This window comes from Vicia villosa, unplaced genomic scaffold (genome assembly GCF_029867415.1).
Source record: "Vicia villosa cultivar HV-30 ecotype Madison, WI unplaced genomic scaffold, Vvil1.0 ctg.000428F_1_1, whole genome shotgun sequence".
NCBI classification, from domain to species: Eukaryota; Viridiplantae; Streptophyta; class Magnoliopsida; order Fabales; family Fabaceae; genus Vicia; species Vicia villosa.
The window spans coordinates 167,903-239,991 of NW_026705204.1; the positions used below are offsets into that span (position 1 = coordinate 167,903).

Consider the following 72,089-nt stretch of genomic DNA (forward strand, 5'->3'; position numbering starts at 1 on the left):
TCTCTAAAGTGCTCAAGATAGTAACCAATAGTCCAAGAGAGCTTTAAGTCTTTTATGGTTCAAGTTGATTATTAGTGTTTTGAGAACAAAATAAAAGTTCAAATAGACAAAGAAAAAGTGCATAAGCATAAACATAGGTCCAAATGGACAAAGGAAAAATGTACATAAACATAAATATGATAATGAATGAGAAATAGTAGAATAAAGCATAAAATAAAGGCAATATAATAAAGAACATAAAGTAAAGTTAGTTGTTACTTGTCAATTATTAGTAATTAGTGATCAATGGTGAGTGATTAATAAACTTGGGTTCAAATTCAATGAAAACTCATCAGAAGATTGATAGAATCAAAACTTATACATGATAAGCTTTCAAAATTCTTGAACCAATTGCCATACAGTCTCTGCCATTTGATATGTTTCCGATTCGAGACAAATTTAAAGTTATTTTAAGCAATCGCCAAGTAACTTATATAGAAGTCACCCTACAACGAGAGCGGTCAATAACAATTTATGTTTTTAAGAACAAGTTAGAGAGATGACATAAAAGATCATCCTCCTAAAACTTGCAACACATGTAAAATAACAAACAAAAACAAGAATGAGATTTAGATGAAGAAGGAGGGGGAAGAAAACTCAAACTATCATTAATATCATTCATCTAATATTATGGATTTGGTTCTTTCAAACCTATCAACATCCTAGATCCAATGATATTAATGAAGTCAAGATGAAAAGATCAAAGAATTTTTCACCAAAAATGGATCACCAAAACTCAACACAAATAAACAAGTCAAACCATATTCTTGAGATTTTTATAAATGAAAATAAAGATAGAAATAACAAAAATAAATCAAAACTTAAAACAAAAATAAACAGAGATCACCATAGGTCATAAACAGGTTTTCAAGTGGTAACCGAGTACGCATATACCAGTAACCGATTACCACTGAACCAGAGTCAAAGAATCACATTTTTATGCTACGAAACTCAATCCAATCCACCTAAAAACACCATTTTTTAGAGCAAAACAATTTCTTTTTGTTCTACCACTTATACATTAACATCATCCATCAATCTAACTCAATTCACATCATCAATTTCACCAATTTACACACAAAATGCATCAAAAACTTATCAATAGATAAAACCCCATAAAAGCAAAATAGTGATAACTCAAGATCACACAATCATGGAACTTAATCACTATCATTCCTCATCATTATGCAACCCGTTATAGAGTTAGAACCCCACCCTTACCTTGGTATTCCTAGCAAAGCTTCTTCACCTCTAACAATGGAGCTCTACCTTCTTCTTCCTTAATCCCTAACTCTCTTCCTCTTCTCTTTTTAAGTACTGTTGGTTCTACCTCCAATTCCCTAACTTTTCTTATTATATATTATTATTATTATTCCCAACTAACTAGAAAATTTAAAAACCAAAACTAAATAATTATTTAATTTTATGATTACTAACATTATTTAATCTATTTAATTTAAATAATACCAATAACAACGTTCTCCCACCACCCCTATGTTTCTACACATTTTCTCACACACCTCCTACACTTCTATTTCTACTCTTACGGCCACTACCCCACACAAAGGTAGCTCAACACAACAAAGCACCAATAATACCATCAAATAAATCATAACCCAAAGATTAAAATAATAAATAAAATATTCGGGGTGTTACAACTCTCCACGACTTAGAATATTTTCGTCCTCGAAAATTGCCTTGATACTAACAACTCCGAACACTTCGATTACCACTCGTCCAGACATAATGATAACACAACACGATTCAACCAGATACACATGCTAATCACCCAACATCTTCGCAACATAACAGTTAACAAACATAGAAATCACTCAACAACATTTCAACGTAACAACATTCCAAAGTAGTAACAACAACACACACACAGATTCGCTCTTGGCTAGTCAGGTGTGTTCTCCACCATATAATAATCATTAACATATCCCGTTTATACTTGGATATGCAACATTATTGATAAGTCATCACATTATCATCATAACAACATCATCAATAACAAAAATACATATACAATGACACTCCCATATCCATGTATGTCAATCATCAACAAAATATCAACAATGTCATTCATATCTTCATATCATCTTCACAGTGACATCAACATAATTAAACTTCTTCATAATATATAATATTACTCATTATTCCTAATAATCGTCAACCAACCAACAACCGCAACAACCAAACTATTAAAACAGCACGTAACATCAATCCAATATCAACATTTATCTTACGATCACAAATACTTCACAATGAACACACTCAAAGTTAGAGATCACAACACACGATCTTACAATTTTATAACACCATGATATCAATAATCCACCAATTCAACATGTAAACAAATACATATATTGTCATAGAAGCAACACGAATAATATATAAACCTTTCACCTATCACTTCCATTATAAAATATCCAATGGTCTGCATCAGTCCTGCAGGCTTCTGCCGTTAACCCTTGACTCCTAACAAGTCACACCACATAACAACTATGTCACATCACGCTTCAGCTGCGCCACTCTAATCGCCTATCTCAAATCAATCTCCTCATTTGATTTCCGTCAACTACCAAAACTACAAGTTTCACATCTAGCTTCTGGCTCTCTTTACTATTCGCCAAAAAATCATTGCTCACCATTGATATCCTTAATCTTCCACTATACGACGTTAGCTCGCATACAACTCAAGTCTTCAAACTATTGAATAAGTCTCAATTCTCTCATATCCATTTTCTTGTATGTTCACACGAAATAGTGAACGACCATCATCACGATAAAACATCAATCACCTTTCAACCTATCAAGCTGGCAAGATAGAATATCTTATCCAACATGATTCTGTCTACTACCAACTAGAGATTGAGGGTGATCAAATCCTCAATTTGTCAATAGATAGTCGGCAACCATAATGAGGTATAAACCATTGTTACCAAACTATAATAGTGTTCCTTTAGAACTTGTGTTCAAGTCACCTAAAGCACCATAATCCAATAATCTCCAATGAGGTTTACAATTCTTTCACATATTCCTTCTTAGTCGATCATGTCGAAGAGACACCATCGCTCAAACCAATAACATAGTCTATTTCACACTCACTTAGCATCATGTGAAGGATAGAAAAACACTTAGAAAGGGGGGTTTGAATAAGTGTAGCTTTAAAACTTGTAAGATAAAAACAATTTGCACAATGATTTTTATCCTGGTTCGTTGTTAACTAAACTACTCCAGTCCACCCCCTTGGAGTGATTTACCTCACTTGAGGATTTAATCCACTAATCACACAAGATTACAATGGTTTTCCACTTAGACAACTTCTAAGTCTTCTAGAGTATACTGATCACAACCTGATCACTCTAGGAACAATCTGCTTAGATACTCTCTAAGACTTTCTAGAGTATACTGATCAACAACCTGATCACTCTAGTTCTTACAACTTAATGTAAACGAATTCTAAGAGTTACAATGCTTCTAATAAAGCTATTATCACAACTGTGATTTTCTCTTAAGTTTAAGCTTAAATCTCACTAAGATATTACAACAGCAATGTAGTGAGTTTGATGAAGTTTGAGAGCTTTTGATTTTGACAGCGTTTCTATATATTTGCGCAAGTGTTGTATTCAGTATTCATAACCTTGCTTCTCATCAGAACTTCAATATATAGGCATTTGAGAAGATGACCGTTAGGAGCATTTAATGCTTTGCGTGATCCGTACAGCATTGCATTTAATGTTTCACTCTTTTGTCAACTACCTTGAGCCTTGCTTTCGCTGTGTCTACTGACGTTGCCTTTAATAGCTTTCAACGTTCCTTTTGTCAGTCAGCGTAGCCTGCCAGCTAGTACTTGCTTCTGATCTGATGTTTGTGTAAACAACGTTTGAATATCATCAGAGTCAAACAGCTTGGTGCAGAGCATCTTCTTGTCTTCTGACCTTGAAGTGCTTCTAAGCGTGATACCATGAGAACTTCAGTGCTTCTGCTTCTGATCTCAAGTCCTTCTGATGCTTCCATAGACCATGTTCTGATTCTGCTTGACCATCTTCTGATGTCTTGCCAGACCATGTTCTGATGTTGCATGCTGAACCTTCTGAGTTAGTGCTTCTTGCGCTGATTTTGTGCATACTCTTTATATAATTCCTGAAATGGAAATTGCATAGTATTAGAGTACCATATTATCTCATACAAAATTCATATACATTGTTATCATCAAAACTAAGGATATTGATCAGAACAAATCTTGTTCTAACAATCTCCCCCTTTTTGATGATGACAAAAACATATATAAATGATATGAATTTGCAATCAGAATTTCAGACGGCTAAAGACAATTACACAGCTATTTCATAAGCATATAAACATAGTGTGTGAATATGTCTCCCCCCTGAGATTAACAATCTCCCCCTGAGATAAATAATCTCCCCTTGAAATAAATACTGGAAGAAATTTATAAATAAAGGACTTCCCTGAGTATTTTCCATTTCAGTTGAGACGATCACATATGCTTAGATCTTCAGAACATTCATAGCTTCTGATTATTGCTTCCATAGGACAGCTTCAGAGCTTGAATTTCTTCTTGAATCATTGCATGCTAGATTGTATCAAAACATTGTTTAATGTACCAAAGCATCATCAGAGCATCTCTACATCCTGAAATGTTACAGAACAAACTAAACGACAAAAGTTAGAGCATGAATGAATCAGAACATAAAATATGTATCAGAACATATAATATGTATCAGAGCAAAAACAATAATGTTTCAGAGCATATTTAGAACAAAACATGCATCAGAACATATAAGGAAAAAGAATGAGTTAGAGCATATTCTATCATCAGAATATCATAACATTCTTCCTTCTTGCTTCTGATCTTGAAGCTTTACAGCACTCAGCTTGCTTCGAATTTCCATGAGCTTGATTCCATACAGAATTGCTTTTCCTCATGTCTTTGCTTCTCATGTTGAGCTTTTAAGAGTATCTTCACTTCCTGCAAAACACTCAAAGACATAGAACTTGCACATTTATCACTCAATTGCTTTTCCTCATCTCTTCACTTCCCAGCAATTGATAATATAAATTAGATCATTTATCACATTTTCTCCCCCTTTTTGTCATAACATCAAGAAAAACATAAAAGATTCAGATGAAAAACAAACAATATGAGAGAAGGAAGGATAATTTTCATTGATTAGCAAAGGAGAATCATCAGAAAATACACAAGAGGATGCATAGAAGACAGATGCAAGAAACAAAGAAAAACAACTAAGACACAAAGACTAAGATGACCCTAGCTTAGACATAATCTTGGCCAGCATGTCATGAATCCCAGCATTGCTCTCAGTTTGTCTCTCCATGAAAGAGCGGAACTCAGCATTGGTAGTATCTTGCGCGTCCATACGAGAAGCTAGGTCAGCTTGGTTCTTCTGAATAACCTCTAGAGTCTTCACTAGAAGAGAGGGTTCACCAGAAGAAGCTTCACAACTTCTGTCCAGAGGGACAGCATTCTGAACTACAGCTTCCATTGTTAGATCATCACCTTGATTTTCCTCAACAGGAATAGTCCCAGCAGGATGATCTTCAGCATCAGCTTCTTCCATAGAAGCATCTCCTTCATATTCTACAGCAGGAAGATCAGAATCTCCATTCTCAAGAGCTTGAAGAATGGCAGCAAGATTCCTTGGTGCAGAAGGACCTTCAACTTCTGGTGGGTCAACAACTTCTGGAATGACCAAATTGGGGTCTTCCTCAGAAGGGTTTTCCCTTAGAAAGTCAAACAAGGACTTGAAGTCTCCAGTCAGAACTGGATACTTAGGTCTCCAGACCACAATCTCCCTGCAAGGATTATCCAGCAGCTCATCAGAAACTTGTGCTTCTGCAAGTTCATCAATGAATTCCTTCTCTTCAAAAATATATCTCTCTCCAAGACGACTGAACCAAAAGTCTTCATAGGGCCTCAGAATTCCACAAGGTCGTGGAGCAAGTTCTACACAAATTTCCTGAAGTTCTTCAAAATAAGCATCTGTTTTTCTTCGGAAGATTCTCCAGAATTTTCGCATAGCAACATCATTTAATCCAGCATGTTCAACTATTCTGAGAGTATCAAAGACTCTTCTGATATTCCTCTTTACCATTTCATAGATTACACCAATAGGGTATGCTCGGCGGGATTTTATTTTGGTTCTGGGGGAATCTGGGTTTGGGACAGAATAGGGTTGAGGCTCTCTATCCAAATGGAAGGATGATTCTGCTTCATTCTCAGACTCTAACACTACCAGTTCAGCTTCAGGACGAGGCTTGGGTGTGTAATTGCAGTCACGGAGCAATTGCTCATGTGATGCAGAATCTGGAATATCTGATACAGAAGGATTATTTTGAGAGGTGGAAGGAATGGGTTCATAGTTTGCATGAGGTGGGGGTTGAGAAGTGGATATATTTGTATGAGGTGGAAAGAGAGTTTGAAGGGGTTGGATGTCAAGAACAGGGGTTTCAATGGCCTGGTCAGAAGCAAGGTTGGTTGTGATGGGTGGAGATGAAGGAGTGGGAACATTTGTGATGGGTGAGTGAGGAGGAGTAAGAATTTTGGTTACAGGAGAAGAAGGAGGTGTGAGAACATGGATATTTATGGGTGATTCTGATGGGGCTTTTTTTTGGTTGATTTACTGGTTCAGGGGTTTGAGCAACAGCTATTGGTGCAACTTCTGAATGTAAAGCAGGAACAAAATCAGGTTCAGAGAGATGTATACCTTTGGACACCTTCTGAACTGCTTCAAACACAGCCTCCAGCTTCCTCTGCTTCTTACTCTTCTGCTCTTCCACAATCTTTGCCTTCCCAAGAGAGATTTCTCTTCTTCTGGTAGATTCCAGTTTCTCCTTCTCATTATCAACAGCCTTCTGATCTTCAACTACTTGAGTTGTTGGTCCTTGAATAATTCCTTCTGGCTGATTCACAACTTCTTGAGCTTCTTCTTCTTCATCCGAATCATCAATGATTAATTTTCTTTTCTTATCTCCTTCTTTTCAACAGCCTTTTCACTTTCCACATTCTTATTTTTCATTTTTCTCTTCTTCTTCTTCTTCTTCTCAGCAGTCTCTTTTTCTCTATCTTTATTTTCAACTACAACTTCCTGAACTCCTTCAACAACAACTTCTTGAGCAGCTTTCTCAACAGCATCAGTAGCAGCAGCTACACTATGGACTACCTTTTCCTGGTTATCAGAAGGATGATCAAATTTTCTCTTTGTCCTTCTTTCCTTCTTGACAATAGCTTCAGGTGCAGCTTCTGAAACATCTTCGGAAGCAGCAGGCTTGGAAGTGGAAACTTTCTTGCGACCACCTTTAGCAGGAGCAACTTTGCCTTTTTCTTCCTTGAGTGAGTTCAGATATTTAGTTTTGACTCCTGGCAGCTCACTTCTGAAGAAGGACTCAAAGTCAGCAAGAACAGGATCTCTTCTGCTTCTTGCTCCAGGAAGAGGTTGAGGGGTTTGTACAACAACATCAATAACACTCATCTTTCTCAAGGTGAGAGCATTCAAGCAACTTCCAGTATCAACAACAAGATCTTTGATGATCCCTTGAGCTTCCAGGTCCTCAACAATCTTGGAATGAACCAAAAGATTTGTAATAATTCTTCCAAAAGGAATAATAGTACACTTCTTTTTTCTGTAAGCATTTCTGGAATCCCTCACAGCATTCCACATGTGGTTGAAGATTATGAAGATAACATCAACCTTCTTCTGAGTGGCAATGCAATACAGAATGTATTTCTGCTCATTATTGACAAAATCTGCAGAATGGGTTGCTTTCCTGTGATAGAAACACCCCAGAAGGATCTTGGTCCAGATTTTGTAGAGATCCTTCATGCCCTTGACACGATCGATTTTCTTCATGTCTTTATAGAGAGTAGCCAATAACTCATCCCACTCAGCCTTTTGATCAATTTCATAAGCACCCTCAGGGTTTCTTAGATCAAACATCATTCTCAGGATGTTTTCAGTAACAACCACAAACTTCCCATGGATAAAGGACAGAATAGATTTAGGAGCAACAACAGCATGCACCCAAAATTCCTTTACAAGATCTGGGTAAACCGGTCCACAGAACTCAGCAAATAAAGAGGTCCATCCTTGAAAGATGATATCTTCTTTAAGGTGATACTCATGTTCTTCAAGACTGTCAAAGTCTACCATAAGTTCACAGATAACTTCCAACTCCTTTTTGGGAATAGAGCAGGAGATAATCGGAACAATTTGCTGATCTTCTTCTTGAAGATGGAGAGGAACAGATGAACCAGCGTTGAGAGATGATGAAGCAGCCATTGAAACAGTACTGAGATTGCAAGAAATACTTCTGGGTTTGCGCTTAGGGTTAGAGAAAAGGGCAAAGAGGTTACAAAAATGCATGCACAAGGAGAGAGAGAATGGGAGCGAAAAAGATAAATGTTATGATTTGAAATATATTTATAGAGGCGGATTTGAAAAAGAATGCAATAAAATTATGAGAATGAACAGTTACAGAATCAAATGAAATCAACTGCATTAATTGATGAGTGACGTTAGGTGAGAGAACGTGGTAATTGATATGATTTAACACAGTTACCTAGGGTGGCGTCCTATCAAATTCACTCACGCTTTTACCATCCGTGCAAACACGTGTTCACCATCAGAAACACTTGATGACAGCTGTGTTGCATTGCATTTGCTTCTGATGATGAATAGAGCTTTTCATCTTCTGATTCTGGTCACTGATTCTGACTATCATTCTTTAGAAATGATCTAGTTCTGATAGGATCATCTTTCTTTCCAAGAATCACATCTTCTGAGTGAGCTGAGGTGAGTCTAGAAGATCTTCTAACTGTTGGCTCTTCAGAAATTCTGAGATTCTCTAAAGATGCAGCAATTTGATCTTCTGATTCTTTGCTTCTGAGATTTTCAGCTTCTGAAACTTTGCTTCTTGGTTCTACAGCTTCAGATATCTCAATATCTATATCTGCAAAATTCTCAAACTACTTTGGCTTTTCAAGACCAAGCTTATCATCAAATCTGATATTGATTGATTCTTCTACAACCAATGTTTCAGTATTGTATACTCTGTAGCCTTTAGAGCGTTCAGAATATCCAAGAAGGAAACATTTTTGTGCCTTAGAATCAAACTTACCAAGATGATCTTTAGTATTCAGAATGAAACAGACACATCCAAAAGGATGAAAATATGAAATGTTGGGTTTTCTGTTCTTCCACAGTTCATAAGGAGTCTTATTTAGAATAGGTCTTATAGAGATTCTATTCTGAATATAACTTGCAGTGTTTATTGCTTCTGCCCAGAAGTGCTTAGCCATATTGGTTTCATTGATCATGGTTCTGGCCATTTCTTGTAGAGTCTTATTCTTTCGCTCTATAACTCCATTTTGCTGTGGAGTTCTAGGGCAAGAGAGATCATGGGCAATATCATTTTCTTTGAAGAACTCCTCAAAGAATCTTTTCTCAAATTCACCACCATGATCACTTCTGACCTTTATGATTTTGCACTCCTTCTCAGATTGAATCTGAGTGCAGAATTCAAAGAACGCTGGATGAGACTCATCCTTGTGTTTTAAGAACTTTACCCATGTCCAACGGCTATAATCATCTACGATGACTAATCCATATTTCTTCCCTCTGACAGATGTTGTTTTGACTGGTCCAAACAGATCAATGTGCAGAAGTTCTAACGGCCTTGAGGAAGAGACAACATTCTTAGATTTGAATGCAGGTTTGGAGAACTTGCCCTTCTGACATGCTTCACAAAGAGCATTTGATTTGTATTTCAGATTTGGGAGTCCTCTGACCAGATTTAGTTTGTTAATCTGAGAAATCTTTCTCAAACTAGCATGTCCTAATCTTCTGTGTCAAACCCATTGCTCTTCAGAAACAGACATAAGGCAAGTCACCTTCTGCTTCTCAAGATCTAAAAGATCAATCTTATAAATGTTGTTCTTTCTCTTGCCAGTAAATAGGATAGAGCCATCCTTCTGACTTACAGCCTTGCAAGACATTTGATTGAATATTATGTCATAACCATTGTCACTTAATTGACTTATGGACAATAAGTTATGCGTTAATCCTTCTACAAGAAGTACATTAGTTATGGAAGGAGAGTTACCAATACTTATGGTTCCAGAGCCAATAATCTTGCCCTTCTGATCTCCTCCGAACTTGACTTCTCCACCAGATTTAAGCACCAGGTCTTTGAACATAGACCTTCTTCCCGTCATGTGTCGCGAGCACCCAGAGTCCAGGTACCATGACATTTTGTGCTTTGTCTTCTTTGCTGCTAAGGATATCTGCAACAGAAACTATCTTCTCCTTAGGTACCCACAGTTTCTTGGGTCCTTTCTTGTTAGTTTTCCTCAAGTTCTGATTGAACTTGGGTTTAGCATGATAAGTAACAGGAGGAACAACATGATATTCTTTAGGTTTGGCAGCCTGATATTTTTTAGATTGTGTCACATGCTTCTTGGTGTGTGAAGTGTTAAAACTTTTGGCATGTGAAGTGAGCCTAATATCATGTGAGTGGCCATATTTGATTTGGTCATACAATGGCTTGTATGTGATTTTCAAATCGTCAACAGATTCAAATTTTTGTGAGGTATCACCCTCATAGCCAACGCCAATCCTTTTGTTTCCAGAATCACCATATTTCATAGAAGCAAGATGACTTCTGCCAATACTTCTAGATAGGAATTTTCTGAAGCTCGAGTCATATTCTTTCAGAATATGATTGAGACTAGGAATGGATTTTTCTGATTCAGAAGGAGATCCAATATCTTTGGATAATTTTAAAACTTTTTCCTTCAGTTCAGAGTTTTCCACTTCCAACTTCTTTGTTTCAAATTCAAATAGCTTTTTCAGCTTTTTGTATTTGATACTAAGATGAGCCTTGAGTTCCAGAAGTTCAGTTAAACTGGAAACTAACTCTTCTCTAGATAGTTCAGAAAATACCTCTTCAGAATCTGATTATGATGTAGATTCTGATCCGTCATCCACTGTGGCCATCAGTGCAAGGTTTGCCTGCTCGCCTTCAGAGTCTGATTTTGATTCTGATTCTGAATCATCCCATGTTGCCATAAGACCTTTCTTCTTATGAAACTTTTTCTTGGGATTCTCCTTCTGAAGTTTTGGACATTCATTCTTGAAGTGTCCAGGCTCATTGCACTCATAACAGATGACCTTCTTCTTGTCAGATCTTCTGCCTCCAGAAGATTCTCCTCTTTCAGGCTTCTTTGAACTTCTGAAGCTCTTGAACTTCCTTTGCTTGCTCTTCCAGAGATGGTTTACCCTTCTGGAGATCATGGACAGTTCATCTTCTTCTTCTGATTCTGATTCTTCAGAATCTACTTCTTCAGCCTGAAAAGCGTTAGTGCATTTTTTATAATTGGATTTTAATGCAATAGACTTACCTTTCTTCTGAGGCATATTTGCATCCAGCTTTATCTCATGGCTTCTCAAGGCACTGATTAGCTCTTCCAAAGAGACTTCATTCAGATTCTTTGCTATCTTGAATGCAGTCACCATTGGACCCCATCTGAGGATTTAATCCACTAATCACACAAGATTACAATGGTTTTCCACTTAGACAACTTCTAAGTCTTCTAGAGTATACTGATCATAACCTGATCACTCTAGGAACAATCTGCTTAGATACCCTCTAAGACTTTCTAGAGTATACTGATCAACAACCTGATCACTCTAGTTCTTACAACTTAATGTAAACGAATTCTAAGAGTTACAATGCTTCTAATAAAGCTATTATCACAACTGTGATTTTCTCTTAAGTTTGAGCTTAATCTCACTAATATATTACAACAGCAATGTAGTGAGTTTGATGAAGTTTGAGAGCTTTTGATTTTGACAGCATTTCTGTATATTTGCGCAAGTGTTGTATTCAGAATTCGTAACCTTGCTTCTCATCAGAACTTCAATATATAGGCATTTGAGAAGATAACCGTTAGGAGCATTTAATGCTTTGCGTGATCCGTATAGCATTGCATTTAATGTTTCACTCTTTTGTCAACTACCTCGAGCCTTGCTTTCGCTGTGTCTACTGACGTTGCCTTTAATAGCTTTCAACGTTCCTTTTGTCAGTCAGCGTAGCCTGCCAGCTAGTACTTGCTTCTGATCTGATGTTTGTGTAAACAACGTTTGAATATCATCAGAGTCAAACAGCTTGGTGCAGAGCATCTTCTTGTCTTCTGACCTTGAAGTGCTTCTAAGCGTGATACCATGAGAACTTCAGTGCTTCTGCTTCTGATCTCAAGTCCTTCTGATGCTTCCATAGACCATGTTCTGATTCTTCTTGACCATCTTCTGATGTCTTGCCATACCATGTTCTGATGTTGCATGTTGAACCTTCTGAGTCAGTGCTTCTTGCGCTGATTTTGTGCATACTCTTTATATAATTCCTGAAATGGAAATTGCATAGTATTAGAGTACCACATTATCTCATACAAAATTCATATACATTGTTATCATCAAAACTAAGAATATTGATCAGAACAAATCTTGTTCTAACATCATGCAAATGTTAACCATCCTCCAACTCAAAAATTATAATATACCAAACACATTACAATTCGTCTCGTTTCAATTGAAGTCTTTATCCATGTAAAGGACTTCAACAACATTCATAAATCTCTAGTTTTTCCTTAAATCTCACAACATTAATGATCCATATTGTCATACCCCAAAATTTGCCTTCCATATTCCATTCACAATGATTCAAAGTTCAAGAGATTCATCCAGTCATTCTCCCGAGCAAGAGTCTCCTAAAGCTAGGGTTTGGTACTCTCCTGAGGGAACTAGCAAAACAAGGTCTCTAATGAAGTTCTCCATGGCCCATTATGATCCAAGATACCTCTGTGTCAAAAGTCAAGGCCCAAATCCAAAGTTTACTTGTTCAAACAGCTCAGATGATCCACAGTTAACTGGATTGACTTAAAAGTCAACCATGGCCCAAGCATAGTCAAAACCTATGATTTTTGGTCAACATCAAGTATGGGAGATTATATCCATCATTTGATCAAATTTTGATCATGATTCATCTATAGAAACTCAGAAATGAACAAATGCAAAAAGGTTCAAACTAGGGTTTCTTTAGGAGAAAGTCAACTCAACTTTGACTGGCCATAACTTTCACATGGAACATCAGAAATTCCTCACTCAAAGCCTATTTGGAAGGAAATTGGATTCTCTACAACTTTGTCTCTCACAAGCCAAGGCTAGAAATGCTTCTTTTGGATGATATAACATATAAGATTGTAGGTCCTTTTCAAAAGTCAACCAAAAGCAGTTTTTTGTCAAAGGCCATAACTTCAAGATAAAATCTCCAAATGAAAAATATGTTCTAAAGTGGCTTATAGAGGACATATTGAGGTTTCCAAAAAGTCCTAGAACTCCTTCATAGCTTAAAATTTGAGAGAGATATGCCTTGCTAAAGTTGGGTAATTTTGGAGGCAAAATGTGAAATAAAAGAGGTTCAAATTGGGATTTTTTACAAATGGGCCTATCTTTTTATGACTCAATCTTGGTCCAAAAGCTACCTAAGTTATCCAAACCATTGTCCACGAATTGTAGCCTTTTATTTGATTTTATATAATTTTATTTCATTTAAAAATGATTTAAAGTGATATAATTGAAAGAAAAATCAAATATTGGATTAAGGGATTCACATTGATCAATTCCAATCAATATTTATTGCAAATTGGCAATATAATTTCGTGCTAATATGATTGAAAAGAGGTTAATGCAAGATTGGACTAATATAGAAAGATCCTATTCAAGTTCTAAATCAATTTTCCAAAAACTTGGCAAGATTGGATTCAAGTGACATTTGGACTATTTTTTTAAACCTAATTCACTGCCTATAAGTACCTAACACATACCACTCGAATAAGGGTTGGACACTCTGCTCAGAAGCATATATTCAAGAACCAAAATTCCTTCAAGAAACTCAAACTCGGTTTCAGAGATTGGGAGTGTTTCAGAAGGATTTGAGCATTGCTACACGTTCGTGGGATCATTCTGAAGCTACTTGGATACTTGCATAGCATCAACACCCCCAGATAATCCTCCAATTAGCCGAGGTAAGTGGTTTTAAAGTTATGGTCAATTAGAGTGATTCATGTGCATCTGTAGCAAATTGATTGAATATTTTGATTATTCTTGATCCCCTTAACGTTTCTGGGTGGTTTAATTTGAGTTTGTATGTTTAAAACGTAAATCACCATTGTTAGACAAACTAGGGTTCTTGATCCCAATTTGGGGTTTTCTGTTTAGAGGTAAATTAGGAATGATTAAAGGCACCATTGTGTTCGCATAGCCTAGACGAAGAGAATAGGACAGGTGCGAAAGATTTATTTGTGCATATGTGTGATTCGCTATTTTCCAGGTTTGTTTGCTACAAAGAAAACCATAGCTATTTCGTAGCTATTTGTTTCTGAAAATTGCAGGATTAAGTGAGGAAGATGATGGCGTGGCATCATCATATTGGTTGTTTTGAAAATTCGCACGCGTTTCTGGTTGATGATCTGTTTATTTTATTTTATTTAATGATTGTGTTTTACAAACGCGTAAAACGTTTGGCTGGGTTGGTAGAGAGATGCGTATGGGAGTGGAGGGTCACAGGTTCGAGACCTCCCTGCAACATTGTTTTTTCTGAAATATTTGCTTCTTGATTTAGTGAGCGCCTTGTCCTGTAGAACACCATACACCCCTCAGATCTGGCCTTTAATCCATCACTAACTTAGATCTAACGCCCAGAATTTAATCCATATACCATGAACCTTACAGCTTGCCTTACTGAATCAGAATCCCTATAAACTAATTTATTTTAATTAATTTAAATGTTTTAGCTAATCCTTTTAATATTTATTTATAATAACAAATTATTTTCTTAAATAAATTGACATATACTATAAATATTAAATTTCCAATTTATTGTTCGTCCCGATTAAATCCATTAATCGTGATGGGCAATAATCGATTTTCTTAAATATTTATTTAATTAAAATAAAAATAAGTTTTATTTGGCTAAAGGGTTTCAACCATTTTTATTGGTTGGGATGATTAGCCTATCCTCCCATTTAAATTCATTATTATTTTTAATCGAATCAATCGATTACGAGGGATAATGATACAAGTTAAATTATTAAAATTTCTAAAAAATACTTTTATTCGTTATTAGTGATAATTGAATCCATCAATTAAAATTCGTAACGATACAACTACTAATCTTTTAACTATGGTGATCCAATCTATTGATCATTGCGGTTAATAGTACATACTAAAATCAGGGTTGTACGCCCAAATCCTAAAATACCTCCCAAACCTTTTTCAAATTCCTAGTACCAAACTACAAATTATCATAGGCTATTCCAAAAGCCTTTGAGACAAATTCCAACCATATCAAATCAAATTCTAATCCTAAGGCGTACAACCCTTCCCCGAACTACGTAGACTCTGATCCTCCATAAGGAGGTACGTAGGCACTTGGCAACAAGGCGAGTCCCCCTCCTCCAAACTCTAATCATGTCAATATAATTAGCCTTTTAACCCTATTAAACTGTCTGTTACCTTTCTTTATCTTTTTGCTACAAACCTTGACTTTACGATGCAAACCTTAGGAAAGGGTTAAGGGTGTCTAACACCTTCCCTCGACCTGAATATAGTATCTTATCCTGAATCTCTTAATTGTATAAAGGTTTCCTATTCGCCTTGGTAGAATAGGTGGCGACTCTAAAGCTTTTAATTTTAGGGCAGATTGCTATAGCTGGCGACTCTGCTGGGGATACACTTCCTGGTGAATTACTATACTCCTATAGGTTTTGGCAGGGTTTAGGTTTCGCAAATCTTTAGGGTTTGGCTAACTTGCCATTTTTTTAGGGTTTGGCTAATTTGCCATCTTTAGGGTTTGTAATTATTTTTATTTGTTTATTTTTGTCTAAAAATATTTAATTGTTTATGTTAATATATTTATATTTAATTGCCTGGTTGTTATATTTTTATATGCACTGCTGGGTATATTATGTCGTGTTAAAACCTAAGTGTGGGAGTTATCCTTGAGATCAAGGGGGACTTGAATAGCCTACGAGTCTCATTGATATCTCCACTTGGAGTGGGTTGAATATTCGGAAATGTCCAAAACGAGGCTTGACTTTGTTGAGGGCAGGACTGGATAGTCAGCTGATCTCTCCGAGAACCTACCCCAAAAATTCGAACCTCATTGGATAAAGTGAGTTGTTCTAAAATCCGAAGAGACAAAAAGTCTTGGAGGCTACGAACGACCCCATGAGACCCGTGTCTAGGACATACCAATGGAATGGGTAGGCTCCCTAAAAGCCGCTACGTCGAACCTATGAACCTATGAACCTAGGGCCTATGTGATTATGTGCTATATATATGTGTTGTTTATTATCTGTTTATTTTTTTTATTTTTTTTGCATTCATCATGCATCATGTGCATTCTTGCATCATGTCTTATTCAAAAAATAAGAGAGATAAAAAAAAGAGATTTATTACAGTTAATCCATAGATGTGGATAAAGACATAAATACGAATAAAGCATATCATTCATGGCATGCATATCATTTTCATGGCATTAAGAGAAGATTTCTCTTCTATCTCTAGAGCAAGGGACCATTGGGAAGGATAACCTAACATCCCGACCGTCTTATCAAACAAGATTTCAGCAAAAGAAATCAATGGATCAACTGGAACAGAATCAAGCCGCCCATCGTGAGGAAGTGGATCAACTAAAGGTTAGTATGGAAGAGGTTAAAGGAGGTATGGCTCAGATGCTAGGATTCATGAAGGCCCTCCTAGATAAACAAGATAAGGCAAACGAGGTTCAGTCTGGGGATACCCTGGTTCAGGATGAGATCCCCAACGACGAAAACCCGCTGCTAGGATTTGTTCCAGGCTTTGGCCCTGCTAAGGACAGACCTCAGGTCCGATCTGTTAGGAGAGCTATCCAATTCCAAGAGAAAGGAGAAACCTCTCAAGAAGGATTTGTCCCTCCTCCACAAACGAAAGGGACAACCCGCACAGTTCGCATTCCTGCTAACAATGTCCCTAAGGATGATGATTACCTGGATCTACAATACGGAGTACACGAAGTGGACAACACAGACCAAGCACCTCAGACACAACAGTCTATTCCTAACTCTAGGGAAGACTCCAAGGACAGTGAACAAATCAAGGCGCTAGAAGAGAGACTAAAAGTGGTAGAAAGATACGATGTCTTCGACGTGGATACCTTCGAAATGAGCTTGGTCTCAGACTTGACTATCCCACACAAATTCAGAATTCCCGACTTCGAGAAATGCAAAGGACTCACATGTCCGAGGAATCACTTGCGCATGTATGTGCGAAAAATGGCTGCTTATGCTCATGATCAAAAGCTCATGATGCACTTCTTCCAAGATAGTTTAAGCGGAGCATCTGTTGACTGGTACATGCAATTGGAGAAATCCTATATCTGAAGCTGGAATGATCTTGCTAACACATTCTTGAAGCAATACAAGTACAACCTGGACATGGCACCCAACCGGATGCAATTACAAAATATGTCACAGAAGAAGGATGAATCATTCAAGGAGTACGCCCAAAGGTGGAGGGAAATGGATTCTCGAGTCCAACCTCCCTTGATGGAAAAAGAACTGGTGGACATATTTATGAGCACTTTGCAAGGACCGTACTACGACAAGATGGTCGGGAGCATATCTTCAGGGTTCTCGGACTTGGTAGTCATTGATGAGAGAATTGAAAATGGAGTCAAAAATGGGAAGATACAAAGGGCACCCTCAGGTTCCTATCACACAAAGAAGTCGTATGATGGAAAAAGGAACCCAACATTGTGGGGGCAGTCCTAGTTAATCAGACACCAGCACTACAACAGAAGGATCAGCAAAAGCAACAGGGTGGCCAACGCCCCTGGAGGTCCAAGCCAAAACGATCATTCACCCTGTTGTACATGCCACTGTCTCAAGCTTTGCAACGTCTGCTCAGTCAGAACTTGGTAACTCTGCTACCTTCATACTCAGCTCCAGTTAACCCCGCTCCTGGGTACAAGCATCATGCTAGGTGCGCTTATCATTCAGATAGTCCTGGTCATGATACAGAGGATTGTGGACCGTTGAAGCACAAGATCCAAGATTTAATTGAAGAAGGGCTCATTGAGTTCGAAGATCCTCGCAAGTCTCATGCCATAGGTGGCTAGAAGGAGGATATCTTAGATCGTTAGTTTCATTTTCATTCGCAATTTCTTTCCGTTTGTTTAAACATTGGTCTTACGACATATGCTATGTACTTTACAATAATCATTAATGCATTGCTTACGTTTGTCTTGATTTATTCCTAGTGTTCTCACTATATTTAAAACTGTGTTTTTACCTAGTTTTCTTCTTTGCGATATTCAACTCTCGTTAAAGTTGTACACCTTTAGAGGGAGAATGACGAAAACGATACCACGATTTCATACATTACGCTTTCGAACAGACCGTGTTGACGATGTACAGGCATTGTTTCAATTCCTAAATAATGGAGATATAAGGATGTTAATCCCTCGTCAACCCCTTTGAGCCTAAAAGAAGTAGGAGTTTTCCTTCATATAAAATAAAACCCTTAATACATAACCTGGGGTAGGGTAGCTGCTCAGTTAACTTAATTATTCCAAACTGTTCCTTTGAACATAATCACCGATGGTTCCCCGTCATCATTAAGTCCGGCAGTCAATATCCGCAAAGGAAAAAAAAGCAATACAAGGGCCTGCTAAGTCAAAACCCATTAAGGAGACTTAGGCAAAATTGGGGCATCCCGCAGACTGTAGTTTTAAAATGAACAGTTCAGGCAAAAGTTAGGGATAACAAATTCGAAAAGAAGTCATTACATACCCTCGACAAAAGGAAAATATTACAAGAAAGGAGGATGACTGCCTTTGCAAATAAACCTTTGGTTTTTAAACCATCATAAATATCAGTATTCCCAAAGTCTTTTGGAGCTTAAACGCATAGTTAACTGAGCATAGGACTGGAGAACATCACGAAGATGGGGATGGGTACAAATAAACTTTGAGCCACTATCCTTTGTTTCTTAAAACCGTGAACCAGGCCACGTTACAACCCTTAAAAGCCCTAACTGAAGCATGGTTAGTTCGAAAGCATACTGTTACCGAAAGGTATCCCGACTCCTTAAGGTCTACTATAACTCTCGAATTGATATCACTTTCTTACAAAAAAAAACTTCGTTTTACTCAAAAAAAATGTTTTTAAGCTTTCAAGACAGACATATGCATTCGCATCTCATGAATTTCATTATAAAGTACACTTGTCTATATGGATTCAAATGTTTAAACATCAGGGAGAAGTGCATGGGGCATGGCTAATGGCTAAAAATCCTACTGACTGACGAAGTAGCTTTAGAAGCACGTCAAAAAGAGGAAATACCTCTTACGCCTGACTCGGATAGCTATTGTATACATAAGGGCATGTCCCATCGTTATCCTATTTACTTGGGGGCAAGCCCATTACCTGGGAGCACGTTGCAAAGGTCACTCAGTATCAGATGGTGTCAATGCCACTCTCACACCTTTTCCAAAAGCCTTTCTAGGTATTTTTCGTTAAAGACATCTCTCAATCTGTCCATGTAGTCTTCTTTAAGACATGTTCAAATATTTCTTACCCTTTCTAGGAGCCTTTTTCAGATAGTCTTTTAAAGACACATCTCCTCATCCTTTCTACGAGCCTTTTCAGGTATCTCTCTTCATTTTCAGGAATCTTTTCAGATAGTCTTCTCTAAGACATATTCCTTTCTAAGTAATCTTCTTTAAGATAATCATCGATCTTTTCAGTTAGTTTTTTTTTATGCTTCCAAAAACCTTGTCAAACTTTGTTTAAAAGTACAGAGTCTTCTCTAGGACGGTCTACCATCCTTTCTAGGGTAATCTTCTTCAAGATGTCTTTTCCTAAGTTTTGTTTAAAACGCCACATTCCTTAAAAAAAACAGTCTTTATCCTCTATAGGAATCTTTTTGACCCTCTTCACAAACATGTCCCTTTGAGCTTTGTTTAAAGCACAGTCTTGTTTAAGACAATTTCCCATTCTTTCCAAGGACCTCTTCAGGTAATCTTATAGAAAACATCATCTCATTCTGAGTACTCAGCAAATCACTGTCCGCCGGGTGCGACCGAAACGCATGACTCACTCTGAAAAGCATCCGCTTCACATTCAAATCAATACTTAGCATCAAGGATCCTATTGACTAGGGGCATATCTTTCAAGAATTCAAATACTGGGGCAGTACATATCAGGTTCGTGGTATGACATGGTAAAATTCGAGCTCCCTCTAAAGATCCCTCCTTCACATTAAGGGGCACGTCTCTCAAAATTTCTGATATTGGGGAAATCACACTAGAAGCATTGTTGCATAATTGGTCTTCCCACACCTGTATTGTCTACGACCTGCAATGTGGGATCGTCATTCATACATAATTCTCATTTATTTTGAGAATCTCATTACATGACACATGCATCATGACATTGCATAAAACTAACGCTGCCTTTTCAGGTCACTTCATAATCAAAAGGATGTTATCATCCAATTATAGTGCAAATACGATCGTATCAACGATTCAACCTTAACAGATACAATTCTAATACCTCATTCCAAGTCTTTCTTCAAAGACAATCCAGAAGCAATCAAAGAATTTCTTACCTTTCCAGGTAGTCTTGTCCAAAACGATTATAAACCTTCTCAAGCAGTCATCTCTAAGACCCTCCTTTTCCTTTCTAGTAACCTTTCTAGGCAGTCTTGTGTAAGACATATCCTAACCTTTCTAGGCAGTCTTGTTTAAGACGTATCCTATCCTTTATAGGTAGTCTTGTTTAAGACGTTCCATATCCTTTATAGGAACCTTTCTAGGTAGTTTTGTTTAAGACGTTTCATATCCTTTATAGGAACCTTTCCAGGTGAGTCTTGTGTAAGACGTATCATAACCTTTCTAGGTAGTTTCGTTTAAAACGTATCATGCCCTTTCTAGGAGCCCTTCTAGGTAAGTCTTGTTTAAGGTATCCCGTATCCTGTCTAAGAGCCTTTCCAGGCGAGTCTTGCGTAAGACGTATCACATCCTTTCCAAAAACTTTTCTAGGTTAGTCTTGTTTAAGACATATCATACCTTTCTAGGTAATCTTCTTGAAACATGTATCCAATCCCTCCTTAACCTTTCCCGGAGCCTTTCTAGGTTAGTCTTGTTTGAGATATATCAAAGTTAACCTTATAGTCTTGTTTAAGGCATATTGTATCATTCCCAGGAACCTTTCTAAGTTAGTCTTGTGTAAGACATATCCTAATTTTTCTAGATAGTCTTGTTCAAGACGTATCATATCCTTTCTAGGAAGTCTTGTGTAAGACGTGTCATAACCTGTCTAGGTAATCTTGTTTAAGACATTTTCATATCCTTTCCAGGAACTCCTTTAGGTTAATCTTGTTTAAGACATTCCATATCCTTTCTAAAAACCTCTCCAGGTGAATCTTGTTTAGGACGTTCCATATCTTTTTAGGAGCCTTTCTAGGTGAGTCTTGTCTAAGACATGTCATGTCTTTCTAGGTAGCCTTCTTAAAATATTTATCCAAATCTTTTCTAAGACATACCTTGTTCTTTCGAAGAACTCCTTAGTTAGTCTTCTCTAAGACATTCTTCCTAAGCTTTGTTCAAAGCCTAAGCTTCTTCGCACCAGCCTTTGATATACCCTATTCAGGAACCTCTTCAGGTAGTCTGATGTAAGACATTACTTCACATCTCCTCAGATACAATCAATATAATCCCGGTATGAAGAGCATATGCTCTGGACAAGCATCTTGTCAAACAACTGGATGGCATCTTTAAGCCCATCTCAAAAAATGTTTCCTACACCGGCAATCGCAAATTTCTGGGTATTCTAGTGTTCAATCCTCTTCCACCATCAGATCGCGATAGGCGAACAAGCCAATCTACCTCTTCAGGTTTAAGAAGATTGAACAGGGGCAGCTGTCATACCCCAAAATTTGCCTTCCATATTCCATTCACAATGATTCAAAGTTCAAGAGATTCATCCAGTCATTCTCCTGAGCAAGAGTCTCCTAAAGCTAGGGTTTGGTACTCTCCTGAGGGAAATAGCAAAACAAGGTCTCTAATGAAGTTCTCCATGGCCCATTATGATCCAAGATACCTCTGTGTCAAAAGTCAAGGCCCAAATCCAAAGTTTACTTGTTCAAACAGCTCAGATGATCCACAGTTAACTAGATTGACTTAAAAGTCAACCATGGCCAAAGCATAGTCAAAACCTATGATTTTTGGTCAACATCAAGTATGGGAGATTATATCCATCATTTGATCAAAGGTTGATCATGATTCATCTATAGAAACTCAGAAATGAACAAATGCAAAAAGGTTCAAATTAGGGTTTCTTTAGGAGAAAGTCAACTCAACTTTGACTGGCCATAACTTTCACATGGAACATCAAAAATTCCTCACTCCAAGCCTATTTGGAAGGAAATTGGATTCTCTACAACTTTGTCTCTCACAAGCCAAGGCCAGAAATGCTTCATTTGGAAGATATAGCATATAAGATTGTAGGTCCTTTTCAAAAGTCAACCAAAAGCAGTTTTTTGTCAAAGGCCATAACTTCAAGATAAAATCATCAAATGAAAAATATGTTCCAAAGTGGCTTATAGAGGACATCTTGAGGTTTCCAAAAAGTCCTAGAACTCCTTCATAGCTTAAAATTTGAGATATGCCTTGCTAAAGTTGGGTAATTTTGGAGGCAAAATGTGAAATAAAAGAGGTTCAAATTGGGATTTTTTTACAAATGGGCCTATCTTTTTATGACTCGATCTTGGTCCACAAGCTACCTAAGTTATCCAAACCACTGTCCACGAATTGTAGCCTTTTATTTGATTTTATATAATTTATTTCATTTAAAAATGATTTAAAGTGATATAATTGAAAGAAAAATCAAATATTGGATTAAGGGATTCACATTGATCAATTCCAATCAATATTTATTGCAAATTGGCAATATAATTTCGTGCTAATATGATTGAAAAGAGGTTAATGCAAGATTGGACAAATATAGAAAGATCCTATTCAAGTTCTAAATTAATTTTCCAAAAACTTGGCAAGATTGGATTCAAGTGACATTTGGACTATTTTTTTAAACCTAATTCACTGCCTATAAGTACCTAACACATACCACACAAATAAGGGTTTCAACCATTTTTATTGGTTGCGATGATTAGCCTATCCTCCCATTTAAATTCATTATTATTTTTAATCGAATCAATCGATTACGAGGGATAATGATACAAGTTAAATTATTAAAATTTCTAAAAAATAATTTTATTCGTTATTAATGATAATTGAATCCATCAATTAAAATTGGTAACGATACAACTACTAATCTTTTAACTATGGTGATCGAATCTATTGATCATTGCGGTTAATAGTACATACTAAAATCAGGGTTGTACGCCCAAATCCTAAAATACCTCCCAAACCTTTTTCAAATTCCTAGTACCAAACTACAAATTATCATAGGCTATTCCAAAAGCCTTTGAAATAAATTCCAACCATATCAAATCAAATTCTAATCCTAAGGCGTACAACCCTTCCCCGAACTACGTAGACTCTGATCCTCCATAAGGAGGTACGTAGGCACTTGGCAACAAGGCGAGTCCCCCTCCTCCAAACTCTAATCTTGTCAATATAATTAGCCTTTTAACCCTATTAAACTGTCTGTTACCTTTCTTTATCTTTTTGCTACAAACCTTGACTTTACGATGCAAACCTTAGGAAAGGGTTGAGGGTGCCTAACACCTTCCCTCGACCTGAATATAGTATCTTATCCTGAATCTCTTAATTGTATAAAGGTTTCCTATTCGCCTTGGTAGAATAGGTGGCGACTCTAAAGCTTTTAATTTTAGGGCAGGTTGCTACACATATATTTCCATATTGTATCTCATTCCAATTGCAATCTTGGTAATACCATCCCCACATTCGGTTGGTGATAGAAACTCTCCAAGTATTCTCTGACACATATCAATACCTTGTCATGAAAAACATAGTTCCAATATCTCTTGAATTTCTTTTTCCTTTAACACTTGTACTAAGGACAGGATCAACAATAACTACACCACTCATTAAACACCACCACATGACAAATAAATCCATTCCAAGTACTGCAACCATTTTTAACACAAAGTTCATTCCGTTAGCTTTCCAAGGCTTCAAATGAAACTCGAATCGGACGTCCAGAACTTCAGTTATGAATTTTCGAAGTTTTAGAAAACTGTCAGCTTCAGTGGTACATAACTGTACGTCGATTCATAATATGCTGTCAGCCTTAGCAAAAAGTTTACCTAGTGCGGAAGAAGATACTCGCTACTTGAGAAAACTTGATGCGCTTTGGTGTGGGCTGCTCGCCGACTGAGGCAGTATATATTGGTTCACACCTTCTTGTTGATTTACAAGATGGATCCAATTAAGTATATCTTTGAAAAGTCTGCTCTCGCAAGACAAGTTTCCCGTTGGCAAATGATTCTAACAGAATATGATATATAATATGTGATGCAAAAGGCCATCAAAGTGAGTGTTTTGTCTGATTATCTTGCTCACCATCCTGTGGATGATTATCAACCGATGAAGTTTGAATTTCCGGATGAGGATATCATGTGTATCAAAAATGATTGGACGTTTGGTCCAAAACCTGGTTCTAAGTGGACGCTTGTGTTTGATGGTGCCTCAAATGCGCTAGGACATGGCATTGGGGCAGTGGTTACCTCCCTTACGGGTTTCCACATTCCTTTCACGGCAAGGATTTGTTTTGATTGCAATAATAATTTCGCCGAATATGAAGCATGTATATTCAGAATCCAAGCCACGATTAACATGAGGATTAAGATCCTAGAAGTGTATGGAGATTCAGCTTTAGTAATTTGCCAAGTTCGTGGAGATTGGGAAACGCGTCACAAGAATTTGATCCCTTATAGGGATTATATCTTAGAGTTGATCCCATTCTTCGACAAAATTACTTTCAATTATATTCCGAGGGAAGAGAATCAGTTAGCAGATGCTTTGGCTACCCTGTCTTCCATGTTCAAGGTGTCTTGGACTAACGATGCACCTCATATTACAATTGAACGATTGGATGAGCTAGCATATTATGAATCGGCGTACAATTATGCAATTGATGAGGCTGACGATGAGAGACATGGTTTTATGATATTAAAAGGTACGTTGAAAGTTAAGAGTATTCTAAAGATGTGTCTGTGACAGACAAAAAGACTTTGAGAAAGTTGGCAACGAAGTTTTTCCTCAGTGGCGGAGTGTTGTACAAAAGGAATTATGATTCTATGTTGCTCAGATGCGTGGATAGCCATGAAGCAGCAAAGATCATAGCGGAAACACATGAAGGGGCATTCAATATGCATTCTAATGGTCACACATGGCAAAGAAAATTCTGAGAGAAGGTTATTATTGGTCCACTATGGATTCAGATTGTTGTGATTATTCCAGAACTTATCATAAATGTCAAGTATATGGTGATAAGGTGAACGTACACGTCTTCTCCTTGGCCTTTAGCAATGTGTGGCATCGACATGATTGGAAGAATTGAGCCAACTGCTTCCAATGGTCACCGATTCATTCTGATAGCCATCGATGACTTCACCAAGTGGGTCAAAGCGGCGTCGTACGCAAATGTCACCAAGCAAGTGGTTGCCCGGTTTATCAAGCACAATATCATATACTGGTATGGAATTCCCGAAAGGATAATCACTGATAATGGATCCAATCTTAATAACAAGACGATGAAAGAGTTATGTGAGAGCTTCAAGATCAAGCATCACAATTCTTCTCCTTACAGACCAAAGATGAACGGTGCTGTTGAGGCTGCCAAGAAAAATATGCAGAAGATGGTCGTGACTTATAAGGATTGGCATGAGATGTTTCCTTTTGCTTTACATGGGTATCGAACTTCAACGTGTACGTCGATCGAGGCAACCCCTTTTTCTCTTGCGTACGGTATGGAAGCAGTTCTACCGGTGGAAGTTGAGATTCCTTCATTAAGGATAATGCAAGACGTGAAATTGGACGAAGCGGAATGGGTTCAAGCCCGATACGATCAACTGAATCTTATTGAAGAAAAGAGGTTAGTGGCCATTTGTCATGGTCAGATATATCAGAAGAGGATGAAAGCCTCTTTCGACCGCAGAGTCCGTCCTCGCATTTTCCAAGTTGGCAATTTGGTGCTTAAGATGATTGTGCCTTCAAATAGTATAGATCCCATGGGTAAATGGGCTCCAACTATGGACGGTGAAGAGTTTCCGCTCACCGTGAATGCCGACGCAGTCAAAAAATACTTCGCATGAACTTGGTCAAAAAAAGAGACCAAGTAAAAGAATGAAAAAGAAAATAAGTACTCCCACTAAACTGAAAACCTGAAAAGGCGGCTTAGGCAAAAAAAGGGTCCTGGCGAATTGAAAACCTGAAAGGCCGGTCCGGGTAAAAGTTAGGGACAAAGCAAACAACTGCGTCTTGCATGGGATCTGTGTCTTTCTATCAGTAGAGAATTATGAGGGATATGGATCAAGCCAATCATTTTTCTCAATCAGCCGAAGTATTGAGACTAGTCGAGGGAGTGCGAGTTATATTAGACTCGGAACTGATAGAAATACAGGGGCGTGTTGCCATACTTTGTTTTTTCGTTTCTTTGTGCGATCACCTCTTTTTAGAGATTGCTTCCCGATGTACTTGCCTATTCATGGCTTTTTCAATCAATAAAGATGTCTTTCATTCCAAAAGCTTGCATATGTTTTCTTTTACTGTTTTGTTTGAAAAAACGTCCAATTTTCGTTTTCAGACGGACCGACCTACTCTAATACCACTAATGTAACACCCTAATTCCCTAACGGTAATTTAATAAAATCAGAGTAAATTATTTTTAGACAAAATACAACATATTAGGATGCTACACTTCATCAACAATAAAATCTGCGCAAACATGGATATATAGATATATAACCACTTTTCGAATGAACCGACAAACAACTTCAACTTAGTCTTTGAGTTCAATTTATTTAAAATAGAGGAAAGAAATCACGTTCATCATAAAAATATTCTCAATCGGCATCAAACAATTTTTCTTCAAAAACAAAATAGATTTTATAATACTCCAACATAATCACCAAAATAAAATAATGAATATTGAAGTAAACAAGTGTTCATCCCCCTTGTGTTACATATCAGAGCACTGACACCAAACTAAAGGAATAAGAATAGCTACTTCTTCTAAACTCTGCGTCTTAGCTACTTCAGCTCATCTGCACGTTACTAATATAAAGGTAACATTCAAACAGAAGGGGTGAGATATCATAACAATATAAAAGGAAGCATAATAATAGTAGACAATAATTTAAGCATACATAATTATACTTCTTCTGCATCAAACATCAAATCATACATAGTGTAATGCACTGGGACTGACACCGACTCAAATGCATGTGGTACCATCAGGGCATAAGCCCTCATCATTTCGCCAATACATGCCATCTTACGCCAATACATGCCATCTTAAGGAACACAAGTCCTAACCATGAATGCATGCGACATTGACATGCAACAACATAGAATGCAAAAACATTTTGTATCACCAATATCACGTTAATACAAGCCCTCATCATCATACAATGTATTATGCAATTCATTCATACCTCATTCATACAACACCATCACATCAAATCACAACAATATGCATCACACTTCATATAGCTATAACACACAACACTCAAGCCTCCGACCAATACAATCATTTTTTGTTACCAAAATTATTATCACATTAAGGAAAATATCTTTAGCTTCTTAGGTTTAAACGACGCATCAAACAGACACCTGAGTCAAAAGTTATCAATTTTTAAAGTTTTAACCAAACTACAAACATCAACATAATACACCGATGCCACAGCAACTCATTACACACCAACTAAATTTATTTCCAGGACCTAAAACCATTTTTATTTAAAAGAATATTGTGTTAACCGGTTACCGTCAAATCTGTAACCCGTTACACCCTGTTAAAATGCCCAGAAATGCTATTTTTCAAGTGGTAACATGGTACGCATATACTGGTAACCGATTACGGATTACCACTGAACCAGAGTCAAAAAAACAATTTTTTATGCTACCAAACTCAATCCAATCCACCTAAAAACACCAATTTTGAGAGCAAAACAATTACTTTTTGTTCTACCACTTATACCCTAGCATCATCCATCATTCTAACTCAATTCACATAATCAATTTCACCAATTTACACACAAAATGCATCAAAAATTTATCAATAGGTAAAACTCTATAAAACAGAATAGTGATAACTCAAGACCACACAATCATGGAACCTAATCACTACCATTCCTCATTATTATGCAATCCGTTATAGTGTTAGAACCTCACCCTTACCTTGGTATTCATAGCAAAGCTTCTTCACCTCTAACAATGGAGCTCTACCTTCTTCTTCCTCAAGCCCTAACTCTCTTCCTCTTCTCTTTTTACGTACTGGTGGTTCTACCTCCAATTCCCTAACTTCTCTTATTATATATTATTATTATTATTCCCAACTAATTAAAACAATTAAAAACCAAAACTAAATAATTATTTAATTTTATGATTACTAACATTATTTAATCCATTTAATTTAAGTAATACCAATAACAACATTCTCCTACCACCTATATGTTTCTAAACATTTGCTCACACACCCCTAACACGTCTATTTCTACTCTTAAGGCCACTGCCCCACACAAAAGTAGATCAAAACATCAAAACACCAACAATACCATCAAATAAATCACAACCCATCGATTAAAATAATTTAAAATATTCAGGGCGTTACACTTATACTCTGGATGGTTGGCATGTGAGACCAACATCATGTGCAAGTATCTGCCTGAGCGGTGCATGCGGCAGTTTTGGTACATGTAATTCATTGCCAAGTTACCCTTCTAGGCTGCTTCTATCCATAATGTCCGTAGAGACCTGGATGACATTCTCGCGAATTTTGAGAATCATTTGGTACTAGTGATGTATATGACTTATGAGGCCACATCTTAGTCGAGATGTTGAGGGTTACATGACATGATTCTATAAAGTGTCACACCCTTACATGACATATGACGCTCTTGGACATCCACCTAGGCCCACCCACGAGGAGCTCCTAGAAGATCACCAGACATTGGACGACCATGCCGTTGATGTGTTGCCAAACAATCATAACACTATACGACTTACACGCCAGGGCATCGAGTTCAGAGTGTTTGCGAGAGGTGGAGATGAAGAGGTCGCCCTAGCGGAGTCTATTTTTTCAGAGACACAGAGTGCTGCGCCTTACCGTAGGTAGAGGATGAACCTGAGTGTTAGGATTAAGAATACACGTTAGAATATTTTTATTGTATTTTGTTTAATTTTAATTGACTTTGAGAACAATGGTTGTACTAATATAATCAGTTTCTATAATATTTAGTTTTATTAAAGCTTTATGTGATTCTATAATATTCGTTTTTTTTAATTGTTGAAACAAATAACGATATTTTTAATTAAATTGAAATTAGGTTGATTGAAAATACCTCAATACTTGAAAAATGATGCTGGATAAATTATACAAACAAAAATTCGGAGATGCATCTCCAAACCAATTTCCTTAAGAAACATTTTAAGGACAAAAGGTAGGTGACTTGGGAGAGACGTCTCCGACATTTTCCTAAGGATAATTTTGATAATGCATTTCCGAACCTAATTTTGACAAAAATGGTACTTGATGCGCTTAGAGATGCATCTTCGAATTTATCTAAGAGCATTTTCAAATTTTCAGAGATACACCCCATATAGCAAGGGTGAGATGAGAAATTACCTAAAAGAAATTACATTAGAAAGAAAAACAAAGTAAACTATTTAGATGAGAAAGCTATCTTTAATTTGTATAAGTAAAATTAGCGGGTGCAAATAACAGTTCTCTAATATTTCGACCTATATTATCGAGCCCGTAACAAATCTAGCCCATTATTTACAACTCAATTGGTTCATAACGTTCATCTTCACTCCCCAACCTAAAACCCTTGCAAACCCTTCTTCTTCAACCAGCCTCAACTCACGAAGCGAAACCACCTTGTTACCATAACAAGGTAATAACTAAGCATCACAAAACCATGGCGCCGCGCTCAGAAAAATCGCAGAAGAATAAGAACAACGACAAACCTAAAATCGATAAAGCTTCTAAGAAAATATCCAAACCTAAACGGGAACACAACGGCGCCTCCGGGAAGTCAGAATCGCTTGCTTTGCAGCTCGAAGACGAGGTTCCCGATTTTCCCCGAGGTAAGCATTGTTCCTTCTATCGTTACGTTAATTTCAATTCAATCCTTGTTATTTATATCTGATTGAGTTTTAATTTGAATTTGAATTTGTTTGTTGTTGTTGTTGTTGTTTGATTTAGGTGGAGAATTTTCTGTGAAGAGAAGTAGTAATGATTATGAGAAGTTTGGCGACGAGGATCCGTCGAAGAAACTGTGGAAGAATAAGAAGAAAGGGAAAAAAATGTTTAGTAAGAGTGAAGACACTGAAAGTGACTGGGGCTTGCTTTTCGGTGCTGGTATCACTGGAAAATTGCCTCGGCGTGTGAATAGAGTTACTCTCAAGGTAATGTTTAGTGATTTGTATAATGGAGGGCGTGCCTTTTGAATGTTATTAGTGGTTACATTTGTAAATTTGAAATTTAGCAAGGAAAATAAGACTTGATTTATGACTAGGGAGAATAGTTTTAAATTTGTTGTGGAAAATTGTAGGTGTAAATTGTGCCTGGGGAGGACAGTTGTAAATAAAATTTTCACTTTAAAGGGTAATTGATAGGAAGCATATTTTTACTGCAAAAGTTTGGCAGTGAACATTTTGAAGTGAATACTGTTTCAGTAAGTAGATTGCAGTGCACAGCATAAGTGTGTTGGGTGTATTATTTATTTCCTTTTCTTCGATACATGTTTCAAAGTTTAACAAAAATTAAATTAGAAGAGGAACAATGAATTATATACATGCTAGATTGCTGAAGCAGTATTCTCATGATAATATAGTTCTATAGATTATCCAAACAAAAGCTGTAATTATGTCCCTATTAGTACGTTTTAAGTGTGATAAAATAATAACAAAGAAATACAAAAATATACTGAAATATAGTAACGTGTAATACAAACAGGGGATCACTATTAGGAATTTGGAAAATAAGAGATTTTACTTTTCATGGTTGAGTGCTTAGTTTGTATACTTATTTATTTTATTCTAAATCAATTAGCCATTAAATAATACTTTTATCCTAATTTTACAAGCCAAAATGTTTAAAACGGCTTTGCATTACCTTGAGTGCTTGTCATCTTATTTATTTTCATGTTTTTATTTGGGTTATTGACGTCATACCTTGAGATTCTTTGAGTGCATTGTGCCATGCTTAAAGTTTTTGCTTATTCATGAATGCCAGAATTTAACTCCTGGAATGAAGCTGTGGGGAGTTGTCGCTGAAGTAAATAATAAAGACCTTGTAGTTAGTTTACCAGGGGGTTTACGTGGTATTGTTAATGCTTCAGATGCACTAGATCCTATTTTGAATGACAAAACCGAGGTGTGTAAGGAGCTTTTTTGTAAATTTGCCTAACTGCGCAATATTGTTTCTTGTATTTGTATGCATATGTTTTAGCTTACCTCTTTGTTTCTCTCTCTGTATCATCAGATTGGAGAAAGTTTTCTTTCTAGTGTATTTTCTGTTGGGCAGCTAGTTTCTTGCATTGTGCTTAGATTGGGCGATGACAAGAAAGAGAAAGGACACAGGAAAGTTTGGCTTTCTTTGCGTCTTTCATTGTTGCACAAGAACTTCAACTTAGATGTTGTTCAAGAAGGCATGGTATGTCATTATTATATGTTTCAAACTATTTGTATATTGTAATTCTTTTAACTTGTATTTTTCTCTCTACAATTGTAAGACCTAGGGCTGGAAATGAGTCGATTCGAGTCAAACTCGCCTCAGCTCAGTTCAACTCGTTAAGAAATGATCGAGTTCGAGTTCATCACAAACTTTTTTTTCAGCTCAAACTCGACTCATTAAGAATTGGTCGAGTTTGACTTCGAGTTCATCACGAACTTTTTTCAGCTCAAACTCGACTCGTTAGAAGTTCACGAACAACTCGGTTCAACTCATTAGGTTTATCTCGTTAGGTTCAACTCGTCTGATTCACGGACTTAAAAGTAATTTTAAAGTCTATTTTTGTATATATATTTGACATTTTAAATTAATATTTTTTAAATAAAAATAAAATGAAAGTTATTAGATTGAAATTTATACGATGTTGATTTTATTTGTATAATTATTTGTAGAAATATTTTGCTCACTTGAGAATATAAATTATCCATTAAAGCTGTTAGACTAAAATAAAATATGGGACTAAGATTTGGAGCAAATCTTTAAACCTACTCTTATATAATCGAGTTGACTCATGAACCTAAAGAGTCGAACTATGTATAGTTCAAGTTCAGCTCATTTAGTTTACGAACATAGTTTTTAGCTCATATTCAGCTCATTTGGTTCATGAATCTAGTTCAACGATTTAATTTTCGAATTGAATTTTGAATTATTTTCGAGTTGGTTCGGTTCATTGTCAGCCCTAGTAAGACCTATAATGTTGTATGAAATGGAGCGCTGTGTACTAAAAGAGGGTTGCTATTCTTACACTAAATAACTTACACTATGTATTTACACCATCTAAAATACAACAAATATGTGGTTTTTTGTATTGGAAAAGGTGAAGAATAATTATTAAACATAATAAAAGGAATCAAACTGTATTTTCATACGGTGTAGTCGTAAAATGTAGTGTAGGATTATCATTCCTCGTACTAAAAAGCCAAGACAAGAATAACCACCTTGTAGTAGAGATGATAATTGTATGAGTGGAAATACTCAACGACATAGGACTAGTAATGATAAAGTTAGAGAGACGGGGTAGCATCTACTTGTAGAAAAGTGGTTAAATATCAACTTGGGTGGTTTGGACACGTGTGGAGAAGACATGTACATTATATAGTAATGAGAGTTGATCAGATGGACGGTAGCCCAATCACTAAAAGTAGAGGAAAGCCAAGAAAATTACGGAGAATTTATTAAGAAATACTTAGAGGAGGTCTATGATTTTGCTATCAATGTGATTTATTATAGAGCATTAAAAGCGTTGTTTGATCCATGTAGCTGACTCTAACTCGTGGGATAATACTTGGGTTGTTGTGGTTAATCATGGCATAGCTACTAAAGAAAAAAGCTATTAAAATTTTATGTTTAAGAATGTTCTCAATGACATTTGCGAAATCCTATGCTGATGTTATGCCCAATGAGAAAGAAATGGGTCCATGTGAGCCTCTGGTGCATGATGAGAGAAAGGGGGTTAGAGAATGGAAGGTTTACTCTAGGAGGGGTAGGAAGGGAATAGCTGGTACTAAATGAATGACGTGGCATGGAGGGTTGTTAGAGGCTGTTAGCAGATTCCAGGATATAGGAGAGAATTGTAATTGGAGAGACATTCTTGAGTTTGTGAATTCAGTTGTGGTTAGGAGGCACTAGCCTCCTAAGCGAAGCAGAGAGCTCTGGGCAGTTAGGGTGTGAGCTAATCTGTAAATCTCCCTTTAGTTAATCAATAAAATACAGATTCCTCTTTTTCATACTTGCTGCATTATTATTGTTGAAACTTTGTTTCTGTTTTCTCTGGTACGAAACAGCTGGCCCTTCAGCTTATATTTTTTGAGTATATTAGAGGCAAGTTGTACTCTAGTTTCCAATATTAAAACTCCTATATTTTTTCTGATTAGGCCATCTGTATTTTTATCTCTAATATACTGATGGAAATGTTTTAATTTATATGGATCTAGGATTTAACACAGTGCATGCGCTTATATCATGATTCATTTATTGTAGATTATGTATTCATAGCTTATTGTGTTGTCTTCTCTATAGTGCTCCTGTTTGCTCCACAAAATAAGTTTTGGATGAAAAAAATGAGTTTGATGTTTTTTTCTGAAAACAACCCCTTTAAAGCAGTTATACTACGGTTTTGCTAATTTAAGTAAGGAAATATGCAACTTATGTGTATTGAGGTCCAAGGCTCTAACATATTCTGTACTTCTAAATCAGCTTTTTGCATTCTAACGACACCGCTAAAAACTTCTCTGCTGTCCGTATCTTATTCATTCTATTATGCTATTTTTATTCATAATGATAATTGCTATGCATTTAATTAATAATATAATTTGTTGCTCATGATTCATATGCCATTTCAGCTGCCTGAGTATCATTAGGACTTGGTGAGAAATGCAATTTTTGATTTGTTGTACTATATATATATATATATATGCATATTCAGGTCCTTGCTGCATATGTGAAAAGCATCGAGGATCATGGTTTCATTCTTCATTTTGGTTTGCCTTCTTTCACGGGATTCTTACCTAAAGGTAGCTCTACAACTAAACATCAGTGAACTATTGCAAATGTTGTTGATTCATCTTGCTTTGCATGGGCTTAGTATATGATTTTCTCTTCCTTTTTGTTGTTTAAATACTTGCAGAAGGCTGGAATGGAGAAGTTAGAATTGGGCAACTTGTGCAGGGATTGGTCAAGAGTGTTGATAAAGCTCATAGAGTGGTTTACTTGAGTTCCAACTCTGATAAAATGTCCAATAGTGTGGTATGATTTCTTTCTATTAATTATGTCGTCCAATGGTGTCTCTTTTATGGTTCTCATTTTCCATTTTGATTGGTTATTTTCTTTGTGCATTTGGTACAGACGAAGGATCTCAAAGGCATGTCAATTGATCTTCTAGTTCCAGGAATGATGGTTAATGCCCGTGTGAAGTCAATCCTTGAGAATGGTGTAATGTTATCATTTCTCACATACTTCACTGGAACGGTAAGTGCTCCCTGCAATTCTATTAGTAGGGGTTCATACCGGAAAGTTGTAAATACTAGAGACTATATTAGGAAATGGGACATCAAGCTCCTTACAAGCAGAGTTAGCCCTTGTTAATGTAAATTAGAGAAGAACATATAGCCAGATTTCCAGAACATAACCATGGATGTGCTATTATTCTATAGTGAAAAGAATAGTTCCACCCACCACATTCCTTACTTAATGTTTTCCCCTCCTGCCTTTCTCCACTCTTTTTTCATTTCTATATCTTCAATTCTCAATTCTAGCATTATAACATATTTCTGCCTTTCACTCAGCACATGTAGCTGTCCATGTTACAGCCTTCTCTCTCTCCTGAAACCATTTCTCACTCTCCCTTCTTTCTTACATGACCCAGTGTTTCCACTTAGCCCACTCTACTTCAGCCTATTCTTCTTTTTTCAAGTATACACGTGTGTTATACAGTTTGAGTAAATAATTTCTTCTTGCAAACCAAACATGCTCACAACTAATTTTTGGGTCTTCTAATTGCAGGTTGATCTGTTTCATTTGCAAAATATATATCCTGCAGCAAGCTGGAAGGATAAGTACATTGAATCTCAGAAGGTACTGTTGAATGCAACAACCTGCACCACACTCAATGTTGGAAATCCTATCTCACTACTTGTCCTAGTTATTTGCTTGATGCACCTTAATACTTTTGGTTCAAACTCTTCATGTACTATTTAGCAATTTAATTTCTGTACTATGTAGATTGCGTTGTTTTTACCTCTGCATTAATTTCTGTACCTTGACAGATGTTCACACATTTAGAGTTTGAGATACTGTTCATGTCTTCTCAGCTGATGCTGTCTTTTGTGCTATAATGTGGGTTTTGATTTCTATGTTTGTAAAAAAGTTACATTTCTATGTTTTAAGCTTCTTTCATGTTATCTAGGTTGTTTGTCGGATATTATTCATTGATCCATCAAGTAGAGCTGTTGGTTTGACGCTGAATCCACATCTTGTTCAGAACGGGGCCCCTCCTTCAGTAAGTTTGGCTGTCTTAAATTGTTACTGCTCTAAGTTTGGGATATTTCATCCCTTGAAATAGATGATACCTCTTTTTTACTCTTGTTCTCAGTAGTAACCACTAACGATTAAATGTGGCTACAATTTATGCATATCCTGTGTCTAATGCTTCTGAAGTTAGATTGTTGTTGAATATGATTTGGAGAAACTCCTGTTGGCGAAAAACAGAAATTAATAATATGACCTAAATTCTATTAGCTGAAGGAAATTCTCCAATGCTTTTGATAGATTCCTTGCACAAATCTCTTTTACAACAATATGTCGTATCCCTTGAACTAGTTTATGCAATACATAAATTCCTTGCACACAAGTACTAACGATAAAGTCTCAACTCTTTCTGTTAAGTCACGGGGAAGCCTAAAAGGATGAGCTTTCAGATAAGTGGGTGTCTGGTAAAATATTGTTGTGTCTTACAGAGATTCTGATTTTAATTATCAAATATACATAGGAATTCCAACAATTTAATTAGTTTGCATTCTGTTATTTTACTGGTGTCTACTAATGCACTCTACCTTACTGGTGTGAAGACATTCCACTGGTGTTTTCATTGTAAGATTAAAGTCTATGTTAAAATTTATTTTCTTGGTTTTTGTTAGGTTTAGCTGCTCTGTTATAAGCAGTAATTTAGTTCTGTGTTGCTAAGTTTGCTAGTTTCTTTGACATAAGCTTTTTTATTTTATTAAGGTTTCTCTCACTCTATTCAACAACTGTTTTTTGGATATTTAGTTAAGGCGGTATTCTGTTTACTTAAGTTTATAGTCATGTATGCCATTTTAGTTTGAGGGATCAACTTTGTTGTGCAGCATGTTAACATTGGAGATATATATGAGAATTCAAAAGTTATCAGGGTGGATAAAGGATCAGGACTATTGCTCGAGGTTCCATCAATTCCAGAGTCAACTCCAGCTTTTGTCAGTGTATGTAGCTTCTGGATAACTTGTAATGTCAGAAATTTATATATGAAATTTGAATGGTCTACAATATCAGTCAAGCCTTACCCAGTCAGGACAAATGAGAATAATTATTGAGTTTATTGGTGACAGATATCTGATATTGCTGAAGAAGAAATTCAAAAGCTTGAGAAAAAGTACAAGGAAGGAAATCATGTCCGTGTTCGGATTCTTGGGTTAAGGCATTTGGAAGGACTTGCTACAGGAGTTTTGAAGGTTGTAACTGTACTTCCATTTAATTTGATTTAAGTTAATTTAATTCAATCTCGTAAAGATGATAAATTGATAATTGCCATAAGCTTTTTTTATATTTTAATATTACACTTGCTGCACACACTTTTGTTGCCCGACCGCCTTTAGTATATGCCCAACTGTTTTATTATCTATTAAAAATACTATCAAACTTATATGAATATCTTTTCGTTTGTTTATAGGCATTTGAACTTCTAGTAGCTTGGTATTATATGGAATATAGGCATTCTTTTTATACCCCCTCTTGACTGCTGGTTGAATTATTTTTATCGTCACAAGCATTTGGAAATAGCTGCATATTATATTAATCTCTTAGGGAAATCTAAGTAGATAGTTGTTAATGTTGATGCTCCTGCAAGTTATTTTAGTGCTCTCTATATGCTATAATGAATTTGGTCCATATCATTTCTTTTCAAAGTTAGTTTTTTCAACACGTTTCTTTATAATCCTATATTTGATTGCTGCCAGCCTCATCATTCATTTTCTGCTCTTATGGTTTGTTTTGTTTCTGTAATCATTATTTGTTTTCATTTCTCATTTTCACCCATAATTAGAGAAATGTCACCTTGCTTTATTTTGAATCTTATTTCCAAAACTTTGCATATGAAAAATGAAACAAAAAAATTTGTGTCATTGTTCCCTCTATACCAAACTTTGAAAACAATAAACAAAATGAAAACAAGTTGTTGTATCTATGTATAATAATATGTTGTGAGGATATCATGTTAAGGGAGATTTTCTCTAGAATATTGTAGACTTAGTATCTTTGTTTTCAATAGCGGCTGTAGCGGCTCTTCGTCTGCGATTGTGAATAGACTCCAAATAGAAGACACATATAGCCTGCTATCGTAAAATTCTGAATGAAAATGAAAGGGGGCTCTCATGTCGTCTCATATGTTCATCTTCTTAGAAATGGCTCTGTCTCCTCTCCTAAACCCAACAGTTTTGTCTCCCTTCATCACCATATATGTCTTTTAGGCTTTCGAGGCTAAAACTTTTGATTTATATTGGACTTGGATATTGGTAACATTAAACTTTGATTATTGTCTTTGAACATGTCTTTAATTTTGTGTATTCTGTTTAAGAGCTTTTATATGAATATGGTATAAATTTCTTGTATTGTTTCCCTAAACGTCGACACAGCCACTATACTGCTACTCCCTGCGCTCCACCATTGACTACATAGCTCTGTAGGATGCTTTCGTTTCATTATATTTATTTTTTCACATCATACAGGCTAGTGCTTTAGAAGAGGCAGTGTTTACTCATTCTGATGTCAAACCTGGGATGGTGGTGAAGGCTAAGATTCTTTCAGTTGACAGCTTTGGTGCTATTGTACAAATTCCTGGTGGTGTGAAGGCACTTTGTCCTCTTCGACATATGTCTGAATTGGAAATTGCAAAGCCCGGGAAAAAATTCCAGGTTATACTGTAGCTACACGTGCATCTTAGAATTGTCAGGTTTTTGTCTCAAGTCTGAGATGAGACTGCTGAGATACTTCATGACTGAAGTCTTTGCTGGATTGTATAACAGGTGGGAGCTGAATTGGTGTTCCGTGTGCTTGGATGCAAGTCAAAAAGAGTTACAGTTACACACAAGAAAACCCTTGTATGTTTCTCTACTTGCTAACTTTTTTTTCCAGTTTATTCATCCTTTACATGTGAATAAATGAGAGTATTTTTTAAGATTATTTTCCAATTATCTTTGAATATGCTTTTTTTCTTTCTCTTCATTGCCCTCATCGAATAATATTTTTTGAGAGTATTTATTATTATTTTTTCTCACATATTAGTTCCATATTAAATATTGAACCAGATATATGCTATTTTTTCAGGTGAAATCAAAACTAGATATTATTAGCTCGTTCGTAGATGTAACCGATGGTTTGATAACGCATGGATGGATAACAAAAATTGAAGATCATGGGTGCTATGTACGATTTTACAATGGGGTCCAAGGATTTGCTCCCAGGCAAGTCTAAGTTGTCTGTTCAAACAATCTTTAACTATTAATAATCATGTCATGATCCCAATTATATTTTATGTTTGCTTAAATTACGAACTTCTTTTTGTAATTAGTACTATACTTTTGCTTGCTTATTAGTTCTCTTGGAGGAAAGTTAACAACTGTGTTTAAATTAAGTTTTTTGTATAGATGTTCTGTGTGTATACACACTATTAGTTTGTTATTGGAATATAATATGCAGCAAAGTCTTATTTTCCGCGGTTGGTTTTGCCCTCTTAAACAATTTAGTAATCTGTAAATAGCATATTGTAATGAGGGAATGTTGACAAACTAATTTATTGTTTTTGTTATGATGTATAAAGTTGAGTACTTCTACTTTAGTGATAACAATAGTATTCTTCTTCTCCATGGTTAACGGGGCGAATTTCTTGCATTTTTGGTTTACTCAATTTTAAAGTGGAAGAATCTCCATCTGTTTCAGCTCGTTTTTCTTCTTTATCCTTTGCATGCATTATGCTCCATTTTCTATTTGGCATTTTGAAAACCTGTTGACTTTATGATGTAACATGTTTGACTACATTCCACAGTTGATTTGAATATTATTGGTATTATCACTTCATGTATGATTCTACTTTCCATTCTTACAAACCTTGCTAGAACTATCTTATTTATTGTTTTGATTTAAGAGCAGATCTGAACTCGGACTAGAGGCTGGTGGTGATCCAGGTGCAGTGTATAATGTTGGACAAGTAGTAAAATGCCGGGTCGTTAGTTCCATTCCCGCTTCCCGGAGGATCAACCTTAGTTTAATCATAAAGCCAACAAGGTTTGCTTATTTTTTATTTTATGTTTTGCTTGTTTCCTGAACCATTAAATTGTTGCTAAAGTTTCTAGTGTATAATTCATTTGAAGTCTTTTTATGGTTGGATATCTTAGGCGTATAGGCGTTGTTTAGTTTGAGATAATAGTGTTTTGTTTCTATTTTTTTAATTTCTATTTTCACTTTTACTTTTACAACTAAAACATTGTTTTCAAAAATTTGTCCGGGAACGGGAAGTACCAAAATCGCTTTCATTAGTGTTTTTGCTGTATCCTATACAAATATTTGAAGATGTTAAATAAAATGAAACAACTAGTTGGGTTGAGGTAGGGTTTCTGAAGATGATTTATACATTTGTTAGAAGTTATGCTAATCCATTGTCTATGACAGGGTTTCTGAAGCTGATGTGGTTACACTGGGTAGCATTGTTTCTGGAATTGTTGACCGAGTAACATCTAATGCTGTAGTTGTTTATATCAATAGTAGTGGTTTCTCCAGGGGTACAATATCTATGGAGCACCTGGCAGATCATCATGGTAAAAATTCCCTTATGTTTGATTAAGCCTGTCCTATTGTTGCTTCCTCTTAATGGAATGACTAATTGTAGCCACTTACATGCAGGGCAAGCTACTTTGATGAAGTCAGTATTGAAACCTGGGTATAATTTTGATCAACTACTGGTTCTAGGTACATTCAAATACATCTAGTCTGCTCTCATTGTGCATGCTTCTAATCCCCTCTACCCTATATTTAAAAATGACTGTTAATTGATCCTGCTTCTGTCTCTACACCATCCTTCCATGTTTGCTTACATATCCTGATACTTTGTCACAATTTTGTTTGTTAGCTGTTGTTCTATTACGTGCATATCAGCAAACAGCTATCTCCTTTAATTTACCTTTACCATGCCAATCACTCAATAGCATTGTAGAGTTTATTCATCATGCATTTTAACTCTTATTACTCGATACATTCAAGAACGCAATACATATGCAATGCTGTTAAATAGGGGTGTTTTTTTATTAATTACCTGTTTGGTTTTCCTTTTTATTGGTATTAGAAACTTTATTTTTTTGCCTTGTATTTTCCAATTATGTTCATTATCTACAATGTGAGAAGTGCCCCATACATATAAATAAACTTGAGATGCTAAACTAACTAATTCAGTTACAGTTAGTTAGGGACCAGCGAGCAATCTATTTGGACTCGGACTACTACAATATTTGTAGTAGCTAGGATTACTTTGCTATTCAATGCTATACTCCAATACTATGCTTGTTGTTATAGAGTTATTATTTTGTATCGTCGATCAACTTTTATTCTTTCTTTAAGTGATGATAAGTATTAATGGGTGATTATGTCTTTAGTTTTAACTTTTATTTTTTTTTAAGTTTGAACATATCTGGGTGGTATCATAGCAATTATTTACTGAAAAGTGCTATTTTAGTATTTTTGATGTAGCACTCACTCTGGATTCCATTACTGGGATCATAATTATTGATGTGCTTCCTTTTTGTACTAAACTCGTGTACTAGACCTAGAGTATAAAAATAAACCAAGACATCAGTGTTTTATGTCAAGGCTTCATATGATTCCGAATATTATTTCTTCCATCTTATCCTGTTTAATTTGAACCGGTTTCACTAAGAAATGCATGTACATTAGTGTGAAACAGAAACTAATTTTTTTTATTCTATTTCCTTGATAACTGCAAGGTTTCGTCTCGTTATTCTCATTGTCTTTTTCTTTTCCCAGTCATATATAAATGTCTTCTTTTAATAAATGTAGATTTTAAGGGGAACAATATGATTCTGTCTGCCAAAAGTTCGCTTATCAAATATGCTCAGCAAATTCCTGCAGAGATTAGTCAGATGCATCCTAACTCAGTTGTACATGTAAGCGATGACATCAAACATATGAACTGCTTCCAGTACTTTATTGATGGAGCATATGTCCTTTTATTTATTTTTGTTGGTTGCCTGTGATACTATTGGTGTATTGCCTGTGATACTATTGGTGTATTTTTATTCTTTTCTTTTGATGTTAAATTCATGTGTGGAACAGGGTTATATATGTAATTTAATTGAGACAGGATGCTTTGTTCGTTTCCTTGGTCAATTAACTGGCTTTTCTCCGAGAAATAAGGTATTCAATTTTTCCATATTATCAGTGGTTCACTCCTTTCTCTCTCAACATTATCTTGCTTCATGCTAGGCATATTATTTAATTTGGTATAATCATACTCTTGAATAGGCTGCAGATGACCAGAAAACCAATATTTTGGAAGCCTATTTCATTGGGCAATCAGTCCGCTGTAATGTATCCAATGTTAGTATATTTTCAGCTTGTAAATTTTAAATTTGTGATTGCATTGTTCAGGTTGAAACAAAAATTTAAACTCATTTTTCCCTGACAGATTAACGGTGAAACTAGCAGAGTAACAGTCTCTCTAAAGCAGACATCTTGTTCTTCAGCAGATGCATCATTTATTAACGAGTACTTTCTTATGGATGAAAAGGTATGGACAATTATCAAATATCTATATGATGTTATTGATAGTCTAATTTTCATCCTTCTACTTATTTTGTTTAGAGGAATGCTAGCAACACTCTCTTTTCAACACTCTCTCTACCTCTCGCTTTTTTATTGGTTGAAACACATGTGAGTCCTACCACTTTATGTGGGATCCATTTTCCAAGTGAGGGACCCACATGTGTTTCATCCAATAAGAGAGTGAGTATTGGAGAGAGTGTTAAAAGAGAGTGTTCCTAGCACTCCTCGTTTGTTTAAGTCTATAAATATTGAATGTATGCACAAGTGACACGGGTAAATCTATCCTTGTACTATTTGCAAACAATCAAAAGGTTAGGCCTCTAGGATGAGCATTATATGCCATGTAAATGTGTTAGCACATTGTTGGTTTAATCATTTTCTGACCGGCCCAAGTCCTTGATATTTTGCTTTCATTTGGTTCATTTATTCTAATTAGAAAATTGTCTAGGGATTACTTTGTTCAGCAATTAGATAAAGGATTGAAGTTATCATCTGGTTATACCACCTATTTTTATATGGTATTTTTGAAAGGTGATGTATATCCAGCATTACAAAACCAGATCTATAGATTTTTATTGTTACCCTTTTAATCATCCAACAAACCCCATTGAATTTTGGCAAATTCTGGCAATTTTTCTTATGGCTGCAAGAAACATAATTATATTATTCAATGTAGAAGAACATTTATGAGTTTTTATCATTCCTGCGTGTATATTTTGTTATTTGGTACCCTCCTATTATCCTCTATTAATTCTCTTCTGTGAATCTTTGAATCTAGATTGCTAAGTTGCAATACAAGAACTCCAGTGAATCTGATTTGAAATGGGATGAAAAATTCAACATTGGCACAGTTACTGAAGGGAGAGTTGAGGAAATTAAGGATGTTGGAATTGTTGTTTGCTTTGAGAAGTACAACGATGTTTTTGGTTTTATTACTAATTACCAGTGTAAGTTCTCTCTTCATGTGTTATTTAACTATTAATAAATATATTGGGATGATACTTACTCAAGAGTATTAATTCTCATTGTGACATGACCCCTCAGTAGGTGGAACTGTTGTGGAGAAAGGCTCTCTAGTGGAAGCGTTTGTTCTTGATTTCGCAAAGGCAGAGCGGCTTGTTGATTTAACTCTAAAACCCGAGTTCATTAATATATCTAGAGATAGAAGTTCCAAGAGTCTTACCAAGAAAAAGGTTGATCATTTGTTTCCTGCATGGCATACAAACACACACACACACACACACATTATATGCCATGCAGCTGCATTTTTAATTACATCCTCCATTTCCTAACTGGTGCTGCTTTACAGTTTTAGCCTTTATTATTTGTTTAATAACTATTTATGTTTTAGGTTTCTGTTTAATTACTGTTTTTTTCCAAGTATACCCTAAAAAATCTGTATTGCAGTCAATTGCTGATTGTAGTAAACTAAATAAAGATATTTTAGTTGGACTACAAATTTATTATTTTTAATCTATGTGCAGTAGCTTTAAATTTAGTAGTTAAGGAGTTAACTGTTGGGTATTATCTTATTTCAATCTTTTATTCTCCACTCTAAGAAACTGTTATTTTTTAATGAAAGCAAAAAATTGGAAATTCGATTATGTTATGGTTAAGGATTTATTTCTGGCATTCACTCTTCTCATAAGAAGGATGGCCTTTTGTTATGATTAAGGATTTATTCCGGGCATTCATTCTTGTTTTAAGAAGGGGATGGCATTGTGAATTCCGCATACTCCAGCTTTCATTCTTGAACCATTTTGACCAAATCAATATCATATCTTGGTTCCAGAAACGTCAAAGGGATGCTCTGAAGGACTTGGTGTTGCATCAGACAGTGAATGCAGTAGTGGAAATTGTGAAAGAGAACTACTTGGCAAGTGTTCATATCTCTTCAATTTAGCCACCTGTTGGTAAAACATTTTCTTACACATATTTAACATTTTTTTTTTACCTTCTTGTCTGTGATGCAGGTTGTATCTATTCCTGAGAATAATTACACCCTAGGATATGCACAATTATCTGACTATAATACTCAAAGATTTCCGCGGAAACAATACCTAAATGGACAGAGGTGAACAAAAAATTAACTTATCAGTATTTTCCCTCCTTATCACATTTATTTCATCTCATATCGCCAAACCTTTACTCAAAGGTTGGGTCTAAGTAATATGGTGTCAAAGAATGCCAATGTTCATTAATGCCACTCTGTAGAACAGCTGCTACCTGGGAGCTGCCAGACCTGTGCCATCTACATGATTGTATTGACTTGTTATATTTTCCTTTTGGGAAAGATTTTTTATTGGAATTCCTGTTTTACAAGGAAATGCTCCTTTATTTTTAGTTTATTTCATTTTTCATGTTTTCATTGACCAACAAAGTCTTGTTTTGGAGTTATGAGCTTGATTTGTTTATTTGTAATCTGTTTTCATTTGTATGAAGGTCAAATTTATATACCTTGATAAATATCTCAATTTTTTCTTATTTCGTAGCAAAATATACAGCCATTTATTTTATTGTGTTTCATAGGTTACTGAACATGATGTTTATGCTTTTTGAACATTGTTGGCAGATATTTCATGTTTCTGAATTATACTTTTTACTTCTTTTTCTTGTAATAAATATTATTTTTATTTTGAAGAAGATAATTTGTTTTAAAAATTTATAGTGGCCTTGTTTTCCACAAGTCATTGCATCACATTTGACTGACACACCGCGTTTTATTTGGTCAGTATTGTTGCAACTGTTATGGCTCTTCCAAGCCCTGAAACATCAGGAAGGTTACTTTTACATCTGAATGAGGCCAAAGGGACATCTAGTTCTAAAAGAACCAAGTCTAGCTATAAAGTGGGATCACTGGTTGAGGCAGAGGTATGTGGGTTTATATGGTACATTTTATTATGTATATGTATATCTATGTTAATTGTTATGTGAGTTTTTATTTATTAGAAGGTCTTAAGTACATGTAACATGTAAGGTTTATTTATTGGAACATGCAAGGCCATTTAGAACTATGATTAATTTCAATCTATATTTTTTTATTTATTGTTTGTTTTTTATGAATGTAACATTGTAGAACATGCAAGGTTTCTCCCTGCTGCTTTTTTCTTTAAGCTAATAAAATGTCTCCTGATTATGATTAATTTCAATCTATATTTTTTTCTTTAGTCTAATGGATATAATAGTTTTTATGAGAACGTACATCTGAAAATTATTATGCACTATTGATCTTGTTCCATGGATTTTATTCTTGAGTTTGTCCAGATTACTGAAATAAAAACTTTTGAGCTGAAACTGAAGTTTGGATTTGGCTTACACGGCAGGGTTCACATAACAGAGGTAACTCTACTGCATTTACTGGGGCCAATATTTGAGCTAGCATTTTAAATTGTAGATTTGATGTATAAAATGAGCAGGCTCTGTTGTTTTGTGGCTTTGAGTGTGTAAGATATATGCGGCGTTACTCTGGTATCTCGTGCTTTTTCTGGAGCAGGAAGTTGTGACCAAGGCCACATGGCCGCAACCTTAATAATGCAGCAATGCTTCTCTTTTATTGTCTATTTAACTATTTTAATATGTTCATAAATAATTTGGTACCTACTTATCGACAGGTACACAATGCAAATGATTTGGAAAATCCATTTTCTGGCTACAAAATTGGGCAAACAGTGACGGCAAGAATAGTTTCAAAGCCTAATGAGGCTGATAGCAGTAGAAATGGATCACGGTGGGAGCTTTCAGTCAGACCTGAAATGGTTACAGGTAAAGGGCACTACTAGCTCAAGCAAGATTTTAATGATTTAAATACTCGTAATATATGCGTTGAAATGCATGTACAGAAAGACTGGTGAATGGTGTAGATCGGTAATATGTTTAATAAGTTTGTAGCTATGGATTGTTCACATTCAGAGTTATTTTTACTGTTAAATTTTTTATTCTAATTATATATTGACAAATTATATGTTCATTACAAGCAAGGGTTGTTAAAATATATGTTCATTAGAAACAAGGGTTGTAATAAGGGTTGTTAAATTTTAAAAATAAAAATGTTTGATAAAAGAACTCACTCTTGAATGGACTTCATCTAGGTATTCATTTATGTTTGGTTTGTCCTAGCTTTCCTGACTTTGCTTTACTAATGAAAATCATCAAAATATTTTAATTTTATCATGACAGTATTACTTGTTCATTATGAAAATCAATTTGAATTCAGGTTCCAGTGACATAGGAGACAATGTAGCAGAGAAACTGGACTTTAAGATTGGGCAATGTGTGGCTGGTTATATATATAAAGTCGAAAGTGAATGGGTCTGGTTAGCAGTTTCTCGGAATGTTAAAGCTCAGCTACATATTCTTGACAGTTCTACTGAACCCAATGAGCTCAAGGATTTCCAAAATCGATATCATGTTGGAAAACCTGTTTGTGGTCATGTTCTGAGTATCAACTTGGAGAAGAAGCTCTTGCGGTTGGTTCTACGCCCCTTCTCTACTCTCCCTCTCAGAACTGATGAAGAGCCACAAACTAACCTTGTGAATAAGGAGTTGACAGCACATATTCATGAAGGAGATATTTTAGGAGGAAGGATTAGTAAAATACTTCCTGGTGTTGGAGGACTGCTTGTACAAATTGGTCCCCATACATATGGAAAAGTGCATTATACTGAACTTACAGAGGAACGGGTGCCTGATCCGTTGTCTGGATATCATGAAGGGCAGTTTGTCAAATCTGTAGTTCTTGAAGTTAGCAACACTGTCAGGGGTACTGTTCATGTTGACTTGTCATTACGTTCTTCAAATCTAAGGCCTTTGAAGGATTCAGCAGATGCTCACAGCAACATGTAAGTACTGATACTTATTGATTGATCTATCTATATACAAGGTGTACACATAGGCCTTTATGTACAGTTGCTATTTTACTCACATTTTTAAACCTTAATGCGTATTGCTATTAATTAATATCTAAAATGTTTCCTAGTTTTTAATATTTTATCATGTGTGACACTGTGACTTGACACAACAGTTTCCAAGAATTGAAAATTTTCCTGAAATGTTTTTACCATATTAAAGTTGTACTGTTTAATTATTATTGGTGTTTCTTTCCATGGGCTGATTTGAAACATCAATATTCCCCCCCATTCTTATTCAGCCAACCAATCATGTCTTTTGGTTCGACTTTGTTGCCTGTGAATAACATTGTTGTGGGCAATTCTTTATAACACAACATAAATGTATTATAAGAAAAATTCTACTATTCTAGCACTCCTCCCCAAGCTAAATATTAGTAAGCTTTAAGCTTGTTTGAAATATACCCTTTGAAAAATAGGATATTACAACCAGCCTTCAAGAATTGCACTTCCATAATATTAGCCTAAACTAATCATAAGAGATAATCTAACGTATTAAAGTTACAAATTGATATTACGAGATAGACTAAGATACTATATCATAACATAAATAAACTTAAATTTGTATTTAGCCCTAACTCATCCCTACAATCCCGGCTTGCAAGATGAGGATTGTCTCCACTTATAAACATATTTTCATGCCATACATTGTCCTCACGTTCAACACTATTGTGCTAGGTGCGTGGATATAAATGGTAGGTGGCTTGATAGCGGAAACCTAGATAAATTTAAGATATTGAAGCAAAACATTAATATATTATGAGAAATAAGATATTTTCTAATATTCTAACTTCCAACTTCGAATGTGATGTCCTGAAAAAATCAGTTTTGTAAAGATGAATTGACCCAACTCAAAATAGTCCCTCACGTCCAACACTATTGGGCTAGGTGCGTGGATATAAATGGTAGGTGATTTGTAGCTGAAACTTAGAAAAATTTAAGATATTGAAGCAAAACGTTAATATATTATGAGAAATAAGATATTTTCTAATATTCTAACTTCCATTTCTGAATGTGATATGTCCTAAAAAAATCGGTTTTGTACAGATGGATTGATCCAACTCAAGTTTGTCTCTTTTGTCTATGCTTTTTATTTATTTTAATTGCATTGAATTTGTAGTTTAATTTAACTGACTGATTTATAACCTCTAGATTGTGTTATACAATAGTATGATTGTGTCTTTGTGTTATACCCAATGGTTTATTTACTAATAAGATTTTAATTACTGATATTTTTAGGCGTGCTATTGACAAATGTGTGGAGAAGATTGAGGATCTTCACCCTGATATGGTTGTAAAGGTACATAGTTTATTTTTCTTCAGTTACCATTGTTGTTTCGGTTTTGCAAAAGCTGCCAAAATGAGAGGTTTGTACAGACTGGGATGTTAGATAGAGTTGAACTGTTAATAAAGTATCACATTCATCACATATTTTTACAAGCAGTCGTACTTTTTGGAAATCTACAAAACTTCCCTGATAGTTGATATGATGAATCTTGTAATAACTTAATAGGCTATACCATCTCTATCTTTTTTTTACCCGATAGCAAATGGTCCAGTAGATCTTGAAGTAAGCTCTGATACCATATTAGAATTGTAGTTGAGCCTACTCAACCTAACAAAACCAGCTTGAAAGATAATGTTTTCCCCCACTTATAAACATATGTTTAGGCCATATATTTTCTGATGTGAGACTCTTTACAATATTAAAGTCTGTCCTAGAATTTTTATTAAGGCAGCTGCATTTGTCTAGTCATGGGCATGAGGAGTGTGATAAGATATTCTTTTTTGGGCTCAATAGTAGAAACCTGTGGATATAAATGGTGAGTGACCCGATAATGGAAATCTGATAGCAAGTGGTCCAATGAATCTTGAAGTAGACTCTGATACCATCTTAGAATTGTATTTGGGCCTAATCAACCTTACAAAACTAGCTTGAAAGATAAAGATTGCCCCTAGTTATAAATATATGTTTAGGCCATATATTATGTGATGTGAGACTCTTAACAGTATCGAAGCCTATCATAGAATTTTTACTGAGGTAGCTGCATTTGTCAAATCATGGGCATAAGGAGTATGGTAAGATATTCACTATTGGGCCACCTGCAATTGTCCATACATCATAAGTCCAGTCCTGTTGGGGTCTGGATGTAAATTTATGAAACATTTTTACTTGAAAAGAGTTGTAAATAAATGTGGTTGAGCCTAACTCATCCTTACAAAACCGGCTAGTAGGGTGAGGATTACCCCCACTTAAAAGCACATGTTCAGGCCATATATTGTCTGATGTGGGACTCTTAACACACCCCCTCATGCCCATGACTAGACAATTGGAGCGTGAAAATAAATGGTGGGTGGCCCGATAGCGGGCGGAAACCATAATAGGTGGCCTACCTGATCTTAAACGAGGCTCTGATACCATGTAAATTGTAAAGAGATTCTTCCGTGATGGGTTGCCTTATTGAAAATTTATCGTTGATCCTCAAATGCATTAGTTGCATTTTTTTTTCTTTCCCATCTAATTATGGAATTTTGATTGTTTATATTTATTTAAGCATGTATTATTTTGGACAGGGTTATATTAAAATTGTCTCACCTAAAGGATGCTTCATTTTGCTCTCACGGAAGATTGAGGCAAGAGTTCTTCTATCGAATCTATCCGATCAATTTGTTACAGATCTTGTGAAAGAATTTCCTGTTGGAAAACTTGTAATTGGCAGGTAACCATCATTCTATTGTTTCTCTTCATTTTTTAATGAGCTAATTCATAATATGTTCTAAGTAAGTAAGTAACAGGGTTGTAAGTGTGGAGCCTCTCTCAAATCGTGTTGAAGTTACATTGAAGACATCAACTGTTTCCAGTACATCAAAATCTGAGATCTCTGATTTGGGTAAATTTCATGTTGGAGATGTGATAAGTGGCAGGATTAAGCGGGTTGAATCATTTGGTTTATTCATTGCAGTTGACAACACAAACATGGTAACTTTACATCCTTTGAAGCCATTGGCGAACCATGTTTCTTTATCAAAATAAGACTTGTATTTTTTTCTATACTTTTAAATTTTAACTTTCTAAGCATGTACATTGTGAATTCCTTTAATTTCATGGTTTTACCTATTTCTGAATTTGTATGAATCAAATGGTTTTTCCAGCTTCTTCTGTTGTATTTATGTAATATTATGATTATCTGCCTCGCGAATCTGAATTTGATTCAGTGAGCTCACTTGATTATTATGAATTTTTCAAATTGCCTAGGTTGGATTGTGCCATGTTTCGGAGATTTCTGATAATCATATTGAGAACATTGAAGCAAAGTTTGGAGCTGGAGAGAAAGTAAATGCAATAGTATTGAAGGTAATTCTAGTGCAAGGTGTTTGGTATTTTACTGCTTTATATCATCTCTACCAGAGGAAAATTATTCGCTGAAGTACAAGTTGTTTATATATCTTTGGTAAAGAACAAAGTAGTTATTATTTGGTGTATTTTCATGGTCCCTTTTAAAACATTACAGTAATTTGTTAATATTTTATCTTTTTAATGGATCATTATCTTGAATTCTTAATTGTCTTCCTAAATTACTAATTACTTGCATTTTCCAAATATGTGTTATCAGGTAGATGAAGAAAAACACAGGGTTTCTCTGGGAATGAAGAACTCATATTTGATGGGAGAAACTGTTGTCCAAATACCTTTAGATGAACGGTCCAATGAACCTAATGGAGATGGAATAAAATCTATGTCTACTACAAATAGTAGTTTGCTTGGACCCTTAAATATAGAAGTTGAATATGAAACTGATCAACTCCCAATTCTTTCACAAGCAGAAGAAAGGGCCTACATTCACCCACTTGACGTTGTCCTTGATGACTTTGATCAACTTGAAGAAAACAACACAAATAGTACTAGTAAAAGTGGAAATAAAAAAGACGCTCTAAATGAAAAGCAGATAAGGCGCGAAAAGAAAAGGACAAAGAAGGATAGGTTGATATATGATGCTTGTATTTATTTTTCTTTTGTTCTGTAAAATTATGTCATTTTTTATTGTTTTTAAAATATAGCACAATTATGGTTGTACAGGGAGGAAGAAATAAACGATGGAGAGAAAAAATCACAGGAGAAGGGTGTACCAACGACTGCTGATGAGTTTGAAAAGCTGGTTAGAAGCTCTCCCAATAGCAGTTTCAACTGGATAAAATACATGGATTTCATGATTTCTTTGGCTGATGTTGAGAAAGCCCGCTCAATTGCTGAAAGGTACATCTTAAAGAACATGATTTTGAGTTTGGAGGATGCTTAAATCTTATGAAATGAAAAATCCTATAGTATTATTTAAACAATCTTTCTTGAGTATAGAATTTGATTGAATTTGAGAGACTGAAGTGTAAAACAAAGGGTAGGTAGGAGTTGATTTTACCCCAACAGAAAATAATAGAAACAGCACCACGGTCAGAGGCCAAAGAGGGTCATACTCTGAAAGCCATACTCTTGATTTTTGTATATTTGTTTATTTTTGCCATTGGTTTGGTCATTTATTGTTTGAATATTGAACCTTCAGCAGTTGGAGAAATAGAGAACTGTATTATTTAAGCATGTAATCTTGTACACCAAGTTCTAACATTAAAATCATATGTCAGTTAAGAAGTTCTTGGAATTAATTATTCATATAACAGTGAAGTTAATTGATTTTTTTCAGTTTTTTTTAAGCATTCTTTCATACACCGTGTTTCCTTACTTTTGAAGTGAAAAGACAAGTTTTTTTCCCCTGTTCCATCATATTCTTTTTACCCTTAACTTCTCACAAGTATTCGATCTTTGTGAATATCAAATAACTCTTTATCCTCCTGCTTTCTTGAATTTGAAGGGCTTTAAGGACAATAAATATCCGAGATGAGAATGAAAAGTTCAACATCTGGAAGGCCTACTTTAATTTGGAAAATAAGTATGGAAACCCTAAGGAGGTAATAATAATAAGAACATGTAATTTAAGCTTTTGCTTGCCACTATTCTTGTTATGTTGTGTATAATTATTCCAAATGTTTGTGTAGGAGGCTGTTATGAAAGTATTCCAGAGGGCCATACAGTACAATGATCCCAAAAAAGTTCATCTAGCACTTTTGGAAATGTTTGAGAGGACTGAGCAGCATAGTTTAGCCGATGAACTTCTAAATAAAATGACAAAGAAGTTCAAGCATTCTTGCAAAGTATTACTTCAACTTATAAATATATATCGTACCTATGCATGTATATGTATTATGGAACTTACTTTACAATGGGCTGTAGGTTTGGCTAAGGCGAGTACAAAATCTTTTGTTGCAAAAGAAAGATGATGATGTTGCTGTTGTTAAACGTGCTCTGTTAAGCCTTCCACAACGAAAGCATATCAAGTTCATAACTCAGACAGCAAAACTTGAATTCAAGATTGGGCTTCCAGATAGGGGGCGATCTTTGTTTGAAAAACTTCTACAGGAATACCCGAAGAGAACAGACCTTTGGAGTGTTTATCTTGATCAGGTACACATTTTGCCATTGTATTTACTTTGTTTTCCTTTTGCACAAATGATCATAACATTCTTGTTTTCTTGACAGGAAATTCATCTTAAAGACAAGGACTTAATTCGGGCACTTTTTGAAAGGGCAATCAGTCTGAGCCTCCCACCTAAAAAAATAAAGGTGTGTGCATATATCTATATATATCACCGGTTTTGTTGATATTGTATTCTGTTAAAACTTATTTGGGATTTTCCTGTCTTGATTTGCAGTTCTTATTTAACAAGTATCTTAAATATGAGACGGATCATGGTGATGAGGAACAAATAGAATCTGTGAAGAGGAAGGCAATGGAATATGTTGAGAGTTCTATGGCTTGATTTAAAATTTCTGCTGCATTTGCAGCTTGCTGCCATATTTTTGAATCTAGTTGGTTATCACAAAGAATGCATGGATGTGAACTTAAGGTAAGCATCAAATGTGCACAGCAAGAGAAAGACACGCCCTTGACAATTTTGGTTGCATGTTAGGGGTGAGTTTGAACATTAGAGCAGAAAACATAAATTAATAGATTCTTTTCCTGACTTTTGCCCATTTTTTTTATAATAGTGAAAACATTCTAAATTATTTATAGATTAGACAATGTTGTAATATTAGATTTTGTTTTATTACGGTTAATTTTATGAATGAAATCAAAATGAGTTTTTTTTTTCCTCTGCATAATTAATAGCCATTTAGATCTGATTTTTAGTAAACTCTTGGCTGCTTGAAATTATAAGTAAAATAGCTGTAAAAGAATGGCTTGGTTGTTCTCGTGAACTGGTTGTGTATTTCAATCAATAATAATAATACTTTTTTACGCGATCAGGATAGTTCACTCGCTTCTAGGGGTGGAAATAGGCTAGGCTAGGTTTTATAAGTCGAGTTTTTTCGGAAAATTAAAAAAATTGAGTTTTTTCAAAAATACGAAGAATTTAGGTTATTCGAATAATGGAGTTTTTTCGTAAAAAACATAATAATTGAGGTTTTTAGAATATTGAGTTTTTTCAAAAAAAAACAAAAAAATTGAGTTTTTTTGAAAAAAATGTAAAAATAAAAAATTTTCAGGAAAACAAAAAAATTTAGTTTTTTTGAAAAATCGAAAAAATCAATTTTTTTCAGAAAAACAAAAAATCGAGTTTTATCAGAAAAATGAAAAAAGCCGAGTTTTTTTTTTTCGAAAAAAAAATATTTTAGAATATTTGATAATTTTATGAAATTTAAAAAATATATTAGAATATTTAAATTATTTTTTTTATGATATTTAAAAAAAATTAAGAATTTTTAAATTATTTTTTGGATGGATTGATATCCATCCATTATAAATATGTTAATGGATGGATTTGATGAATTTTATTTTTTAATGGATGGACTTGATTAGATTTTTATTATAATTGATACACAATTTTATTCATCTAGATCAAACATCAACTTTTATTCAACTAAAAACAACTTTAAACAACAGTAATTACTTCTTATTACTAAACTTGAATTTCAACAGCCATAATAATAATACAGCAACAAAACAACAAATACAATCATGATCCCATCTTGAGTGCTACGTATCAGAGCAAGACACCAACTCGACTAACAGCAACTAAAGACTTCATAAAATCACTTCAAACTTCCATCGCTATCTTGAGTACCTGTCCGTTTCCCATGGTAGGGAAAACATCAATAGAAGGGGTGAGATATCGAAAAGTATAAACAAAAGTATGATAATTAATATATTAGATCAGATCATACAATTATCACCACTTTCAAACAACATTTATAATAACAACTAACAACAGCAGTTATAACAACAACTTTACTAACAATTTGTAACAACAATTATAACAAAACATCAACAACAACAATTATCACAATAATTATTTCACAACTCAAACCAACACCACTTATATTAACAACAACTCATAACAACAACTTCACAATGACTCAAAATGCGACACAAACTATGCACATGCATGTGGTACCATTTGGAGCAAAACCCCCAACTTAAACATATGCCAGGTTATCGAGGCATTTCAACAAGACGTAAGCCTTCAACGTGGTGCCATCAAGGCCAACATAAACAATTCAATGTATGCCATGCAACATCAATCACAACGACGACCAAAACAACAACAACGAAAACAACAACTTGAACATGAAACAACTTGCATCAACTTAGTCCAACATTGGTCGTTTGACCTACAACTTAATCAACAACAACTTATAAACAAACGTATTCCAAACAACAAAGAAATCAACACATACTCATCGATAATCTCACAACAACACACACGTTCAACAATCAACACAACACTGGTCATAGGACCTACAATCAACAAAGTCCGTGAACCGGGCAAATCAACTTACCTAGCTGTACCTGCAAATCAAAGTATTCAACATCGTTTCAACAAAACAAACCAACCATAATTGTCTATTAATATATACTAACTACCCCGACAAATTTCGGTTAATTCCAGACAACTAATTATACCGCTTAATTCGGTTACTCGGCTAAATTGGGACCGTTATTAACACTACTCTGCTATTTCTACTATGCATTTAAGTCTCCTGTTAAATTATTCTGCTGATATAATTGATTTCTACTCACTAAAATTATTCTGCTACACTGAACTAATTTTCTGCCACAGACTATCATTTTTCTCTAGTAACTAGTTCATCTACTTATTACTATTATTTTGCTTAATTATTATCCTGTTAATCCATAAGATAATCCTGCCATTATCAATTATCAAAGTTTAATTGAGTCAACTACATATATTTATTTACTAAACATATTAATCCATCACCTAAATGCTAAATGAAAATACACGTGGAGCCACATAAATAAATGTTTGTCCTGTATATACTCCCTAAGCAATAACAAGGAGAGAGAGTATTTGAGATGTGGGGCGCCCGTCCCCTAAGGCATGTGGGACCCGCTCTCTTCCTTCACCAACTTGGGACGATCGTCCCTTAACCCCCTTCTCCCTCATATTATTTTCCTGCATTCTCTTGTATCGTCTGGTCTTATAATTTCTACCAGTTGCATCCAACTTTTCCAGAAAACTCTTCGATTTCGAAAAACTAATTATACCACATAGCAAGTATTTAATTACAATAGCACAATCCAACAACAGCAAGAACATGAACAACTTTTTCTCATCACAATTTCATCAATGGCAGTTAACAGAAATTCATTAACACCCAACAAATTCAACATAAAACACAGTAAGATTCATATAGCCCCAATCCCACATATCAACCATCATATTCCCGGTTATAAAATTTGAACCCCACCCTTACCTGGATTTTACGGCAGTTTGAATTTCCCGATCAGATCCTAATTTCCAGCTGCAGCCAAGCTTCATCCATGGCTTTAATTTGGTGCTTTTCTCACTGTCACAGCAACTCCTATGTTTTATCTTCTCTTTGCTAAACCCTTGTTTTAATTCTTTTTCCTTTTTCTCCACGTACAACCTTCTTTCACAAAATCCTTCTTTTCTTTTTTTCTCTCAATTCCATTTAATCCAATAATAATAATAATAATATTATTTTTATATCTAATGGGCTTAAACTTCACGCCTCCAATTGCTATTTAACACACAGCCACAAAATCCAATTAAATAAATACCTCCTTTATAATAATATTTATTCTAATATTATTTCTCCGATCCAACCGACTAAATAATATTTCATAATTAAATCCAATTTACGCCTCTGAGAATAATACTGATAATTACCCAAACTTCGACTAATTCCAATAATTTAAATTCTTCAATAATTTAATTAAATAAATAATTAAATTCGGGGCATTACAACTCTCCCCCACTTAGAATATTTTTGTCCTTGAAAATTCTACGCACCGCAAACATCCTCGACTTCATTCCAACTTAGTCTCCGATCCTTAAGTCATGTTTGGCTACACCTCGACTACTACCGTTTTTCGTAGCAATCACAACTCAACAACATCCAAATCCAATACATACCTTGGAATATTACTCATCACCTACGGTAACCAACAACATATTATTGCTACATCAACAAAATTAGTATGATACCAACTTATTAACATAACTTGACTACCAACTACACAACTCATCACCGAACAACAACTTACAAGAACATCCTATTACAATCAGCATTACTCGCAAGAAAACACAACACTCTGGCTCCTCACACTTTAGCTGCGCAACTCTGATCATTCATCTTAATTCAACGTCCTTATAAAAGTCCCTATCAACTTATATAGTTCCAAGCTTCAACAAAGTTTCATTCACATCCATAACTTTACAAACCATTAAGATAGCAAGATAAGTCCATACCATCCAATACAATTCCGTCTACTATTAACAAGAGATTAAGGGTGATCAAGTCCTTAAGTTGTCAATAGATAGCCGACAATTATAATGGAGTATAAACATCATTACCAACTACAATAGTGTTCTTCTAAAACTTGTACTTACTAAAAGTATCATACTTCGACAATTTCCAAAATCATCTGAACATGCCAACACCAACGTCTTGTAGCTACATACTACTACACATCTTGTGATAATATCAGAACAAAATTCCTTTATGACATATAGGATGGCGTAATTGACATACTTGAACACCCAAGTAAGGTCCCTCACTTATTATGAAAAGAATTTTCTCTTTTACTTTCAAAATGTTTGTGGTGAAATAGGAGAGATATCTCTCCGTTGATGACGACTTGTCTCTTTCTCTTACCATAAATCAAACTTTTAGCTTCAATCTTGAGCTTTGAACAAGACACCAAAAATTCAATCATTGTCTACTAGTTCCCCAAACTACAGTTGCTCTAACTTCCTCTAGGGATATGTAGGCATGAGATTTGCAAGAGTCTTTGCGAGCAAACAAAACCAAAAAACCTATTTAGGTCTCCCATCTTTTCAAATAATTTTCACTCTCTCTACTCACACAAAGGAGAAACTTTCCAAGTAAACAACAAGTAGCATAACCCAAATAGTAAAAGAAGAATAAACACAAGAAGGGCTCCCATAGAATATTACAGATACTTAGGGTGCTAATACCTTCCCTCTACATAACCGACCTCCCGATCCTTCGATCTCTCAGGTGCTCCCTACACCTACCAAAACCTAGGGTCTGTTTATATTTTTTTCCCTTCCTCCTCGTAGGATAAATTAAAAGTTCCCTGTAACGTAAACTGTGTTCCTTCCAAACGAAATAAAAGGAAAAGCAAACTGTCCCCCCTTTCCGAAAAAGAATATAAAGAGGAAAGAGCGTGAGGGGGTCGTTTTCGCGCGCTACACTCAATAGCGGTATTATTAATATCCAACTCAAAACATCTTACATATAGCTCAACAATTTGTTTCCAAAGTAAACAACATAGTAGTTTAGGAAATTCAAACGTCAACCTAACCCGATGTTACATGATTAGAGTAGAAACCATTACGAAAATGAAAACAAAAGAATGTCTCCACAACTAGCTTCCACTTACTTCCACGAAAGCTACCCTTGAGTATCTGCATGTTATCCACGTAGAGGCAACATTCAAACAGAAGGGGTGAGTAATCATAATCAATTATAAAAGACATAAGAAATAATATATTGCAACAATTATAAGTAACAAGTCAACAACATCAACACATCATAACTTACACCCCAAAAATCATAAGTAGCTCATATACAACTTCCATCGCAAGGCTCACATATATCACATAACAGATACAAGTATCACCATGTCATATAGCACCAACAAAATTATGCAATGCCACATAAAATGCAATGCAAAAACACTAAATCAATGCATGTGGTACCAATTTATGAACGCAAAGGTACATTTCGCTCCCTGTTCCACCACCATAGGATACAAGATCCGCCACCATAGGACTTGGTTCACTCTTGAACCGAATCACAACAATAATTGTTACCACAATCGTAGGTAACACTTCACTAATTTCCCACCATAGGAAGAATTAGCTACTTGCACTCAAACCACTATAGAATCAAGGCCAAAACATAATTAGGACTGAAGTTATGACAACATGAATGCATAATTTACAACATGCAAAAATGAAATCTTTAACATCAGCACCACAATGACAGCATCAATCTTCATCATCATAACAAGTGATCATAACACAATATTATCACAATAGTGCAATAACTCATCAACGTAGCATATAAATAATCAACTTCACAAACATATTATACATAGAGATAGTACTCAAACAATTCGCTATCAATATCATGTTATAGTTCAGTGCGTTAAATTTCTAACGATTTGAACGAGACGTCATTTGGACATACAGATCAAAAGTTATGATCAAAACATTAGATGGATCAGAATACTATAGCAATCGATTTGCATCATGGAGTAATGATTGGTTGACACTACTATTACATAATTTTTCAAAAGAGAAATCAATTTGTATCATATAACAATCGATTTGTTGACGCTATTGTTATGTAATTTTTTTAAGGAGCAATCGATTTGCATTATCCAACAATCGATTAGTTCTGCATATTTTTCCAAAAATTCTAGTTTTTCAATGGAGCAATCGATTTTCATCATGGAGTAATCGATTGGTCCGACATAATTTTCCAAAAATTCTAGTTTTTCAATGCTACGGGATTTTGACCCAAACCTCATATTCAACCCCCAAACCAGTCCAAATTTCATTCAAAATCATCGATATAAGTTGTCTAACAAGAACAATACGTATATTATGGTAATTAAGATCTATCTGTTAATTTTTTCATGATTTAACTACTTAGATTCATGCTCTCATTCACTCAATATTCTATCAATTTTCATAGATTCACTTGATTTCAAGGACATAATCACAACACACATCACACACAATATCAATTCATATCATGGCATATGAAAACAAAATTATAACCATAATTTCATCAACAATTCATCATAACACAAAGAAGATTAAACCTTAATCTACCTTCCCCTTATACCAATCATAATTGAAAGCAATTACCCACCACTACCTTGTTATTTTAGGAATTTTGATTCCCAAGCTCTATGGATGGATTGTTTTCCTTAAGTCTCCTCTTGCTCTAACACTCTTCTCCTCTTCTCAATTTCATGTATAAACAAAATTATATCTCTTTTCCCTATTTCCCCTTTTTTATTATTAAGAAATATCCTCAATACCCTCAACATCTCTACTCATTCTAATATTCTATTTTTCTTATTATTTTAATTATTCTAATATATGTTCTAACCCAAGGTCTTACATTCTCACCAATAATCTAATAAACACAATAATTATACAATATTCATAGGTAAATATTATAAACCACATAATTTTAAACTGCGGTGTAACAATTCACACGCTTTCCGAGAAACCATCCAGAAAGACACCCATCCAAATAATATTCTGAGTCAAGCCTTCTTAACTATGGAGTTCTTATTTGTTAGGCTAACAAAAAGAAGATGCATTTTATTGATATAGGTAGTACCAATCAATCCTTATAGGCCTTATTTAAACCATGAAGTCCCTTCCCTGCACAGCCTTAGGATCCCTCTCATTCCGATGCAAATTTGACATCGACAACAAATATCCGCCTTCTTCGGCCTCGGGTGTTACATGCTGTCATACCCCAAAATTTGCCCACACTTTTCAAAAAAATTCGAAACTATTTCAAAATTGAATTTTTATAAAATCTTGGGTTCATTTACATTGACATCCTGAATTTCATAAATATTTGATTTAAAGTCTATTTTAAAATATGATAATTTACTCTTAAATTATTTATATTTTAATAAATAGAAAAATGTTGGCCGATGCTTCATACACTTTCAATTGGCTTTTTATTTCGAATAAATAATATAGCACAATTGGTAAAGGAGTAAGTTTGCAAGTATAAGGTTACGGGTTCGAATCTCACTTCTAACACTTTCTCTTTTTATTTGTTTCTAACTATAAGATTTAATTTAATTTTCATTAAAATAATAAAATCACAAAAAATAAGTTTTTTTTTAATTATTTAATTTTAATTCTTGTTTTTTTTACTTATATTCAAAATCACAAAAAAAAAACTTTTTTTTTTTTAAAATATTATTTTCGTAATTATTATTTATTATTTATTAAAAAAAACTTTTTTTTCTTCATTCATATTTTATTCACAAAAAATCAAAGAAAATCATAAAATAGTTGTTTTTAAAAAATCCAATTTTTTTTTATTATTCTATTTTTACTAAGAACAAGTTTTTGTAGTACTTTGTTATTTTTATAAATTAGTGTTAATATTATTATTTCTATTATATTTATTAAAATTTAAATAAATTTGAATTAACAAGGGAGTGTGGCGCCTATTCCTTTCTGCTTCTAGAAGCCAAATCAAAATTCTTTCAAGGCTCTTAAACCATCATCAAGACCATGTCTCTCTTGTTTTGGAAAGTTTTCAAATTTTTTAGGAAATAATCTCTCACTTTTATGATCATCAAAGCATTGTTCTTTCCATCCTTTCCTATTCTTCTCCTCTATATAAAGGCAACCTCATCACACACAAAGGGGGGTTTTTGGGTTGGTTTCAAAAACACGTTCCAGACTCTCAAAATTTCTAAAAACACTAGGGCACGTGAAAAGAATTTTTTTCAGTCACGTTCAATCAAACCCAACCATTCCAAATCGTTCCTGAGGTGACATAGAGTAAGTGTGGATCGATGCACAAGCCCTGTAACACATAAAACACCTATACCATATGGTTCATATTTATTCATATTTCTTGAATTTCATAAATCATATTTTATCATATTTTAATGCAAACTAACCATGTGTATGAGTTTCTGATGTGATTTAGTAGAGGTTTGAACCCTTGGATCGAAGCTTAGGCTTGTAAATCAAACAACACCATGGCTAGGGTATAAGAGTTTAAACTTTTCGTGTTGACACTTGCAAGGGGATTCACCAAAAACCAATACCATATTTGGACTCAGGGGATGATTTTAAGTGGACATGGATGTTTTAATTTTGTATTTAACGCGAAATTGTGAATTTTTTATTTATTTGCAGGTTAGCTACAGAACCATCGTAGCAAAATAATGGCAGTTTCGTAGCAATTTGTTTGCAGGAACAAGGTGAAGATGATGAACAGTCAGCGCACGCATTTGTTCTGTTTTGTTTTTTTTCATTGTGTACATTATGTTTAATCTGCGTTCTACTAACACAAAGTAACCATAGTGCAGCTGGCAAAGCATTAAGACCCTTGACCATAAGGACTAGGGCTCGATCCCTAGATCCATCATTTTATTTTCTTTTAATTTTTCTTTCCTTTTCTTTTAATTTTTCTTTCCTTTCCAATTAACTTAATTAATATAATGTTATAATCAACCACTAAGACTAAAACCCACCAATTAGAAACAGGACTAAATTAGTTAATCAAGTTTTGTTTTGAAAACCTTTTTTTTTATAATTAATTTAGAAGTTAGGACTTTTAATTTAGTATACCAGTTAATTTTAACAAAAAAAAAACTAACAAAACACGTTCTCCTAGTTTTTTTTATATTATTTTTATTAGATTCTTTAATAATAAATGCTTAAAATAAATTAATTTAGACTTTAGTTCAATTTTAATTTTTTTCTTATATATAATTAACATATTTAGTTCTTTCTAATTAATTTTTTTAATTTTCTTTAATCACTAAAAAGACCAAAAACAATCTTTTCTTTTTTCTTTTTTTAAAAAAATTTTGATTAATTTAACTTAGTTTTTTTTTAGGTAAATAATATAACCGATTTAATACCTTAGAATTAGGTTAATTAGGTTTCTAATTAACAAGCATTTACTAATTCTTCGATTCTTCTTCTCGTCTCTAATTCCACTGAATGACGCGTGTTTGTTTAATTTCGGCCCTTTATTTAATTGTTCATTTATTTAAATATTAGCAATCGATGTATAGGTCACATGGGTATTTTTTTTGTAATAGCGTAGATTTATGTTTTCGCATTTACTTTCCGCACATTATAACTGCTACTATTATCTGTTTAGATGTATGGTTTAGGATTGTATGACAAGATAAAATCAATCGCTAGCTAACCTTAATTCAAGATAATATCTCTGAACATAAAAAGTGAGCTAAGCAACTAAGAGCCCGTAGATAACTACGGATGAAAAGGGTGCTTACACCTTCCCTTTTCATAACCTACCCCCCGAACTCAATCTCTTTTTAAAGAAGGTCTTTCCTGTTCTTTTATACCTTTCCTAATTGGATAAAATAAAAGTCGGTGGCGACTCTTGCTCACCGCAACATTGTTGCTTATATAAAAAATAAAAAGTCAGTTCACCGTATTACACATGCCCACGAGCTTCTGCGTGGTTTGTTCTCAAACCACATCGTACAAGGAGAGGTCTCTCTAATACCATTTGTAACTCCCCAGACTACTTTCAGGATTACCGACTGACCCCACAAACCAACAAGTATCTTTTCATCGTGCTTTATCCTCACGCACACGCTTTCTAGGAAACTTTCCAAAAGGTCATCCATCTAAATACTTCTTCAAGTCAAGCCTCCTTAATTAGGGAGTTCTTATTTGTTAGGCTACCGAAAATAAGATGCATCTTGTTGGTATAGGTAGTACCAATTAATTCGTATAAGCCTTCCTTCAACCATGTAGTCCCTTCCCTGCACAGGCTCAGGATCCCTCTCATTCCAATGTGAATTCGACACCAGTGACCACTCTACGCCCTCTTCGACCTCGGATGTTACAGCGTACATGATCAAGACCAACAAAGGAAGTGGAGCCTACACTTTAGGGACTTTGACTAGAGAATTCATCTTGAGGATGTGGAACATTACGTAGCGTAAACAATATTAGAACTAAATAATCCAAAGTTCATTCAGAGATTATAAATACTTATACTCTCATGTAATACTTTGAGATGAATAATACAATGTTTTTTTTTAATTCTTTTGTTTTATTTTAAAACAAAGAAGGGTACACAGACAAATATGGCTCACTAAGCCATACCTGGAACACTTCCATCTTGGTAGCTATCCGCTCAAAAGTGTAGGTGGTGGAGCTCCTGATATGTCAAACCCAAAATAGGCTCTAACTTGGAGGCATAGAAGAGAATCCAAACTTTGGCTAGGCATGGTCCTCGCCTACGTCAAAACTTATGCTAAATCTCGACAAAGGCACATGTAAGAACAAACAATCCACAAACAAAAAGAAAGCGATGGCCAAAATCGAAGGCGGATAAATAGATGAAACAAAACTGCAGGTGAATAAAGCGATGAAACAAAATTGCATAAGGATTAACGAAAAAACCAAGTCATCAGAAATTAAGCAATGAAATTCAGAAAATGGTGCTATACACTAGACAAGGAGAAACAAATATATCATTATCAAATAAAATCTTGTTCAAATTAAATAACAAAGCCCCAACGAGACCAAAGATTACTGATCACTCCACTTCCTCCTTGGGCTCTCTTCCTCTCCAGTTTCCTCATGATCACTGACAATATCTCCATCAACAACCTTCTTCTTTGGGTTCATTTTCTCTTGATGAATTTGAATGCCTTGGCACAATACCTCAACTTGGTCGCAGGCGTCCATGAAAGCATTAAAGTCTCCCTTGATATCATCATTAACAACATTATCACATTCCTTTTTCAGCGCCTCTACCTGCTCCCTATGAGACTCATTCTCCTTCTCCAAAGCCTCCTAGGTAGAGTAACATGTGAGGACAAAGTCTCCTCAATAGTATTCTCATTTTTAAGGGCCTTTTCATCATCATCCAAATACCTCTACATGCTGGTCACCTTGGAAGGCAAGTCACAAGGAGTATTATGGCATCCAATTCCTTTTGGAGATAAGTCAACATCTCCACCTCCTTCTATAGGTTCTTCGCATCCTTCTATAGTTTATCCACCTACTTCTAAACCCTGAGTACTATATTTTAAAGGAAGTCCTCTCACAGAAAACAACTTCATACATAATTTTCTATTGCTCATTCTCTTTGAAAGAGTTAACTTGAGAAAGTATTTCTCCTAGCCACAAAATGCCAGAGTCATTAAGGAAGCACCACGAAAAATGTGAAAGGTGATCTCCTCTGTCAACTCTAGTTTGTTACTGTTGAAGAGACTTTTGATGTAAGCGTAACTCTTCTAAACGACACATGCCTATACTTATTGTGAAATACGAGGCACATAAGAAGGGAGAATGGTTGGAAACTTAGCAGGAGTCACTTGAAGAGAAGTAAGAGTCATCCCCAGAGCGCCAGAGCTAAAAGATTTAGACTTCTTATCTTGATATTCTTTATTAGAAGGATTTTTATCTCGAACCCCTCTTTTTATTTCCACTGCCATCACAGAAGACTGATAATTGGACCTCTTACTCTGCTTTTTACCCTATTTAGAGGAAGTCGACTAGTATTGACCAGTGGACAAGAACTCGACATTTGCGTAAGGATGGTCCGCCACTGCCTCTCTTGAGTAGGGACTAGAGTAGGCATAAGGGTCTAGAGCACAACAACCATCATCCTATCCTTTTTTAGATGGAAAAATCTCCTAAAATACGCCATGGTATCTGCACAAAGAACAAATAGTTAGTAGACATCTAAGAAATATCAAAAGTGAGTATAAAACATTTTTACTCTCCTCACCAAAGAGTTCTTTCCTTTCCTGGGTGTCTGTAATGTCTACTATTGCTCAGGTGTTGATAAGACTCCTTTCTTGTATGGAATGCCCCAGATCTTTGGGACCTCTACCTTCTTCGAAATCTAGATGCTCCCGAAAGGTAACCGAATCTTCCTTCGTTAACATCTCTTTCAGGGTCAGATTTTTAGAAGGGATGACATAGTCGTGTGACTCTTGACTAAAATTGTTCAAGAACCAGTATTTTTGGACATCCTCTTTACACTTGGCTGACGTCGAGGAAGAGATGCCATTCAAAATAGGCTCTCCCTCAGGGACCCTGCATAATATTGAGTGGGCCTTTAGAGTTTGATTTGTGGCCAATATAAAGCGATCTTTAATGTTCTTCCAACTGTCCATGCAAACGTCAAACATCTTAAATGCCTTACAAACTGAAATCATCCCCTGCCCACGGTTTGGGATGGGATAAGTCAGATCGGCCTACAGGGGCCTATAGCCTAATCTATCTATGTATGACCTGCCCTCACCTATAAAGTCATATTTTATTAAATAGGCTATATTTAGACTATTAAAAAAGCACATGAAGCCTGATAGACCAACCTATATATGAATATCTATTATAAAATAAGCTAAATAGTAAGTAAAATCCATGTTGTCTATTAAAAATATATATAAAAAATAAACTATTTAAAGGATTTAATATGAAACATGCTTTTAAATAGCCTTTCCGGCCAGACCAAACTTTTAAAAAGGCAGGTTAGGCCAATAAACATACCATAATAGGCCATAGGTCAGCCTTGGAAGTGTGTGACACACAAACCAACTTAAAAAGATACTAAGGAGTGATTCTTTACCCTGATACTCACACCGGTATTGGAAGACTTTAGCAAAGGCCCAGACTGACGAGTGCAGTTGGGAAAGAGTAATATTCATATGACTTAACAACTCCTCCTTGAAGGTAGAGAAAAACACAATAAAGGGAGGGGGGGTTGGATTGGGTTTTCAAAACGTTTCCGTTTAAAAAGATTGTTCATATGAGAGAAACAATAATGAATGCAATAAAGAGAAAGATGACATATTCATTTATCCAGGTTCCCCTTAGAAAAGGTTAGTCCTGTCCACCCGCCAATGTGATTTTGCCTTAGAAAATGACTTAATCCACTAATTGTTAGAACAAGATTTGTTCTGATCAATTATCTTAGTTTTGATGATAACAATAATATGAATTTTGCTTAAGATAATATGGTACTCTAATCCAATGCAATTTCCTTTTCAGGAAATATATAAAGAGTATGCATAATTCAGCGCTCAGAAGCTTTGTCTCAAAGGGTTCAACATGCAACATCAGAACATGGTCTGGCAAGACATCAGAAGATGGTCGAAGCAGAATCAGAACATGGGTCTATGGAAGCATCAGAAGAACATGAGATCAGAAGCACTGAAGTTCTGATGGTATCACGCACAGAAGCACTTCAAGATCAGAAGATCAGAAGATGCTTTGCACCAAGCTGTTTGACTCTGATGATATTCAAACGTTGTATTCACAAACATCAGATCAGAAGGAAGTACAAGTGGCAGGCTACGCTGACTGACAAAAGGAACGTTAAAAGCTATTAAAGGCTACGTCAGTAGACACAGCGGGAACAAGGCTCGAGGTAGTTGACAAAAGCGTATAACATTAAATGCGATGCTGTACGGAACACGCAAAGCATTAAATGCACTCAACGGTCATCTTCTCCAACGCCTATAAATATGAAGTTCTGATGAGAAGCAAGGTCACAAATTCTTAACGACTCTGTGAATATTAACTTGCTGAAACACCGTTCTATTCAAAGCTCAGAATCTTCATCTTCATCAAAGCTCACTACATTGCTGTTGTAATATATTAGTGAGATTAAGCTTAAACGTTAAGAGAAATATCACAGTTTGTGATTATAGCTTTTAAGAAGCAATTGTAATACTCTTAGAATTGATTACATTAAGTTGTAAGGAACTAGAGTGATCGTGTGGATCAGAATACTCTAGGAAGTCTTAGAGGTTATCTAAGCAGGTTGTAACTAGAGTGATCGTGTGGATCAGAATACTCTAGAAAGTCTTAGAGGGTATCTAAGCAGTTGTTCCTGGAGTGATCAGTGTGTGATCAGAAGACTCTGGAAGACTTAGTTGCTGACTAAGTGGAGAACCATTGTAATCCGTGCGATTAGTGGATTAAATCCTCAGTTGAGGTAAATCATCTCTGCGGGGGTGGACTGGAGTAGTTTAGTTAACAACGAACCAGGATAAAAATAACTGTGCAATTTATTTTTATCTGTCAAGTTTTTAAAGCTACACTTATTCAAACCCCCCCTTTCTAAGTGTTTTTCTATCCTTCAATTGGTATCAGAGCGCCGGTTCTAAGGTGCAAGCACTTAACCGTGTTTAGAAAAGATTCAGGAAGAGAAAAACGCTTCAGTAAAAGATGGCTGATGAAACTCCAAAGTCTACATCTACATCTGGCTCTGCTGAGCAACACAACGGTAACAATGGTTATACTAGACCGCCGGTATTTGATGGTGAAAACTTTGAATACTGGAAAGATAAACTGGAAAGTTACTTTCTTGGTCTAGATGGTGATCTATGGGATCTTCTGATGGATGGTTACAAACATCCGGTAAATGCCAGTGGCGTAAAGCTGACAAGGCAAGAAATGAACGATGATCAGAAGAAGCTTTTCAGGAATCATCATAAATGCAGAACTGTTTTGCTGAATGCTATCTCTCATGCTGAGTACGAGAAGATATCTAACAGGGAAACAGCCTATGACATATATGAGTCCTTAAAAATGACTCATGAAGGAAATGCTCAAGTCAAGGAGACTAAAGCTCTCGCTTTAATCCAGAAGTATGAAGCCTTCAAGATGGAGGATGATGAAGACATTGAAAAGATGTTTTCAAGATTTCAAACTCTTACTGCTGGATTGAGAGTTCTTGACAAGGGATACACCAAGGCTGATCACGTAAAGAAGATCATCAGAAGCTTACCCAGAAGATGGGGTCCTATGGTGACTGCATTCAAGATTGCAAAGAATCTGAATGAAGTTTCTCTGGAAGAGCTTATCAGTGCCCTGAGGAGTCATGAAATTGAACTGGATGCAAACGAGCCTCAAAAGAAAGGTAAGTCTATTGCATTAAAATCCAATATCAAGAAATGCACTAACGCTTTTCAGGCTAGAGAAGAAGATCCTGAAGAATCAGAATCTGAAGAAGAAGATGAACTGTCCTTGATCTCCAGAAGGCTAAATCAACTCTGGAAGAACAAGCAAAGGAAGTTCAGAGGCGTCAGAAGTTCAAAGAAATTTGAACGTGGAGAATCTTCTGATGACAGAAGATTTGACAAGAAGAAGGTCATGTGCTATGAATGCAATGAGCCTGGACACTTCAAGAATGAATGTCCAAAACTTCAGAAGGAAAATCCCAAGAAGAAGTTTCATAAGAAGAAAGGTCTTATGGCAACCTGGGATGAGTCAGAAGATGATTCAGACTCTGAAGATGAGCAGGCTAACTGTGCGCTGATGGCGACAGAAGATGACGGATCAGAATCTACATCAGAATCAGATTCTGAAGAGGTATTTTCTGAACTTACTAGAGATGAGTTAGTTTCCGGTCTAACTGAACTTCTGGAATTCAAGTCTCAGATTAGTCTCAAATACAAAAAGCTGAAAAAGCTATTTGAATTTGAAACAAAGAAGCTTGAGTTGGAAAATTCTAAATTAAAAGAAAAACTTTTAAAATTATCCAATAATGTTGGATCTCCTTCTGATTCAGAAAAATCCACTCCCAGTCTAAACCATATTCTGAAGGAATATGATTTAAGTTTCAGGAAGTTCTTATCTAGAAGTATTGGCAGAAGTCAGCTAGCTTCTATGATATATGCTGTGTCTGGAAACAAAAGAGTCGGCATTGGTTTTGAGGGTGAAACCCCATACAAACTTGAACCTGTTGATGAAATGAAATTCACATACAAGCCATTGTATGATCAGTTCAAGTATGGCCACTCCCATGATATTAGGCACACTTCACATGCTCAAAGTTTTCACATAACACACACCAAAAAGCATGTGACACAACCTAGGAAATATCATGAAACTCACGTTAAAAATTATCATGTTGTTCCTCCTATTGCTTACAATGTTAAACCCAAGTTCAATCAGAACTTGAGAAAATCTAACAAGAAAGGACCCAAGAAAATGTGGGTACCAAAGAAAAAGACTATTTCTTTTGCAGATTCTCTTGGCGACAAAGAAGATAAAAGTCAACATGTCATGTCACCTGGACTCAAGTTGGTTTCAACACTTGAAAGGAAGAAGGACTGTCTTCCAAGTTCTGGTACTTAAATCTGTCGAAGAAACTATGTTCGTAGGAGATCAGAAAAGAAAGTTTATTAGTCTTGGAACCATCTGTTTTGTTTGTGTCTATAGCAATGGTGTTTCGTTCTTGATTATTCTGAATGCTCTAAATGCTACAGAATATACAATATTGAAACATTGATTGTGGACGAATCAATAAATATCTGGTTTGATGATAAACTTGTTTCTGATGAAACAAAGCAGCTTAAGAATTTCTGCAGATACAGTTTTGTCTTATCAGAAGCTGCAGAACAAAGAAGTGAATCTCCAGAAGCTGTGTATATCAGAAGTAATGGATCAGAAGATCATTCAGATTTATATCAGCACACTTCAGAAGGAGTGTTTCCAGAAGAGAAACTTGATCAATTCAGAAGCAGTAATCGGAATCAGAAGGCGTAAAGCCTATTGAATATTTCACACCTGTCATCCATTATCTAATGATGAACACGTGTCCCTACGGTCAGTACGAAGCGTGCAGTTGAAAAGACGCCGACCTAGGTAACTGTGTTAAATCATTTCATTTACCATGCTATCTCTCCTAATGTCATTTCTCATTTAATGCAAAATGATTTAAATTATTTTCAAATCTTTTAAATAGCCCGCTTCAACTTCATTCTTTTCTCCTCTCTATTTTGGTTGTACATTCTTTTTCGCTGCATCTGTTCTTCTTTTTCAAACCCTAGTCTTTGTTCTAATCTTACGACATAATCATCATGAACTCTTCCTCTTGTTCATCTTCCTCAAAAGAAAGACTTACTTCTTCACAAATCCTTCTACGAAAGTATGAATATGCTCCTTTGAAAACTTGCTTGATACCCACGAAGGACTTGGAGGTTTTATGTGAAACTGCTGTGGACTTAAACAATCTTAAAGCGAATGGCTTTAAGTGTGATGCAAGAATACTTGAGCAAGGATGGTCCAAGTACCTTAATAGATTGGTTGGTCCAATTTATCCTGATCTTGTGAAGGATTTTTGGGTACATGCAACGGTTACCCCAACGGCCATCATTTCATTCGTGCTAGGGCATGAAGTGGTTATCTCTGAAAAACTGATCAGGAAGCTATACAATCTGAATGATGAAGAAGGTTGGTCTGGATTTCGACATGCATCTGTTGATTGGTCGATAGTTGAAAAACAAATCTCTCAGTCTTCTGGGATTGACTCGAATAACACAGGCACCTTGAGGCCATTTTATAGAGTATGGGCTGAGATTATTCTGGGTTCTCTTCACCACATAAAAAGGATGCTCTCCTCTTCTTACATCAGTCCAGATCACAAGCACACTCTTTTCTGCATTGGAAAAAAGACTAAGATCAACATTTCTCACATTCTGTTTGAGAATCTGAAGACTTCAATCCTTGAGTCAAGAGAAGAGGAAAGGGCGAAGTACCCTCATCTTTCAAGAATGACTATTCCGTTTGGAAGAATGATTTCAGACATTCTTACTGAAAGCAAAGTGCTGGACTCCATCAGAAAACTCAATGCATCCCATTTGCTTGGAGTAGTTCAAGGTTCCATTTTTAATGGTGTGGATTTGTTCAGATTAGAACTCATTCAAAATGTACCTTCTGTGTGTCCAAGCTTTCCTGACATTCTTTCAAGAAGAGTTGCTGTTGAAGGTTTTGCCTCCTTGTTTCAAGAAGAACTGCATCAGGTTGTCAAGTCTTACCTGGAAGATTGTGTTAGAAAGCAATCAGATATTGATCCTGCTTGGATCCGTGGCAGAGTACTTCCGTCCAAGGCTGACCTTTTGAAGAAGGATCAAAAGGAACAAAAGGCTAGGATTAAAAGAAAAGCCCGAGAAGATGAGGCTGAGAAAGCCAAGAAGTTGAGGGTCACCTATGATCCTGACAAGGTGGACTCTGAAGAACGAAGAGATAAAAGGATCAGAGATTCCTTTCGCAGAACCAGATCTTCTTCTTCTGTACAAATCTCCAGACAGGTTTTTACTCCACCTCCTTCTGTCCCTAAACCA

At 35.4% G+C, this 72,089-nt stretch overlaps 2 protein-coding genes across 2 annotated transcripts; both read left to right on the forward strand.

Annotated features, from left to right (window-relative positions):
* Positions 1 to 24,678: 24,678 nt before the first annotated feature.
* LOC131628178 (uncharacterized) lies at positions 24,679 to 25,383 on the forward strand. Its single transcript, XM_058899047.1, has one exon. It carries the CDS (start codon positions 24,679 to 24,681, stop codon positions 25,381 to 25,383), a length of 705 nt encoding a protein of 234 aa, XP_058755030.1.
* A 4,800-nt stretch (positions 25,384 to 30,183) lies between these two features.
* On the forward strand, positions 30,184 to 53,808 carry LOC131628169 (rRNA biogenesis protein RRP5-like). Its single transcript, XM_058899035.1, has 40 exons — positions 30,184 to 30,477; positions 30,596 to 30,798; positions 31,628 to 31,768; positions 31,877 to 32,047; positions 34,551 to 34,638; positions 34,752 to 34,870; positions 34,970 to 35,092; positions 35,627 to 35,698; positions 36,030 to 36,122; positions 36,967 to 37,080; positions 37,207 to 37,329; positions 38,602 to 38,787; positions 38,899 to 38,973; positions 39,200 to 39,336; positions 40,022 to 40,156; positions 40,541 to 40,686; positions 40,772 to 40,837; positions 41,939 to 42,045; positions 42,215 to 42,295; positions 42,404 to 42,478; positions 42,567 to 42,668; positions 43,482 to 43,650; positions 43,748 to 43,896; positions 44,496 to 44,579; positions 44,677 to 44,777; positions 45,436 to 45,574; positions 45,968 to 46,042; positions 46,315 to 46,465; positions 46,917 to 47,541; positions 48,847 to 48,907; positions 50,182 to 50,327; positions 50,404 to 50,587; positions 50,864 to 50,962; positions 51,222 to 51,589; positions 51,686 to 51,862; positions 52,470 to 52,566; positions 52,654 to 52,809; positions 52,889 to 53,119; positions 53,195 to 53,278; positions 53,368 to 53,808. Exons 1-40 carry the CDS (start codon positions 30,309 to 30,311, stop codon positions 53,473 to 53,475), a joined length of 5,730 nt encoding a protein of 1,909 aa, XP_058755018.1. The 5' UTR covers positions 30,184 to 30,308; the 3' UTR covers positions 53,476 to 53,808.
* Positions 53,809 to 72,089: the final 18,281 nt, after the last annotated feature.

What these genes read in the sequence shown, in the direction of transcription:
- LOC131628169 (XM_058899035.1), top strand. Translation starts at nt 30,309, where the DNA reads ATGGCGCCGCGCTCAGAAAAATCGCAGAAGAATAAGAACAACGACAAA. An exon ending in AGTACATTGAATCTCAGAAG is followed by an intron (nt 35,699 to 36,029) that starts GTACTGTTGAAT and finishes CATGTTATCTAG; the next exon opens with GTTGTTTGTCGGATATTATT. An exon ending in GCAGATGCTCACAGCAACAT is followed by an intron (nt 47,542 to 48,846) that starts GTAAGTACTGAT and finishes TGATATTTTTAG; the next exon opens with GCGTGCTATTGACAAATGTG.
- LOC131628178 (XM_058899047.1), top strand. Translation starts at nt 24,679, where the DNA reads ATGCAAAAGGCCATCAAAGTGAGTGTTTTGTCTGATTATCTTGCTCAC.